The following is a 72,089-nucleotide window of genomic DNA, read 5'->3' on the forward strand; positions in this document are numbered from 1 at the left end:
GAAAATGCCAGTATTGTACACACATGCACACAGGTGTATTATTTTGCTTTCTTTTTCTCCAGTCATTCTTTCAGTCAGGCACTTGACACCAATTCACAGGTCATACACAGGGACAGAAAGCTACTGGATTTGGTTTTTTCATGATTACTAATCCTTACCCCCAGGAAAAACCACTGCAGGTATGGGACAGCTGAAGTTACCAAAACAATAAAACAACTACATCCTTGTGGTGTGCTGTCTTTTTTATTTCGTTCAGTTACTCACAGATTCACAAAATTCAGCAGTTGGTAGTGGGTCACCAAGTAATTCATTAGTGCAAATTCATTAACTGTGACATTTAGCCCTCCTTGTCTTTTAGGCAAGTGACACACACACTCTGGTGCCTGGCCTTTGACCTTCTTGGTTTGTTTTCTTAAACTTCATCCATTCTGACCAGCATAAGTGATAATTTACGTGGATTTGCACTTCAAATGAATTTAGTGCTATATAAAAATGGTTTTGCAAAAGATATTTGGTGGTGTATGAAAAACCCTCAAAGTGGTGGAAATTTCTGAAGCTCTTACAGAAAAGTTAATGTAAGACAGCAGTCTGTTCGGGCCCGCTGCACCACTGCTGTGACCAGAGCTCTGTACAGCTACAGCTCCAGGGTAAGCTGTGCATATTGAATACAAAGCCTTGAGACAATCCAATATGTAGAAAAATAAACTTTAGGCAGAATTCAGCTGCTGCATTGGAAAATTACATGAACAGATATAGCTGTTTTTTTCTGCATGTACACTTTTAACAGTGCAATATGATATGTTAACACAAGTGTGTTGAGTCATATTCTAAAATCATGTGTGTACAAAATTCTGTGTAATTTAAATGTAATGGAATTTACAGGTAATATTTAAAGCATATTACAAATGGTGATTTAAAACACATTTTTACTCTATAATAAGGAAGCACAGTTTGCTAAAAGTAGCATTTAATATAATTCACATGAATAAGGTGTTAAATTTTAGTATTTTTTTAAACATATCTTTGCAGTTCAGCAAATATATGCCAATAAAATGCCAATAAAACTAATTTTAAAATGTTTTTATATTATTGTGCACTTAGAACAAACTTGATCTACATAAAAGGATGACAGGTTTTAGATGTACTTTATTCAAATACATCTAAATTTCAGTTAAGAATTTTAGAGAAATGAGAGTATGTAATACTAAATAATATTTTTATCTGTGCAAAGCTTAAGTAACTTTCATTTTATTTGAGTTTACTAAATCCAGTATCTGAAACTGAACAAGAACACCGAAGCAGCAAAATTCACATTTCCTTTTGTATACCCTTATAGCTCAGTTTACATTAACATAACTACAAAGTTATAAAAAGGACATCACAGATTGAAAAGGGAAACAAAACAAAACAAAACCAAATAAAAAAAAAAAAAAAAGCCTGCAAGACACCAGACCAAGAAGAGAATGGGTAGTATTTTCTCTTTTATTATTTTTTCTTTGAAGATTACCTAACATCCTCGTGGTAATAACCCAAGGTACTATGTAAACAAATTTCAATGCTGCTCAAATGAATTAAAATACTCTGTTCAGCTCCTGCAGTCAGAACAGTGGCACCAATTCCTTTCAACATTAAATCACATTCATCTCATTGTACATGACTCCTGTGCAAGTAGTAAAGGCTTTATTCATGACCTTGGCTACATCAGTAGAGAGGGATATATCAGCTATTTATGTATTTAAAAAATTAAACTGACAGAAGAACAGATTCTGTCGTCTCAAATACCAGCAGCATCTTTCTACATATTTAGGATACATTTGGCCTAAGCCTTTAACACCTTTTAGAACAGCCATGCAGTAAAACAAACTTGGAGATGTTTCTTTAGAGAACACTGAGCAGTTTAAACATTTTTCTGAATGATAAAGCCAAGATAAAGCAAATCCAGGCCCTTTTAAATGGCTGCAACTTTTCATACACTTAAAGCTCTATAAAACTAGAGCCCATTAGTATATATATTTATATTTTTATATATATATATATTTTAAATAAGTCTCTTGTCTGCTTTCAAAATTTATGGAGGGGTTTTTCTGGTCTTTTGAAAGGGCAATAAATAAAAGTAGAAAAGGCTGAACTGTTTTGCATATATTTGTGGAAGAACAGAGAACAATTAAACTTTTAGAGTTCCAGAAAGATCACTGTACAGAACAAAAAGCTTATATACAATAAGGTGTGCAATTTTAGTTGGCTGGGCCTTTTATTATTCAAGATATCCTTTTTGACTAGAAGTCACTTCTACTCTTGTCCAAATCCCTCTGTTTCTTCAATGGCAAAGAGCAACTTCTCTTTTAGTTGTTCATAGCTTTTATATGGTGGCAAATCCAAACGATTAAAACTGAGCAGGAAAAAAACAGGATTTTGTTAAGTTTACTTAAATCCCATGCAGAACTCTACAGAACTCAATTGTTATAGTGGAAGTTATAAATGTTCTGATCTAACAATTAGAAAAAAAGAAATAACAATCAGCACAAACTCATTGCCTTGGCATTTCTACAAGAAAGAAAAACAGTCAAAGTTTCAGAGCAATATTTTAAGAAACAAAAGACTATTACCAGATGAAAAACCAGAATGGTGAAAGACTGTCCAAGATACAGGAAAATACAATACTTCAAAAAATATAATATAAAAACATGACACTTGCAATAATAATTGATTATAATAGTAATACATAGAAAAGGAAATTTTCAGCATGAAGTTTAATCCTAGTTTGATGCATCTCCAAATTTCAACAACAGCATGAAAAAGCTGAACTTTTCTCCTTCCTACACATGCTTGGATATAGGTGGGTGTTTTTTCCCTGTAAACTTTGCCCTAAAAGACTCCTGCCAAAACACTTCATTCCATGTCTTCCTCAAAATTATCCTAAACAAGGTATGTTTAACTCTTGCAAACATCACTCAAAACAAAATCCATTGGAGAAAATGTAAAATGAAGGATACCCTTAAGTAGTTTAAAAATATAAGGAACATTATTGTCACAGGTTGCCAAAGGAAACTGTGTCCATTTTGCACAGTCTATATAAAAAACTGATTTGTGTACCTGATGCACCAGTTCAGTATGTACAGGAATGCCAAGCCAATAATGGCCCATCTGAAGCCTGGTGGGAAAAAGTATCAGCATTCTTGGCTAAGCATCCTTTTGAAGGTTTCCTGTCATTTCTTTCATGCTACTTCTTCTTGTGACTATACATTTTATCTTCTATAATGTTACTTCATAATAACTCTACCAAACAACTATGTGCCTACTACTAACATGACTTGTTTAGTTATTTAATATTCTCTAAAAGAATTAGGAAAGCACCTTTCAGTTCTACACAAGGATTTCTCATATTTTTGATAGATCTGACACTGACAAACTGTTGAGCACAGTTGCAAAATTGTAGAAGAGGGCAACTGGGAAAGTTTTCAATACTGGTATGTGAGGGCAATCAAACGAAACTGAAGATGGAGATAGAGAATTGATCCAAATTACATTTCATTTGATTTGGCCAATGCAAGCCTGGAAGAGATAAACTAGTAAAGGTACAGAAAGTTATCACATAACAACTCACCAAGTGTGACTTCTTGGTAACCAGGTTTCCTTACCAACTTTTTCAATGCAGAATTTCTGAGGACCATTACTTCCTAAAAAACAAGATTTTGAAAAGTGTAATCTGTTCCTTTTAAGTACCATACAGGATATATATGTGAACACTACACAACTCAGGCACAGCAGAGTTCATTAATTACATGAACATGTTTCTCACAGAAACAAGCTAATTTCCAAATAGTTTATAAACATATTCAAGGGATTTATGATATAAAAAGCCCTTCTAGATCCAAGGTGATGAACATGAAGTTCCTCTTATCTATACACTTGCAACATGGTTCATTTGCAAATGAAACAGTGACAATATAAAACAGTTCTGGTCACCTTTTACTTACCCATAAGTTCAGCAAATCCACCCAGTGGTAATCTGCAAGTGCCAGTGACAAACTGCAGAAGTCGCATGCGAACCTCGTTGTCTGTTTCTTTTACAAACTAGGCACAGAAATTCAAATTAATTAATAAAAAGCTTTAACACAGCTGGACAAAACCAAAAACCTCATGAGATGGTTGAAAAAGTATAATTCCATTTAAAAAAACACCACCTTGTTTAGCACCTACTTGCATTTCCTTACTTTAGCAAAATGGGGTGGAGAGAAAAGAACAGTGATTTCAGATTATATGCACTGTAAGCCACTACAATATGAAGGCTGGGAACAGCAAATAAGAAGAATCCTTACCTATTATATTCTACACTAAAATATAAATCATGTCAATGTTTTGTATAAAGACTACTGTCATTGTTATTAAACACAGCACTGGTCTAGCCACAGACTGGGTATTTCAAGACTAAGAAAATCTTGCATATAAATGTTGGTACTTAAACTTCTGGTTTAGATTCTTTCAGTACCAAGCATCTTAAAAAGATTTATCATCAGATCTTATGATATAAATAAAATAGGAAATAAATGATTTGCACCACTTGCCCAGAGAAACTTAGTCAAAAGCATCTCTAAAATGGTGGTTTTTCAAAAGGCAGGAAGACCCTAGGTCTGACTTCTCTTTAGGAAAATTTGTAGAATAGTGCCGGAATAGTATTTGAGGGTTTTCCTCAGCCAACTCCATTAAAATGTGAGTGAAGATTAGCCAGTTAGTATGACAAATAATCATAAGTACTAAGTGACATTTTTAGATCACTGAATCAGAATGGTTTGGGTTGAAATGGACCTTATAGATCATCCAGTTTCAACCCCTCTGCCACAGCAGGCATACTTTCCCCTAGACCAGGTTGCTCAGAGCTCCATGCAGCCTGGCCTTGAGCACCTCCAGGGATGGGGCATCCATAGCTTTGCTGGAAAATCTATTTCAGTGCCTCACCACCTTCACAGCAAAGAACTTCCTCCTAATAACTAACCTAAAGCTACTATCTCTTTGAATCCACTTCCCCTTGTCCTGTCACTACATGCTCTAGTAAAAAGTCACTCTCCTCCTTTCTTGTAGGCTCCCTTCAGGTACTGGAAAATGAAATGTTCAGGTGTACTACATATAATAATATTCAGAAGGTAGATCACTAAGAATAAAATAAACCTCACTGAATAATCAGTAAGGACAAGATATAGAAGAAAATATTCATAAGCCAGCATCCAAATGTAATGCGTGAAACTGTCTGCCATTTCTCACCCCAAAGTATCCTCCCTAAAGACCAGTAATCCTCCCTTCCTTCTCTGAAAAGACAAAAGAAAGGAAGCTGTAAGAATCTTCATTTGGACAGCCCTCCACTACACATACCATTTGTGTTACAGATCAAAACAAAACCTACAGAAGTCAGAAATGTAAGTGATTAACATACCTGCCAGAACCATATGATCTGCTTGCTATTCCTCGTGTAATGACGATAAACAGTGTTCCTCTGCCAGTCTGCTAAATCTACTTCTTGCATACCACAGAGCATAACCTAGAAAAGACAACAATTTATTTACATTAAACACAAAAATTAAAGTGTATTTTCTATTTTGTATGAGACATGGTAACAAAAATGAAAGTTTCTGCTCTGAAAAAAGGACTGGTAATTTTTTAAATTTTATTACACAATTAGATTTTCCTTTATCCTAAGTTTACAGTTATCCAAAATTGTGTATGTATATAAGTGGTCTGAAAGACTGAATACCAGAGACTTGGTATCTTCCAACTAATATCTCAGTAATAAAAGCTACTACCTTTTTCATAAGAGCAATTTTTATATTAAGGAGTATGTTAGCCTTTCCATTAAATCTTCACCTCATATTCCAAAATGATGATGATTAATTTGCTGCTACTACTAATAAAGATAAAACATACTGAAAAGTGTAAGTCTGAAAATTGTTCATTACAAGAAGCTATGAAAGCTGAAAGTTCTAAAGGCAAAGCTTTCAACACTGAATAAGACTGAGCAAAGTCTTTTTTTTAGAAAAAAATCCTCCCCACTTAACTTAAGAAGGTTTCAGAAAACTGCTCATTAAATACAGGGAAAGTTGTCAAGTAACACAGAAATAAACGAGCACAGCACTACAGAGCCTTTTGTCCCTACTCCAGATGACAAACCCCAAGAGTAAACACAGGCCAGGCTGATTGTTAAGTAAACATGGAGCATGCAAGCAATCCCTGTTATCAGCCCTTGGGTTGTATACTGAGGATCTGCAAAGTTCCATTCCATGCCTTGTTGGTTCCTCCAAGCTTTAAATATAAGAACCCTAGAACCTGTCTTAGACATTACATTTGATCCTAAGCAATCACTATGAACTACAATCAACTTCTGTCATCTGTTACACAGTAATCCTACCCATCTACCCCAGAGGGAAAAGTCTGTGACTCACAGGTCCATCAGTGATCTCATATACTTTCACAGAAACTTTCAAAAATACATTTTAATGCTGAACATAAAAACACTGATTCAAGAACATTGATTCAATTTTTATCATGATTTAATCCTACTGCTCTTAATAAATTCTCCATGTTCCAGAAGCTATCAAATGCAGCATGGGCAGACGAGAGATTCAACCTGACCTATCCATTTAATCTCTCCATACACATTACCTTTGCAAAAGCTAAAAATGCTGAATAAAAAACCTCACCTCCAGTTCTTTTTCATCAAAATAATGTAGCCATTGTAGAGGAACTACTTCATTAAAACCATCAAGAAAAGCTTTGGTTTGTTCTCTGACTCCCCGAGAAAATCGCCACTCTGCCATTAGCCTGGGATAGAACAAAACCAAACATGAATTAAACATCAATTAGCATTCAACATGAAGAAGTTCAAACACATAGGAGTGTGTATGTGTTCCCATCAGGTAAGAATCCCTCAAGTTTCACTTCTTACACTGTTCAATTCCATTAACTGTAAGTAACCTACTATACTATATTAACACAAATCTTCACATTTAGATAATGTAAAGTAGCAAGAGGTAACTTAAGATTACCATTTGTGTTAAAAATAAATATTATTATTATTATTAACCTTAATTTATCTATATACTATAGAAACTATTTCTATGAGAAACTGAAGACCGCTAATTTAAGTGGAAACTTTATATACAGCACTGGACATACATTGTATCACAGAAAAGGGTCTGTGTGCATCTGCTTTTGAGATCACTGAATAGATCAGAAACAGAGGTTAAAAAAAGGGCAGTGATAAAATTAGGCAAAAAGCAAAAAAGAGTAGTAAAAAGAGTTTAAAAAAACAGTTGAAATCACAGCATGTTACACATTATTCTGAATTTCAGTTTCCACATTTGTAGCAAAGTTCTAAACTATTTTAGGATCGTCTGTCAAACAGACATCTTCCCTCTACCTGGATTTGTTACCTGAAGTTACTGAAAACAGGCTTGCTCATTTCAGTTTCACCTGTTCTCACTGTACATATAAGAGCATTCCAGGTTATCTCTCCACAAGGTCTCCTTTTGTACCAAGGAGTTGTATATCAATATAGCAACATGTACCAAGGTACTATTTCAATAACAGTCACAAGAATTACATAGTAACATGGGAAGAAAAAGCAAAACAAAACAAAACCAACAGAAACCAACGTGTCAAAAAAGACTAAGGCAACAGGAGAAACATGGAACATTTTTTTCAGCATCTACACCTTCCTACCTAATATAATCTTTGTTCTCCTTACCCAATATATTCTTCTTTGTTCTCCTCAGTTACCAAGATATTTGAACCTCCTGATTTCAGTTCATGTGAGGTTACCTTCCCTAAGAGCTCCATATCCACACAGAAGTACATTTCCAAGTTACACTCCTCAATGTTATTATCCCTGGATGAAAAGAAAAAAATATTGCAATTAATTCTACATAAACAAAAACAAATCCATAAAATATCAAACACACACACACAAGAAAATAAACTACAAACCTTATCCATATTAGGGAGTTGTAAAATTCAGTATCAATAGATTCCAGGTCTTTAATAGTAAGCTTTTTGCTCAGCATTCGTTTGTAGAAAGGCAGAGAAAAACCAGTGTCAATAAATTTCCCATGAAACAATGCCTGTTGAACAGAAAAATATGTTTTTATTGAACTACTGAATTAATAAAGTACTTCTGGACTTGAAGTCTTTTTTTTTTTCTTTCTCCTTCAAATAATGAAAAGCACCAAATAGCAGTAGCAGCTTTATAAAGCCATTATTTATAAAGAGCAAAACATTAAATTACATGGTAAGCAAAAAAATTGGACAAAATTTATCCAAGTATATGTTATTACAATTTAGAAATTCTTTGATTAAAAATAAGACTTCTCATAAAAGGACTTCATCCCTTCTTCCCTTCGTTATGTGAATAGGCATAATTGTCAAGTGTTACTTTATCCTACTTGATCAGAATATTTGATCCTACTTGAGTATTACTGCCATTTTTTACTACATACATACATCCAACAACATCATCATTTACAGAATGCTACTGCAGCTTGTAAGAAAGAGCTTTGGGAACCACATTTTTATAGGTGAGTAACAGAACTGAGGAATTAGGTTCTCCACAAAACTGAAAAAAAAACCCAAACCCAACATGGTCACACTTGTCTCACCACACATGCACACAGGGTGTAAGCTGAATAATAATAGTACTGAAGCACAGCATTACACACACACATACAGTGTTGTCTCTGCACTGACTCAGTGCATCTAAGAGCTCTCAGAGCACAACCATAACCATGAAAACCCTTTCTTCCCCTTAGCTTTATCAAGTACACTTTCTCCACTTAAATAGCTCTTTTAAAAAAACCATCCTAAACATAGGCCATATATGGCATTCATTGCTTCTCTTTCCTCTCAGATGAAATTCTGAGAGCAGAAGAGCAAATTAACAGCCCATTTCCTCCAGGCTCCATCTTTTTCCCCACCTAATTTCCCCCTTTTAGGCTTAGTCTATTATGCATTTCCTTCTGCTTAAGGAGACCTTAAAAAAGTTCTCTTAAAGGCCTATATTTATTTGTTTGTTTGTTCGTGCATCTATTTACTTTGAAACTATTTAATTCTTCTCATGGGAGGTTGACCTGGCAGAAATTCCACGTCAAGTGCAGCACCTGGGCATATGATTTTTCTGCTTTTGCAAAATTAAGCTCTTAAAATCACCTTATTTGAGGTGTATGATAATCTTACAGCAAAATATAAAAGTTACCACAGCCAACTTCATTTAACATGTTTTTATTATGAAGCAAGATGTGTATTCTTTATGTTTAATTCTGTTTCAGTTGAAAACAACTGTGGCTACTTCAGTACTTAACACTAAAAAACTCACTACTATTTTAGAACTGCAAGAAGAACAGAAACTGCCACTTCATTTCCCAGTTGCATTATTACCTAAGCTATCTTAAGCCACTAGAGGGTATCTCAGGAAGCACTGCAGAAAGTTCCATCCAGTATAAACCATGAATACTCAAACCTTGCAACAAACCAAATCAGGCAGCATTACATGGGTTTCTCTCTTGCCTCGCTTAGAGAATTTAAAATATAAACACATAAATACTTCAGGAAATAGAAGTTTGTCTTTTAATTACATTAATTACTTTAATTAAGTTCTCTACTATGATCTGTACTGTTATGAAATAGCTTTCATAAAGTTAGCATTTCTTACAGACAAGATCAAAAATCACCAGCAAAGAAACACTGGCTCTAGCACCTAACTGGCTTTATCACACCTTCCTGCTGAGCAGCCCTCTAACTTGCTGAGGACTCTAAAACAAAGAAAAAATGCGGCAGCCTATTGAAAGTGTAAACCAAATGAGGTAAATTTTCATGACAGCACAACAATTGTGAACTCTGCCATAAAACACTTGAATTCAGAGATGTTATTGTCATAGCTGAATATATTTCTTAAGAAGCATCTATAAGAAAAGCAGAACTAAGAAACCACCCAAACCTAATTTATTTTAAGTCTGAGAGTATTTTTTCATTTATGTTATGCTTGGCTTGAGTTTATTCTAATTTTGTACAAAAAACCTGAATAACATGAGGCAATATGAAAATGCTTTCTACTCTTTTTGATTTCACTATTCACCAGGTTGAGGGATGTTGCTGAGGACTACCTGTAGACATGATGATCATGTGGAAAGATGACTGCATACTACATGGAGGGTAAGAAATGTGACAGAACAGGAGTCAATACAGAAGACCAAATCAGTGATACCGAAGAAATGATACAACGTGCCTGATCAGCTTGTGGTTTAAGAGAAATTGGATGGCAGAGAATCAGCTCCCTGACAGCTTCTGCTCTCCTCAGTGTCTGACTTTTATATACATTTAAATTAAGGCCCAGTGTACTCTGCAAAACATTCTAACTCATTTTTTCAAATATCCTCAGGTATACCAGGTCCAACTGAGGAGCCTTTTTCACAAAATATTTAGTCCCATTTTTCAGAGCATCAGTATTCAGACAACCATTTGCATGAAGTACACACATCCAATTGATGAAAATAAAATATCATATCGAACGTCATACTAACTTTGATAACTCTCCAAGGAAACATGAGTGTGCAAGACACAACTCTCAGGGAATTGGCTCAATAAACTTATATGTCTTAATCTTCCATTTCTATGAGATTAATATAACCTTTAATAACTGTACAAACAAATACTGTTCAGAGTAAATGTATAGCTACAGCAAATACAAAACCTTAAAAATCTAACCTACCATGGCAATAAAGCGCCCAATGAAACAGAAATATGAAAGATGGTCAGGATTGATTGTTGATGCTGGATTTATCTGCAGGCAATAGTTGCTCTTGCCAGCATATTCAAATAGGCAGTACATAGGGTTCAGTACTTCATGGGAAAGCAAGAAAAACCATTCTCTAAGGAAAAAAAAACATGTATACACATAAAAACCATCAAATACAGATGTTTATCACCATTCCCATTAGGTAACCAGCAAAATGGTCACAATATATGCAAACTTTGAAAAATAATATAAACAGTGTTGTATTAGAATCACAGAATAATATATGGTATTATATATTTCTTAAATATAGAAAATTAATTATTAGACCAAATAATGTTAGAAAACCATGGTTTCCAAAGTTTAGAAATTATTAGAAGTTAAGATTTTCATCTTGAACACACCCTCACAGCACAGGTTTTAGCTGCCTATCAGTAACACTTTTTTCTTACACAATCCTTGCCTCAATCAGTACATAGCATTTACCCTGGTCATCCCTACTTTACTCTCTACAACTCACATCTTTACTCAAAAAAATCACAGATTATTCCATGCTTATTATAAACAACTTAGATAAAACAAAACAAAACAAACAAATTGAAACCTCAGCACACCTTATTTGCTTTTCCAGTCTGACAGCAAAAACACATACTGAGTTACTGTCGTTTAACAAATTACCATGCATTGGTTAAGCCTGCACGACATGAAAGTGTAAAAGTATCTTTTTGCTGAGGTAAAAGGAATACGTGTTTTTCACCACCTTAATTTTTTTCAACTCAGCTGATCTGAAATAATACCACAATCTGGTATTCAGCATTCAGATAGGTGATTTTGATAAGATTTCTTGTTTCTAATATTTGCATATAGTATTTGCAGAGACCTGAGAACAGTCATACATACTCAGGGGCTTATCAGGCAATAAATGTTTGGTACCAGGCCTAGGGGTAGCCCATAAAAACAGCTGAAAGTCTGTCCTATAATAACTGTAGGGACTGAATTCCATTCTGACTGCCTTTCAGCTGTCATAGCTAAAAGGCATCTCTTCTATCCTTGTATTTATTCAAGATCAAGGAATAGAAATGAGGTTTGCTGGCATGTTTCTCCTAACAGTGCCATGAAACTCAAGTCATGGATCATGAATCACTTCCATGATACAATATGATACACTTCCAACCCAAAGGCCAAGTAGAAAGAGTAAACAGAGAAAGGCAGCCAGGATCCAATAACCCTAACAGGGTTCCGTGTATCTTCCAGCAAGCACGAGAATGTTGTACAGCATTCTAGGCAAGTTTCATACTGAGACAATTACATTAACTAGACAGAGGCATCAAATTTAATAGACATTTAAATTAGAACAAGTCAGATAACAAGGGAGGAATAAACTAAATCAGCCATTAACAAGAAGTTGCAGAAGCAAGGAATTTTTCATACCAACAGCTTAAAACTTGCCACAGGACATAATGTCAGATTGGTCCTGCTACATGAAAGGTAAAAATCTGACAGGAACACTGAGTTTAGTCTGCTGAGAGACAGCTGATCTATATTTGTATTAATGCTGTATTTCATTAGTCAGTACATGAACATTTATTTAGTGTCACTTAAGAACTCTCAGCTCAAGTTACAATGAGATCCTGGCTGGTTCTCAGTTTCACATTAAAAATCTTGGGCAAGACTTAAATAACTATGAAACTATACTGGTTATATATTTTTTATTTATTCATTCTCTACTTTATTTGATTAACACGCTTCAGTTGAATTATTCTAACATCTTCTCTATGGAAAGATCTATGAACTGTTCTGGTTCCCATCCTAAATCTATGACCCTCTCAATAGGGACCCCAACAAAACAAAACACATGCAGAGCAAAAATTGAATTCCTTCCTGAAATCACTCCCTAAAAATCTATGTGATACTGTAATGAGAAGCAAAACACCACATACCCAAAAGAAGCTCAACCTTCAGAGGCAACCTTCCTCGCATATAAATACTATACATTTTCACTCAATTCAGTTTTAATGCAGGAAGCTACATAAAACCAGAACAAAACCAAACCAGAACATCTTCACATATTAAAAAAAAAAAAAACAAACCCAAAACAATGTAACAAGATAAATTCTATCACCTATGACCTTTTCCTATTCTCTGGATATACAGCAGTACTGAATTTTTTTTCCAAGTAGGAACATTTCATTGAAGTTACTGGCAGCAGTAGTCAGTGGCTCTATTCTCAGTGATCGAGAAATGAAATCTCGTCTATGGTTTTCCTGTTATCAGATTTTTCCCCTCGGAGTTCCACTTCAGATTCTAGAAAAACCCATAGTCCAGCTGTTTCACATTGCAGGGGAGCCAACATAGTCTGTCAGTTGTTCCTTCATGCCTGCACTACTCTGCTTTTGTTTATTTCCTTTCTGTTCTTTTCAGCCCCAATATGGTGTCCACTTGCCATTTTTCCAAATAAGCAGAACACTTTATTTTCCCACAGTTCCCACTCCTAGGAAAATTAAACTTTCTGATAGAAAGTTTTTGAAATAACTCAGACAAAGCAATTAATTTCATTCCAATTTAAACACCACTCTTTGTCAAAGAATTGAAAAACTGAGAGCATAGTTTTACCAATGTGAAGTTATAACCTGTGACAATAGCCAGTGCTGCCATCTCCTTAATACATTTAGGGGGGACTATAACGTACCTAGGGTCAGACTGCAAGAGAAATCAAGGCTAGAGTGCTATTAAAAAAAATAAAAACTATTTAAGAAAATTTCTTTTACCTTGCCAAGCCACCGTAATCCAATCCTTCTTCTCCTCTAAATATAACATATAATCTTCTCCTCAAATCATAGGGCTTTAATGCCATAATCTATTAAAAAATAAATTAATGTTATAAATTATGGATTGTTACCACATCATTCATTCAGATTTAATTTATGTTGATACAGAAATTGTATATATGTCAAATGTTACACAAATTTGAAAAGCGAGTAGACCATCTCAAGGAACAAGCAATCAATGAACTACACACAAAAATACCAACTTGGACTTAAAATCCCTTAGCAGCCGACTGCTAGCAAGTGGAAGGAATATCTGGAAAGTAATGCTTTATGGGTACCCTGTTCTTACATTCTTCCTAAGGCAGTCATTATTTAAGGAAAACAGGTGAAAAGGCACTTCATCTGATATATATGAATTTTGGTTTTATGGAAATCACTTAAAATAAATAACTAAATCCAGACTAAGTTCAATACACTTTCATTTATAATATACTTTTTCAACTTATAGAGAATTCCTGCCTAGAGGTCTTGTGGTGACAGCAGCAAGAATTTTCATCACTCATTGGCTACAGACTATAAGAGCTCAAGGACTGTAAGCTTCAATTACACAGATTTAATCTCTGAAGGACAAAGCAGTTTTAACTGGAGAAAAAAACATATAAGGTAAGGTATCTAAACACACACGGAAATCAGAAAAGCAAATCCAATGTGGCTGATGCCACAGTAGTTCAGCTATGGAACTCCACCACAGGAGGCTGTAGATGCACAAAGTTCACAAGAGGAGCACAGACAAGCTCATAGAAGAGAAATCCCTTGAGGATTACTAAAATACTCAGAAACCACTTCAAGCTCAAGAATAATTTCAATTGTATACAGCTGGAAAATGAAACATCATATGGTAAAAGTATTATATACAATACTTCTTAGAGTCTTCCCTAAGAAACCCCCACTAGCTAATACCAGAGGAAGATTACTGTGCCTGAAGGACCATTAGTCTGAAATAGCTATGGCCATTTTTGTTCCTCTGTTTTGTCTTGATAAACAAACACAATAATTTTTGCAGGCTTACTTGCTGGAAGGAATCCTCAAACAAAGTCTGTCTGGACACATTGATTTTCACATGACTTGGCAGTGCATTGGACTGTAATCATAAGGCAATAACATTAAAAGGTAGCACACACATTTGTAAAAACTCATAATTTCAATAAATAAATAATTAATAAATCAGTACCTGACACAAGTAACGGAAATGAGCAAGTTTCCACCGAAAGCTACGCTCATAAGCAATCTGTGGCCCTTTATTTCTGTAAGGAAACACATTGGAGATATATTAAGCATGCAGACATCAAATCAATGCTAAACAACAGCATGAAGATTTCAAAAATACACAAAAATTGTTATTGTAAGATATGATCAAAGATATGCCAGTCTTCCTTTCCACCATTCCTTGTCCTTTTTTATTTTTTTTTTCAAGTCAATTTACCAAATTTGATAGAAAGATAAAAGATCAAGAGGGCATCAAAACCCTATGAAATGTGGAAAAACTACAAGTCACAGAAAAGAGAGAAATCGAATTTATCATCTTCACTGAGAAAAAGACTGCTAAGTTAGGCTTTATAAATTCAGCTGCTTCTGGAACTATGAAGGACATTCTAGTGCAACATTCTACAGGCTTGGTGCTATCATCACTGTTTGACAGAAGTAAACCTTACCCATACAAAAGACATTAAGAAAGCCACTATAGGTTGGGTCAATACTTTTAATCAAAATATTTAAAAGAAGATTTGCATGTAAACTTTTTCAGAAGTATTTAGAACTACTCTGTTTAGACATTACTGTTGATAGAGTGTGTATCATTATAAGGAATACTCATAATTCCATTTGCTGTTATTATTAGTTATATTAGTTCATTACTCAAGCTAACCTCATTGCCCCTCTCTATTTATAAAATTATTACAATCTTGGTATTTCAAAAGCATATAAAAACTACTGAACATCAGAGCAGTACAGCAAAATGTGTCATAAAGTCACAAACAAAATTTTTAAATATATTAAACTTATAATATAAAAACTTGTTCATAATTTAGTGTGCAATTCCAGCTAAAAGTGTAGATCATTTTATAGTATGAGAAAACTTCACTATTTAATTATAAAAAGGTAAAACATTCAAAAATATATTTAATTTCTCACTTACACAGAAGATTTCCCAGTACGAGGATCATTGAAGGTGGTGGTTCTCGTATTGTGATCAACAAAGTATCTGACACCTTCTCTGGTATATCTGATTTCCCAGCCCTCTGGAAGAGGGTCCTCATTTTGTAAACTGCAAAAGAAATTGCAAGCAGTGCTTTTTCCCCCATATCATGACATAAAAGAATAAGGCAAGATCTTTTGAATCTGCACAGTCATTATACACACCTACCCTTGAGTTCGAGGGTCCTCCCACTGTGTTGTCTTTGTGTTATGATTTACAAAATACACCCTATCATTTGAATCCACTCTTCTTTCTAAGGGAAAAAAAGAAAAAAATCCACTATACAACAACTGCATTCCAAATTTCTGTAGCTGCCACTTCCTGAAATCCACAGCTAATTAACTTACCCCAGCCTGGTGGTAAAGGCCCAAGTGGATCATTTTCTGCTGACAACATCGAAGCCTATTTAAAAACAAGAGGACTTTCAGTTAGGCCAAATATTATTCATATTATTTTCTCAGTGTGTTCTAAGGTTATCACTAGTCCTGAAGACCATTCATTCTGCAAAAAAAAACCCATCATGCCAAGTTTAATCTGGTTTTGCAAAGAAACCTAGATTATATAATAATAAGATAGGCTTTCCACACTTGTTTTCAGTGCAATGTACCCTCCCTTTCCCTTCCTACAGCAAATCTGAGCGCTCATACAAAGAGGTGCAGTTCACACAAGTTTTGAGGAAGCATGGATCAGCAGATAAGCACTAAGGTCTTGCTTAAGAACACGTTTTATCATAATAAACATTTCCAAGCACAGTGACTACTGCCAGCATAGGGGGTTTTACTTCCTCTATACATGATAACTTCCCTGAATGTTTGGCTATTGTCATTTTTTTCTAAAATGCAGCTGCATCCATATGCGGATGGATAAAATTATACCAACATGCAGTAAGGTTAGAAGGGGGAAAAAAGGGATTACATTATTATGTAAACACATGCTAAGCTCCTAATATACTGTAACCTTGCAGAAGTCCTCAAGTAGCTCCCAAAAATACAAAGCATGGAAAAAACAAAAATAAAAGGCGGAAATCCCACAGACTACAGGATCCATGCTCTGATTTATAATTAAAAGCATCCAGCCCTAAAAATTTGTGGATGCTAACTTTTAGTATGCGTGAGTGCAGAATGGAATTTTGCTGGGTGTGTTTTCCAAAGAGTGTCTTAGGAACTAATACTGCTTCATATAGCATTTGCAATACAAAAATATCAGGAGCAAGTTCGGGCAAATACAGGAGCAAATCCAGGCAAAACAAATCTATGATATTTTTTCTCTGAAGGAGAAATAGATCAAGGATCAGAAGGAAATGCATTAGTTACACTCAAAATCAAGCTGTGTAGTTGCCCCAGCCACCAGCTACTACACGTGAACAAAGAATTTATTCATTATTTCAGCAGCAAATGCAGTTAGTCTTTTCTGCTTTAGGAGACCACACAATCACAATAATCCTCTAACCAAAGACTTCTCTGTGGTGACTGTAAAAGAATAGTGCATGAAAGGAAAAAGCTGTCTGCCAAGGAACTGAATGTTGGCACAGTTCAGATATTTCCGACCTTCTTAATGGGTCCGAGGATTTGTGTATGGCTGCTGGCTACACAGAGCTGTATATTTAACAGAACACAGTGAAAGACCAGGCAGATTCACTTCCAAAATTACTACAATAAATTAATCCAGGTAAAAATGAAAGTAATTCAAATAACCATATCCCATCTACTTTTCTGTCTTTACATAGTTTAGCTTTGACAACTCAAGGTAATCGAAACATTCTTTAACTGAAAGTATTAATCTACTTTTTCCCAAAAATAAAAGACAGTCTCACTCAAATTGCTACATAGGCAGAGTCCTGGTATGTTACCAGAGGATGAAAAGGTAGCTATAGTTTGACCTTAACTATTCTAGGAAAAAAGTATACATAAGCACACTAAAAAAAAAAAAAAAAAAAAAAAAAAAAAAAACCAAAAAAAACCACCACTCTTTCTTCAAAAAAAATTCAATTTTCCCCCTCAATAAACTGTGAGTTCTATCTGTGCAACAGATATAACAGTTAGAAAACAGAATTCTAAAGAGATGCAAACAGTTAAGTTTTCTTTTCCTTTAGGTATATTCTGTCTCACTAACAAATCCTCATTTATTGATTCTAAGGTGAGATGAGACATTTTAAGGAATGGGTCTGTGGTTTTCAGTAAGGGTTATCCTTTAAGGAAGGTAGTAATATAATTTAATTTTAAAAATATATTGTTCACTGAAGGATAAATCTAGTAAAAACAAAAAAATCTTGGCATCAGAAAAGTGAGAGTTTTCTCAGATGTATTATGCAACTGATCAAAGTCGTACACAAGCACAAAAAGTTGGCCAAGCAAGAGTTTTCAGCTCTATGTGCTTCAGCTGTGATTCTTGATTTTGCATTAGAAGTTACCAGTGTTTAAATATCTGAAGGAGAGTGCAAAAAGAATGGAACCAAGCTTCTCTCACTGGTTCACAGTAGCAAGACCAGAGGCAATACACTGAAACACAGGAGGCTCCCTCAAAACATCAGGAAACGCTTTCTACTGGGAAGGTGACCAAGTGCTGGCACAGGTTTCCCAGAGGGGTTGTGGAGTCTCCATCCTTGGAGATATTTACAAGACATTAGTCCTGGATGGCTCGCTCTAGGTGGCCTTTCCTAAGGAGGGACATTGGACCAAATAACCTTAAGAGGTCCCTTCTAGCCTTGACCATTCTACTTTTCTCTGATTGCATAAAACAAATTGAATTTGATACACAGCCCTGGGAAAGTTCAGAAAATTAGTGGTGATGCATGTTTCTGCTATTGCTAGTGACAAGATATAATGTCCAATTAAATTATGAGAGGCTGAGAATTTTTAAATGTAGTACTGCAGCATCCTTTACTTCAGAGAGGAGTATTTCAAATTTAAACTTAGATCTCACATGCAAGAGTCCTATTCCAATGAAGCTGTTTTAGACTTGTACTTCAAAAGTTTCATCTCTAAAACACTCCAGCTTTTCTGCATATCACTTACAAAGTTTCTGGGATCAGATCTTTTTTTTAAGAAGCCAAGCACAATTCTTGAAGTGTTTAGGGTGACAGTGACACACAGGCACCATCATTCTTAATTCTGAAGAAACAACTATTCTACTTATCCAGTCACAGATGGAAAAATCTGACCCGAAAAATATTCTCTATGAAGCTACTCATATTTTCTTCAGGCAGAAGTTAGCAACCATTTGAGAAAAATGGAAAACCATGTAGGAAATTCCAGAGCTGAACCAGAAGTATAACCTTCAAAGTAAAAGAACTGCCACTTGTATTAGTGAAGGAACTCTAATAACCTAAACAGTTTTTATGGCTATTTAATGCTCAAAATGACCCCTAACTGCATTTACATTCCTTTTCAGTTTAAGGGACAGTTTCAGTTGTACCTCTTACTACTGGCATTAAGAATGTTACGTAAAATGCAGCACAAAGCTGATGTCAGGAAACAAACTCAGAAGGGAGTACGTTCCGCCCAAAAGTACTTTCTGATTTTCATCCAATAAAAGGATGACTTCTAACTTTTTTCAAAATAATCAGAATCTAAATTACCGATGCTAAATGTCATTTAACCCTTATGGTTGAATAGTTACAAAATCTCTTTCTTTAAAGTTAAATAACAAAAAGTATCCCAATACCTCTGTACTAGTTGAAATGTTGTATACTTTACCGAATAGAGGTATCGTTGGTTGAATTGTTGCATAGCTCCCTGCAGTTGATTCCGCTGCGATTGCCATTGCTCAAAGTTCCTCACGGACTCCATTGTTGGTCGCTGCCACGTTGTCGTTCTGGTGTTGTGGTCCACATAGTAAACTCTCCCACGATCATCAACTCTCCTTTCCCAGCTTTCAAGAAAAACAAATGTTAACAGTTAATTCTTTCAGTAGTGTTACTAACCAATTTTCTCTTTGCCAAATGCCAAATTCCTAAGTGGTACTTAAATTAACTACTGGAGTCACAGACATGATTTCATGTTCTAAATGGCACCAAAGTACCTCAACTTAATTGGCAGACCAACAACCACAATGAGCATACACAGACTACAAGCAATTGCCTGCTCAGCTCTCTGTCACCTCATTCTTAACTTTGTAAACACCTCTGACTGCAAGTAATGTTCACAAAGACTTCACAAAGAACACTTTGCTGGGAAATCTGAGGTTTGGAATCAGTGCAGTACACTTAGTGGTGCCACCTAAATGAAGGTGATCAAATATTCATTATTTCATGCTTAAGTTTTAAAGGAAGAACAAAATACTTTAGTAGCTGTATTTGAGCAAGTGATCAAACCTAGTGACATATCCAATATCAACATTCCTGTAACAACAGCTGCAATTTTATACAATTAAATGAAAGCTAGAATCTCTTAATATATGATACAGAATTCAGTTTTGATGAGCTGCTGTTTGTTTCCAGCAACAAACATACAAACAAAAATATAGTAAATTTATCATATTTAATTCAAAAGTGTACATTACCCAGGAGGTAAGGGCTGTGGTCTTTCCCATGTTGTAGTTCGTGTGTTGTGATCAACATAATAGGTTCTACCATGAGGATCCTTTCTTTGCTCCCACCTTCAAGACAAAGAGACTTGCACATAAGTGAAGATGCAAATACATCCTTGGAACTTCCCACTAAGACAATAAATTACCTTGGGACTGAGTAAAAATACCATGGTCCAAAACCCATTCTCGAACACCAAAGAAAATTCATAACAGAATACAGATCAGTTATTTCCTATTTAACTGATATCACCGTAAAGACTTTAAAGGATTTAGCACATAATGAGCATACATCAATATTCACAAGCATTTTTCTATTATATTTAAGTTTGGAACAAAGTCAATTAATTATCTGCTCAATGCTTGGATGCTAAAAAAGCCTCATTCCAAAAGTGCTTAGAGAGATGCATTCTTTGCATTTCCAAGTTCATGTCTCTCAAAAATGAAAGTGTTTACATTTTGAAGCTCTGTTCCCAATATCCAACAAACAGCATCTTTCAGAGTGAACCTGAAGTGTGTGCTATCAGCTCTTTTACCTGTGTTTCTATTTCCTATCCTGGTAAATTCTGTATCTGATCCCAAAGGATTACTTGGTTTTGTGAAACAATCTTACTCTGAAGATGGAGCTAGGCCAACAGCTGAAGTTTCATAATGCTGAGAACTACCACAATAAAAGTATGCAATAAAAGTATGTTTAAATGGCATGGAAACCAGGAGAAACATTAAATGGAAAGGTGAAGTGCTTGTCCATAGTTGATATATATTTATTTTTCTTACATAAACAATTAGTTCCTGAAAATGTAAGCAGAACACCTGGCCTGCTACTACTAAAGACTACTAAAGCAATTTCTAACAATCTAGTAAAATTAAAATATTCCAGCTCTTCTTAGCACATACCTACATACACATCAAATATTATTTATAATATTTGATATAATTCATATATAACTCATATATATATATATATAATTCATTCTTACACAGCAAGCACCTACAAGCATTTATAGACTAGTCATTTTCACTTCTTTGTGCTTTGGTCCCTACTACTAAGAAACAAAGGAATAATTAATTATGGCCCAAATAAGTTTAAAATATCAAATGAAAAGCCTTCACATCTGTTACACCCAAGAGTTTGTCTGTTAAGATCACAATACCACCTCAGCAAATCAGTTATCAGTTATTACTTTCTGGGACAAGACTAGCCAGTTATAGCAGCAGTACAAATCCCATTTTAGATCAAATAACCCCATCTCAGTCAGCTGACCTGTATTTGAAAACCCCTTTATAGAATTAAGTTTCTGTTTCTTTATATGCACATTTAGATGACACAAAATGATAGCATTAAAGCAAAACAACATACCCAGGTGGCAAAGGTTCTGTACTGGCACTACCAGGCTGCTGTCTCACAGGTTCTGCAGATGCACTTGGCGTGGAAGAGGATTCCCTCGGCTTTGCCGCATCTGCTGCTGCGCTGCTCCGAGCACTAGGCTGAGCACACTCTGGGGCAGCTGCAGGTTCTACTCCAGCAGACACAACAGGTAATGCAGAAGTGCGGCTTTCAGAACAACTAGTTGCTTCTGTTGCTGACTGAGGTTCTGCTGTATCATTAGTGCAATCTGTTGAAGACACAGGAGCTTCATCTGAACCCGTCGGAGCCTCGGAGATAGAAGAATTGCCAGCTTCAGGTGCAGAGGCAGATGACTCGCCATTAACTGAGGAATGGGAAATAACATTTGTGTATCAGAATCTGATGAGATTTACTTTTCAAATAACTAACTTCCAGAGTAAATTTTGGAAGCCATTCTCTGTACTTGGATACATACATACATATATATATATATATATATATATATATATATGAAGTTATCTATTAGTTTCTCCATGTCTTGGTCAACTCAATGTTGCACCTCAGTCTAGATTAGCAAGAGGCACCCATCTGCTTTCCACAAAACTGTACAGCCTTTTTTAAAACTCTGAATTTATAGTGAAGTTCAAAAAAGAATCTTAATCAGTATGACATGAAAACAAGTATTATGAGATCACTCTATGAGATTTGGAAAACTAAGAGGCATTTCCTACAGATAATTTCTTTTCTTTTTCAGAGCTGACGTACCAAACCCTAGAATAAACCCTACACCTGTGCAACTTGGAAAAAAAATCCCCCTCCAAAAGAGAGATTAAAAAATAAAAACTATTATTGACTAACACAACTTACATAGTTCAATGACTGAAGAAAATTACTTTAGAATTACAAAGTAAATCTATTCTATCTTTTATAGAACAATAAATATGCCATCAAACTAAATCAAGCACAATCTCGTAAAAGGTTTAAAGCAGGCATGGATTAACAGACAAAGGATGCTAAGAAAGCTTTATTAGTCCCAAGCTCACTTGGCAAACAATACACCAATCATCTGCAGAGCTTAACTGAACAGTCTCTCAGCACATCCAGATCTTGTCTGACTCAGACAAGTGACATCAGGTACAGCAGTCTGCAGGACATCCATTAAAAGTCAAGGCCGTAAAAAAGCAGCGTCACATCATTCAGCACTTTCATTTTCTGCACCACTAATCAACATCAAACAGTGACAATTCTTAGTAGCTTGTACCTCTTTTAGAGTTGCAACAATTTTCTAAGGACTAAGGATATGCAACACATGCTTCAAGCAATTTTCTTACCTTACAGCATATTATCACTTTACCCTGCTAAGGGCTGAAACTAATTTAATTCTATACCCTTAATCTTACTGACACACATTTGCAAAATTTAATCCTACATTAGTGCCTATAAAATGTTGTTCCATTATTTTAAAGAGTTCACTTGTTTAATTCTGTCATCAGAAATTAAACAAGCAAGTCAGTTTCCTTAAAGAATTATCACTACACCATATGAATTTTCTTGATATGCGTAAGCATAAGCATGAGCATGATTTTACAGGCAACAGATTTTTAAGTTCTATAAAGGCACTACTTTTTGAACAAAACTTTTCCAGGGTAACACACACTGCTTCCAGATGGCACAAAAGAAATTAACTACATAATACATATCAAGATTTTATATTGTTTCAGCATGACATGAAAACTATAAGCAATTTGATCACGTTTCCTCAAATTTCTGCTTATACTAGAAACAACTTAATTTACACAAGAAAAAAGCCAACTGAAATTTCAACTTCCATTTAAAAAATTCAACTCATCCACATTAAAGAATGAAGAGGATCACATAACAAAGTTAGAAGCAAAATAATGAACAAATCATCTGCTCTATTAGGAAGTTCATCTCCAAAAAGAGATGTATAAAACATTACATCAGATGATTACTTCACTAATTATGCCTAATACAGCAATTCTGGCAACATCACATAAAATTACAATCCTGCTAAAGCACAACAGTGCGGAATAAAGCGTCATCAAAAAATGCCAGAGATCTTGCCTTGCCTTAAAAACCTCTTCATCCACTGGTAGAGTAGTTGATTACTCCTATATCAATGCCTCAGTGCAAGGTCAGTGATGATTTCATCAATATTACCACTTGAACAAATCAATTATTTTTTAATTACCCTATTGTAATACAGATTTCAAATGGCTCTCTCTGCTGTTGAAGAAAAAGGGAGCAATGTCTTAATAATATATATGCCCTCTAGCCTTGAGCTGAAAAGAGAGGGGAATCAAATATAGTTCTCCAAATAGAGAAATGCTTCAGAGAAGACCTAATTTAATTATAACTTTTTAAGGTTCATAATTCTTTCTGTTATCTTCCAAATATACCAGTCTATTACAGAGAGTTTGACAATCTCTGTTCTGCCACTTAGTAACAACTTGCCTATTTCTATTTACGGTTTTCTTTTCTCTCTGCTATCACTGTAATCTCTCCCAAACAGCTGAGAAAAGACAAAGGGATTACAAAGCACAGCCAGTATTAGACACCAGAGGAACAAAAATCAAAAAACTAGTTTCACTGAACCAAAAGTGAACTGTAGTCAGTACCAATGTTTTGGTGTTTAAGAGGGAAACAAAATTCAGTATTAGCTGTTTTTAAATAGGATTTATGAAAAAAAATTGAAGGCACAGAAAGTCTGCAACACATCTCAACTCAGAGCACAGCAGTTTCCTGCCTAAATCAGATTTATGTAATGTCAGGAAAAATTTAACCATAGCTACTCAAATTCATTGTGAAAGAAACCTGATTTTTCCTCCAGACAAACAGTAATATGGTTTCATCATCCAGGACAGAAAAATGAAAGATTTTGGAAACTTTGATCTTCCTTCATCAGAGAAAAGAACTTATGATAAAGTGTGAAACTCAATATATTTAAGAATGGGTCTACTGCAAAAAAATTTACAGAAGTGGGCACACAAAATTATAAATTCAAGCCACATCCTTTCAGTACTTTTGAATTCTAGAAACAAAAAGTTCCTAGAAAAAGTAGCTCAACTTGAGATACAACTAGACAAAAAAGCCTCATGGAACACGTTCTCATAACTCTCTCTTACCAGTGCTGTCGACAGGCTGAGCTTCAAGTGGTTTTGGTACTGGTGTATTTTTGGGTCTGGCTGCAACATGATTAGGAGATGGTGTGCTGTCTCCATTAACAGCTTCCACACTGAACGTGTTCTGTATTTCAGAGCTGGAAGGTACTTGATTGTCTATCCCATTAGAAATGTCACAAGCAGATCTTGGTAAAAATAAAAGATGATTTCAGGTTACTATAAGCAACATGTTAAATGGTTACACAACTAAACTAAATGCTACACTAAACCATGCTATAGAAACAGATAAAGAAATGGTGGTAAATTGACAACTGTTTATGTCTTGGTGTTTGCAGCCTAGATAATTATTTTGGTTTCACACTTGACTGTTAAGAAAAAAGCAATAATCGGTTTTGAGGATTTCAGATACTTGTAACAGGTAAGAGTTTCCATTTTTACTTTCTCTTTTACTCTTAATGACATATCAGAATTTAATTGAACAGACTGATGCACCTGCTGCATCTTCCAAAACAGCCTTAGGGACCCTTCCAGAGTGCAGCTATGAGCAGGAAAGCCTTTTCTCTCATTAAGAAAGAGGAAGAACTGGTTTTGTTAGTAATATCACTAAAAATACTCATAACATAAGAAAGCAACAAAATTCTCCCTCAGTAAAAGGAAAATAAGATGAGCTTCTCTAGGCATTGGCAAGATGGGACATAGTGAGGACAACTACACATAGGCAGCTCTGTGTTTGCAAGGCCACGTGGAGAAATGTATTTTAAGGGCTCGTGAATGGAAAGTTTTGTTCAGTTACAGTGGTACATTGGTTTTTCACTTAAATCTCTTTCAGAATGCTTAAAGCCATCCACCAGAGACACATATTTTGAAAATCACACTCAATGCCAACTACTTATCACCTCAAGGAGTAGAGGTTAAATAGTGAAATTATTTACTATTTTATCTCACAAAAAAATTTCAGAACAGTTAGAAGTCCAACTTTGTGGAGTAAGAAGGGAAGAAGCAGCATTTCCATGCTACCTTACCTAACTCCAAAGGATCAGTGTAAACAGACTGATCAGCTCTGGACTACAAACTCAATTTACTTCCAAAAGACATGGAGAGAAGCTACCTTAAATCTTTTCTTAATCTCTTAATTTTAAAACTGTAAATCAACACAGCTGGATAGTTGTGTAGAAAACTGCAGTAAGTTAAAATATCAACACCAAAAGCAAGATCCCAGTGAGAGAGATTATCTCCAGCAACAATAGCTGAATGAAAACAAATGATTGTTACTACTGCCTCAAAATGGTATGCAGATGGGTTTCAAATCACTTTCAGCAGTCCCAATTTTTTCTAACAAAAAAGAAAAAAGCAGAAGCACTGTTTTATTCTTACTCAATCATCTTGAGCATCCATTGGGGAAGAGAGACAAATATCCACAAATTCAAAAAAAGAATCAAGTCAAGCATAGAAGGACAAATGTGTCCCTGCCACTGAAATGCATAGCAACTGGATGTTTTTTCACTCCAAAAAACATCCAGTTATTGTCACCACTATTGGTGTCAATAACTTAAACAGAAATGAGTTCACACAAGGTAACTGAGCAGACCAGTAACATTAAATTGATCTGAATTGACCTATTTGTCTTACTAGAGATGAGGGGACAAAAAAATCTATTCCTACTTCTCTCCAACCAGCCCTTGAGCTGGTTAGAATGGTAGAGAAACCAAGAATTAAGCTCTTAATTAGTCTGAATATCTTTTTCTTGCCACTTCAGGAGGAAATAGGCCTTGGCCTCAGTGTTACAAATACTGCTTGTGAAACTCAATACAAGTCTCTTAAGTTCCTGATTATGACCTTAAAAAGGCTGAGGAGGAAGTAATTCAGGCTTTTTTTTTCCTCTTCCTTCCGTTCAGGTGCTACATTGCAAAAAGCTGCTAGACATTAATAGAAATGGTTCTTAAGCAGCAAAAGAAAATAAATTGAGTAAGTACATAAAAATACACTGAGCCACTGCTCCCCTAATTTCTGCAGCAGCATTTTTATAGATTTCCAAATGAACTAAACTATGTAACTGTCAAACAAATAAGGTTTCTAAAACCTGTGGCAACATAATTTAGACCTCAAAAGCTAAAATTTCTCCTCTTCAAAGCCATAAAAAAAAACCAACAAAAAACCCACCAGAACACAAACAACCCAAACATTTCAAATGATAAATTTGCTGATACACTTCATATCGCATAACACACAAAAATAAATTCCAACCTGGATGAACTTCTTGCTGAAGCATCTCTGTTTTCATGTACAGCCTCGCCATTTTGCTGAACTTCTACTGAACAGTAAGAAACAAATTCAACAGAAATATTCTATTATATCAGTTTGAAATCTTAATCTAAATATTATCATCTGACTTAATTATTTTAACTTACTGGTTGCTGATGAACTGAGATTTGTAAGAGATTCTTGTTCAACAACCAAACCATCTAGCACAACAGTCAGTTCACCTGTTTGCACCATGCCACTCTTGTTTTCCAAAGAGAGTTTCAATTGTTCTTTCACCTTCTCCACTAAAAATGGAGTTGGGGTGGGTAGGGGACAAGAAGGAAAGAAGGGATAGAGGAAAAATTAAATTCTAAATAATATTAAAAGAGATCTTCAACACACAAACGTGATACATGCATTTAGATCTATAAAACTGAACATCAGAGATCTTCAAATCAAAGCAGAAATCATTATGGAGGTGTATATATTTACAGCTGCTGTGTGTACATGCACACTTTATTTTTAAAAAGAACTGTCTGTTTACATTGTATATTCTATAGGTATGCTAAAGAATCCATGTGGATTCAGTACTTTGTTGTTAATGATTTCCCAGGTCTGCCATTTCCATTAAGCCCTTTGGAAATTATGCACTACTTACATAACATGTGATGGCTTAAAGTCAAACAACTTCTGAACCACACAAACAAATATTAAGAAGTTACTGGGAACCCTTCATTTTACAACCAGAGCCTATACTCATTTCTCTTAGCACTTTTCAAAACTAATTCTAAAAGATCACTGAAAAAAAATCTCTTTGAGGAAGATGAAAATGCAAAGACTGCACAGTGTCCTCCCTCAATTTTAAAACTATTTTTAATGAATCCTTACTAGCATTTTCATAGATTGCAACTCCAAGGATTAAACCATAACAGAGTACGCCTCAGGTAACCAAAAGTTAAATCAGATATTATTTTCACTGAAAGAACATTTGAGATAACTGATGGTGCAGTAAAATAATTCAATCTGACTGACAAGCAACACACACATTTGTAGAGAGACATATATAATCCAGAGGTAAAACATGCCAAAGATGCTACATAATTCTCTCTAAATCAACTGCTACAAGTACAACAGTTAAAGCTACATGTCATAAATCCAAACATGGTCAGCTAGGAGCTCACATTAATCAGGTTAAAATGGTTAAGACCTTTCAGTATTTGTGCTCTCAGATTAAAAGATTAGTTTTTAAAGACATGCCATCATATTTCCCTCCATATCATAGCATTCCAAGTTTAAATTTAAACTAGGCACTTCTATGCATTAAACTAGCATTTCCATTTTTTTTTCGTTCTTAGCATGCATCATAAGTGAACAATAAACATGAAAACAGGGGAGACTGCCATAACCTACTGCCAGATACCCCCAAGCTATTACCTGAAAGAGCAGGTTTGACAGTGTAGTTGGGCAGCAGTTACCAGCAGACACACACTGCTGTGCCACAATGGATTTTAAGGGACTTCACCCCTCTGCAGCAAGCACAAAGCTCCTGAATCTACAGGATTACTGATTTAGCAATACACATTTTGGAAAAAAGTACTATCTCAAAGAAGAGAAGAAACTAACCTATCACTGAATTGTTTAATTAACACATTTTTTAAGTTTTGCAAAGGGTGGTTGGTTTAACTTCTGCTGTTTTATAGGTTATCTTCCTAAACCAGATCAGCTGTTGGCTGTAGCTTAATTGGGCTGGCAAGAAAACTGTGAGGTGTGTGGGCAGCAATTTAATAGTTGTGGTGTTTAGCAGAAAAAGGAACCAAATTAACTCTAATGTTTCTGCATACAGAGGACTTCCCGTTCCATTTTCATCAGCAAAGAACCTTTCAAGTGCTGCATTTGAGAATAGGTATCAATAACTAAATGAATTAAGGTTACCAGTCAGATTATTCTACCAGTGAATTCTTAGATAACCCAGTAAGTATCTAACTACTGACTTGCTCAAATAAGAAACATTGCACATAAATTACTTTTGTTGCAATGTACAGCAAACTCAGTCAACCATTCCCTGAAAGAATTTGTCAAGCTGTTAGATCCTACTTCCTCAGGATCTACAGTAATAAAATGTTAAATATCTTGTTAGAAATTTGTTAGAAATTTTGTTAGAAATTTGTAGAAAGTATTTAGAAATATTTTTTGTGGCTAACATTATTATAACCCAATTTGTTCTGATACAGTTTTCTTAAGTAAAAGAAAATTTTCAGCCTATGAAATTTACTGCTGAATCATTATAATACAGTTAAAGAAGACCCACTCAATATTAGATTCTATTTCAATTTTCTGTAAGAATCAGAAAAATTTAGCTTTTTTTATTTTTTTTTCCTCCTTTATCCCCACTGTTCAAAACATTCACCTCAGGTTTATATATAGATAACTTGTGAGAAAGGTTAAGATTGGTTTAGCTTTTAGCTGGAATTCTACCGCCACTCTGGAGTGGAATTTAAAGTGTGGATTCACCATCTTGTTTTACTAAAGAAAAAAAATTTTGAATAGCAAATCAGATCTATTCTATTAAAAATATTTAGAAAATATTAGAAGTTACATGGAACAATCAATTTCTAATGTACTACAAGGAAGATCAAAATTGTTTCATTAATTAATGCTTTTTATTACTCTCTGGGCAGCTACATTATGAGGGACAAATATCCAGAGTTTCTATTAGTGACTCCAGAGAAGAAAAACTTGAAAAATTACACAGCTTTTCTGAAAGTTGTTTTTGGTTACCAAAATTTTTTTTTCTGGTTACCAAATCTAAAACAGATCTTCTATCAAATTGGTTACTAGCTTGCTACAAAACATTGAATTTCTGCTTTTACTTTCAGCAACTAATACTCTACTATTTGCTTCAATAGTATTACACCCCAGTGTTAAAATGCTCTCAATAGCACAGACATCTCTAGAAGAGACAAGTAAAGATATCAACTGAGAGTCAGTTGCCATTACATGTATAATTAGTAATCTGGTTGCAGGTTTGATATATAGATTAGTAGTAATAATTTTACTTTATTCAAAATATCCTTCATGATAACTTACATTTTCTATTGTGTACTTCCAATGCTTGTCTCAAGTCTACAGTGGCTCTTCCTAATAAAGCATCTGCTTTTAAAGTGTGATGGCTCCACACTCTAAATTCCAGCGTAGTCTGTGGAGTCACGTGCCTGCATAAAAAATAAATTTTAAAAAGATATATACAGATTTTTAAGAATTAATTCTTGCTATTAGGAGTATTTGAGCTTTATTCACTTTCTCATTGTATTTTTTGATACTAATGAAGTGCAATTTTGTATTGCAAGGGGAAATTTTTAACTAAGAACTGCAAACACTATAATATCTACACTTAGGATGAAACTTAAAAGTACATTACTATGATAGCCTAAGGAATTTGAGAAGCATCAGAATAACCTACACTCAGCTCAAATCTCAGCTATATAAAACAAATCTTGATTTATGAAAGACTTATTCCCCTCTTCCTCCAGAGTTCTAGCTAAAAACTTGCATTATTAAATGTGGAGAAAAAGGTGGGAAGTATATTTGTCTGTCAGTGAAAAGAATAATAGTAAGTATTTTTCTAAAAGGAAAAAAACAACCAAGCATCTATTTTCAAGCAAGGGCCCACTCAACAGGTATCAGCCTGCCATGGAAGTGTTGATAAACATTTTTTGTGAATCCACAAATATATATATAACCATAAGGCATACTCACAGAAATCAGAGAGGAAAATTTAAATGATGAAGCTAAAGTAAAAAGTGGAGGGAAGCAGAAGGTAAAGGACCCAATTGCAGTAATACTATGACAAGCTTTGGCACTGATCTCTCCCCTGCTCAAGCTATGCCAGGTCCTGGAGAGTAACTTTTGTAATACAGGGTCTAGTACTGCGAAGGTGGTCCTGGCTGTGCAAAATAGGAGTAGAAGCACTTCATTGCAAAAAGTCAAAGGCCACAAATCCATAAGTATTGACCTAATATATACAAAAAGTTGTATCAGCAATGATGAGATTAATAATAAAAACAAGCCCCACTCTCCCAACAACAGGACTAATTCTACAGTCATTTGAACATGTTGGACAAGCTGGAGATTTTTTGCTGAAATACAAGCAAATATATTTTTGCATTTTGAATAGGCTGCCTTCTAAGGGAGGTCTTAGTAAAAAAGCAGCTCAACAAAGTAAAAGAAAAAATCTCCAACACCTACACACACAAACATATAGCTCACTCATAGAAGTGAGGGGAATTTGGTAAGCCAGAGAGGTCACTTAACCTCAAATACTATTCCAATAGCCAGAGGAAGAGGGGGCCAGAATACCTTAAAAATACATATAAGGGTAAGACCCTGAGTAAGCAATACTCATGAAATGAGTCTGCCATTACCATGCATTGCAATTTAACTAATTTCTATCAGATCACCAAATCCTGCCAAAGCAAACCTGGCTCCTCAAGAGAAACTCAGCTCCCTGTGAGTATACTGATAGCTCTGCAATTGTTCTAGTTCTTGATCCCAGAAATCATCCTCAGGTCCAAGACGATGTTATTCTCTTTTGCAACACCACAAAGGCTAATAAGTTTACTAAACCTAAATACCAAGAACTAAGGCACAGGAATACCTACTTGCTTCTGAGCAGGTCTGGAGTAAGTAAGTGCTCCCAAGCAGAGTTCCCTAAAGATGTACCACTCCTCACTCTCCAGCACTTACTGGAATCTACCATGGCTCCTACTGCTAACAAAGCTGGCTATTGCACACAGACATGTCAGATGCTGTGAAATGTACTGGCCCAGGCTCAACACCACTTGATAGGAGCTATGGTGTTCCCAGACCCAAGTCTGAACCAATATAATCTTGCTTGTGAATAAAGCATTCTAACCAAGAGCAAGACTGCCAGCTCTTCATGGAGTTCTATTCAGGCATATCTACATCCCTAGCATAGTTAAACCAAACTAAACCACAAGAAGATTAAAACAGTCAAATATCAGGGAAACGTGTGAGGTAACTGCAGTTTTTGTGTGCACATCCCTTCACTGGGAAATTCAAAGGAAGAAGTGTGCTTCCTAACAACTACTACTTACCCAGTTGAGACTTTTCCTTCTAATGTTGAGAATGACATGGTTACAATTAGTAAGTCTTTCTAGCAATGTATGCTGAACACAGTGCTGACAAATATCAAGACTATATCATGTAGTGCCACTGTATGCAAGTAACACATTCAGGAAAAAAAATATTCTCAAAACATTGTAAGGATTCAGGAAAAAAAAAATTTGAGATAAATACCAACTTACGTCTGCATTTAAACATCAACAGCCAGAGCAAACTATGTAGGCAGCCAAGCTTAGTAAATATTTGCCTGCAATGTCTGTCTAATAAATAGTATCAAACAACCAAAAAATCTACTTACACTGTCAGCTGCTCATCCCATTTGGGATTTGAAGAACTACTTGATTTTGCTGTTTTCTTAATTTCTCCATCTGCGGTTAATTCCGTGTAGAAAGTTGTTCCAAACCAATTCTTTTTCCGTTTCAGTTTGGCACTAGAAACTAATAAAATACATTGCTTTATCTCTAACAGCATACTGTAGCCGAAAAACAGAAAATGCCCTGCCTACACACTGTATGAAATACTTTGCAAGGCAATGTTTTTCTTCACCTACAACACTTCTGTTGAACAGAAAGAAGTCAATGCAAAAATTACCATTTTATTTTATTAGTAGCTTTTATTTTCAAAAGCTACTTTGTCAGATAGTTGAAACCAAGTGTCACATACTCTTTTCACCACACACTGGCAGGACTGGTTGTACAGACAGCACAATTATTTTAGGGATAAACACTGGAAATAACATAGGTTATTTTCTCATTGTTCTCCCTATTCTTCCCTTCAGTGAAAAATGCCTAAATATATCTGATGATGCATCTGAGGGATAATGAGACAGACTATTTTTTAGTTATATTTTGTTATGAAAGTCGATGCAGTTCACACCTATTTCAAAATGTCCCTGTATAGGAAAGCCTGTATAGAGAGCTTCATTTCTTTGCCTGTATTACTGCATGGTTGAATTTCTGGGTTTACACATCAGTTGGTAACAATTAAGAAAGCTACTCTTAGCTTTCATCTATTTAAACAGCTTTGCAGATGAACTCAAAGGTTTCAGGTAAATATTCAAAAATTAAGAAACACCACTGACCAAAGAAGCTACCTTCCCGTCCAAATCAGTGGTCAGTTCCTCTGTGCTCCTCAACATAAATCCTCTTCCATGCCCAGTTGAGGAAGTCACTATAAAAACCAACAGCAGCCCAATTGCCAAGATTTTAAATTCTATTTCAGGTAGCTGGTGTCTTGAAAAGACCACAAGAATGGACTCTCAACTATATTTACCTGCTGGCTCTGCCTTCTCTCTAATTCCTCCCTTGCTTCAGTGTGGTTCTTGTTTACTCCACTTGCAAACTAAAACAAGGCTGAGTATCTTCAGCCATTTGAAAATAATTCTTTCCCCTTCCTGTCCTTTATGGTACTTGCTAACTCAATGTGGAATTTTACTGAACTGAAAGGGAGACGTATTTCTGAATTGCAGTATTCTGAGACAAAAACATTAGTCACTTAAAAGTTAGTGGGATGCAATCATCCAAGGTTCTAAAGGAATTAGCCATGGACATTTACTTGTTTCAAATAAAAGGTGCAAACTTAACTTCCTCACATTTGAAAAGCCCAGCCTTAGTAATGCATCATGGGTTATAAAAGGCTTTCATCCAGCTGATGAAAGCTGGATTGTAGTCAACTAAAATTGCAATTCCACACACAAGTCATATTTTTTCATCTCAAATCATGATGTTTTTAAGCTTTGACAACCTCTACTTCTTCCACATTTTCCTCCAGAATTTACTTTCCAAAGGAAAATACAACATTTATTAAAACACAGTTATTTAATAATTATATTCAAGCTTCCTCCTAATTTCCCCTTTTTTTGTCTGATTACATGTTGTTAGTAATTTTTGAGTCCCAAAACATAAAAGGAGACCATGATCATCTTTTGGTTAGGACATCTTCTTAAAAAAACTATGAATAAGTAATAATACCAGCAATACCTCCAAAAGAACAAGACAAGATCTCACCAAGAATATTTGAACAAATACTGATGGCAAAGCATGCCTACAACATGTTGTATCTGTCCAAACTCAAACAAGTCACCACTCCATACAAATTCTTTGTCTGCAAAATGAGTCTATGATACTTGCTGCCTTTATAAAAGTGCTTTTTAAGTATAGTTCTTGAAATAATTATAGCTTCTACAGCAGCACAAACAAAACTGCACATAATTATGCAGTGTAGGTCAGCAATACTACAGTCCCACACTCCTCTGCCTCCTACTACTCAGAATGCCACTGGCATTCATTCCTGTGATCCTGCAATAAAGACTAGGTTTAGAGAACTAAACCTTCAGAAAACTAACCACAAATGTTGTAAAGACTCCTTCCCATTTGAGCCCTGACCCAGATTTCTTGGAGTCAAAAGCAGTCCCAATACCAGAAAAATACAAGACTATTTACATAAGGAGGAGCTTAGCACAGGGAAAAAAAAAAACATTTCTGTAGACACAGATCTGAAATTAAGGGTCATTTGTGTAAGTCAGTTTACAGTTACATATATACATTCAATCTACAGGCAGCTCCATCTCTGCTATTAGTCATTGCCAGTTTTGATGATTCATCACATTATTGAGTAATGTGCTCCTTACATAAGGTTAATAATTTTTGAGGCTCCTCTCTCATCTAATTTCATATAATATCCATTTGGGGGACTCTTCAACTCTTGCTCAGATAACCTGGCCATCTTTGGATCATCTAGCAAGATGCACCTTTCTTTAGATGCAGCCTTTATTAAGATGTGGTATCTTACTCATGTTTTTCCCAAGTTTTTTTTCAGGATAGCTTTAATATATTCCTATTTTTACTTCCATTATTACTTCAGCATCCATTTTTACTTCAGCATTCCCAGATTTCTCAAAATCCCTGGAAAGCTCAAGTTAGTTATCAATGGTAAAATAATACTTATACACATAAACACACATCTATATATTTATGGTAGGTGTATTTATGTACAGTATCTTACCTATGTGCTGGTAACATTTTTACTTTAAACTGTGGTAACACTGTCACTATTAGCTATTGCTTATTTAGATGCACTTTTGCTTATCTTCAGACTACCAAGAAACCCCAGTCCTGTTCTGCCATCCCACAGACAGAGTAGCTCAGACTGACAACAATTGTCACATCATTGACCAGTCCTTGTCCATCAGTAGCAAAATGCATACTTGGTCTGTTCAACAACTATTGAAAAAGCGTCCCCAGCACAATCAGAAAGTTCCAAGACTGTTTTCCAGAAATTTCCACGGATACTGGGATGGCTTATTTCTGCCTCAAACTATGAGCACCAGCAGAGCAAAAGGAAAAAAAGAGACTTCACAGCAAATTGTAACTGGATAGAATGAAACACATTCAAATTGACATGGCTTATCACAAGTAAAGCTGGTAATCTACAGACTTTGAGATACTGAAAATTCAGCTGCACAACATAATGAGCAACCTGATCCAACTTCAAAGGTAGCCCTGCCTTCATCAGAAGACCAGACTAGGGAATCACCAAAGGCCCTTTCCAACCTAAGTTATTCCATAGGTCTGTTAAGTCTAACCAGTAGCCCTAAGGATATTATATTCAACAAATATTTACCTGATATTTAATGAAAGAACTTAATCTTCTGAAGGGCTAGCAAATTTTGTGATCTCCTCCAGTTCTCCACCTTCACTAAAACATTGTACCTATTTTCAGCTTGGGGTTCACTACAACCACCGACCTTTTTCCTAGAATTTCAGTAATCTGTGTTCCCTCTTCAGGATACAAGTCATTTACCACTTGTTCCCAAGCAAAATTTCTTGCAATTGTCTGTACTGTTGTACAAAATACCTTTTTTTTTATTTTGAAGATTTATTAAACTCTATCATGCAACTCACTGTATAATCTCTATTTAGCCTCAAATCACCTACATATATTATAGTCACATTACTAACTGTAACATTCATATCATTAATTAAGATATTAACTAGTTCATTTTTACACTCACTTCCAGGAATGCTTTTGTAGAATACATATGATTTCCTGTAAAAATCTCTATGACACAAATCACTACTTGCCTGTTACTTGCATCTGTAATCTTCCATTACAGTTGTGACTTGTATCAGATCTTGGTGAGGCTGTGGCCATGTCAGAGGTTTAGGCTTCAGCCTAAAAAAAGCAAACAAGATAGCTTATTAAAAAGTACTTATCTCTGCATGTCAGCTACAGCTATTAAATAAAAATAAAATGTTCAACTAATCAAGAAGTTACCAAGTATTATTTAGGTACAGCAGAACACATTATTTTATAACAGCAGCTAAAAAAAGCAATCACTTTGGAAATTTGTCCCACGTTACACCTCTAAGGATGCCAAGACACTTCAGTAACATATATATTTACATAGCTTAGAACAACTGTGTAAGGCAAGAATAGAAATTCAGCTGTGATATATCAATAATTCTCTCTCTAGAAAACATACTTATGGTCTGATTTCAGATAAGCTGAGCACCAACAATTTCAAAAGAACAAAATGTTTGAAATGTTTACATGCTCGAAAATCATGCTGTCACCAGAACAATAGACTCAGTAATGACAGCAATTCAGACAAACGTTTGCATTCTATCCCTAGATTTGCCACCAGCTTCCTGCCCCACTGCAAATCACTGTGGGTGATTTGTCCACCCACAAATCACTTCCCTCATCTATTGAGACAGGAAGCGCTTCACAAGGACACCAAACTCACCACTCAGCAACTAAAACTGAGTGTGTCAGATCCCAGCTGGGGCATCCCAGCACGTACCCATGCAAACAGCATCACTCCTGTCCTCCTGAGCTACTACACCTGAAACACATCCAGGAGTAAAACATTCTGTTTCTATCAGACAACTACTCTTCACACGAAAAGAATATATATGTGTAAAATAGATTTTCCCTGATCTGGATGAACTTCCACATAATTGCTTTGGTGAATACAACTGGTTTCAATTAACAATATGGGAAGAGTTGTCACCAAACCTTCTTGATCATGCACTTCTAGAAGTATGAAAACTTTGAGTACATTCCCCCAGTACATGTGTAGTTAGTTCTAAATTAAATGTATGTACCATTTTACTAATACACTCTGTATATATTACAATGTACAAAACCAGAAATTTAAAAGGATGAAATGAAGATGAAATAAACAGTATTTTTAAATATTTTAATGGTAAAAAACCATTATGCTCTTACCAAAAAAAGTGGGGATTTTTTTGTAAGAGCCTTGTGATTGAATATGCTTCAGCATTTTTTAAAATGCTGACTTATCACTTTGTAATACAGTGATTTGAAGGCCTATTCAGTTTATTGGCTGTCATAGCCGGAAAACACATTTTACAGAGATACGTACATCCAAATCAAAGTGCATCACTGGCTACACTTTGTAAATCATGACAGTCATTTTGCATCTTCATCCACTAATTATGCAAAGGTTTTTCTTGAAATATGGCCATAATTTTCCATCTTCCCTGATATCAATCACTTGTTATTGAAAACCAATGGAAGGCACATTTTTATACTTCTATAAAAAAATTCAGATTCTGAAACTCTTAACTGGGAGGACTTTTAAGCAGATAAGGAAATTCTGCTTCCAAGTTTAAGTCTACAAATACAGAAGGTTTTACAGATGACACATCTTTTCTGGCAACAAAAATCACACTAGGAAACATTTCAAAACATCCATTTTCAAAATACTTTCTCAATAGCATCAGTTTATTTCAAAAAACAATAGGTTTCTCACTTGTTAAAATTCCATCTTGACCTTCAAGTGAGGTATCTTAATTGTCTTTTTTCTTTTTAAATAACTGATAGTCAGCATACTGCTGACTGTTATCACAAAACAGGTCAGGAAATTCGTAACACTTGTTTTTTTCTGTGAGATAAAACAGGTAATTAATCTTCAAGTTTTACAACTCTTCTAAGCACTTTGCCATGATAACTAGTGATCCTCTGCACAGCACACAAGATCTTCCTGGTCACACCCAGTGTCATTACAGATTATGTTAGATACTGAACTATTTAAAGGTTTTGTTTTCATACAATGAACCACAATAATGACATCCTGCAGCACTTTGTGCACTTATGGCTCCAACTTTCTTGTTGCTTGCCTATGCATGTTGCAGTGAATGAATTCTGCAAGCTGTGTCCAACCTGTAACCTTAGCCAAGAACCTTTTTTACTTTGGTCAAATCAGCCACTCCATCTGTGGTTACTTTTGTAGTTTTTCCATTTAAAAAAAAAATGTGGTTATTTAAGAAGACACTGTTTACAATTTATGCTTAAGAATGTCTCTTGTCTGGTACATCTTTCCCTAATGACTTAGTTCTTTGTGAATTTCATTATAGACCCAGAATCTAGCAATCACCATAAGTCGAGCCACACCACAAACACCTATACTTTCATCCAAGTGTCAGTACAGCAAGCCTCTCCCACTGTGTAATTTTTTCTGATATTTGTTTCTTCAGAACTTTGGCAATGTTTTCCAGACATCTTCCAACAGTATCTGCTGACAAAATAATGTGTTTTAGTTTGTCACCACATTGTTTACCATGTATTATTTCAGACATTTATAGTACCACAGAAAGAGGAAATGCTTCCCCAACAGAATCTGTGTCTTCTGCTACTGAGAAATCTCAAAAGAGGCTTCTAATGACCTATCACTAAGTGTAGTGAAATCTTGTAAAATCTTGGATTGAGTTCATCATGACTTCAACATTGCTGAAAAAAACCTGCAGATGCTTGTACGCTTGTCTTCATGTTTTGGGTGCTTAGTTTTTAAATGCCTTGCTAATTGTGATGGCTTCATACTATCATCAGCTGATACCTCAAGAAACAATGTTCATCATTTCCAGTAGCGGATGTACATCCGTATTTGAAATACCATTCTTGATAAACCAAATTGTTTTGGCTGACTTCCTGTCACCTCTAATTGCCAATGGTTTTATCTCTTAATACACCTGACCAAGAGCTCAAGCTAGAAGTAGAAGAAGCATCAGCTCTGCCGTGTTCTTATTATTCATATTATTAGTATTATCTTCAATCCGTGGTCTCTTTGCAGGATTTTTTTTTAAGCTACTTGCCTATTTTGTGAGGGTTTGCTTGTAAAAACTTGGTAAAAACTAAATATTATAATCCACAAATCCTCCTAACCGGGCCCAAGTAAACTGCCTCCATCACAATACACTGGAAGTGAATGAACAAATGAAGGTGTTACTGTGACCCCATCATACTGTGCAATACTAAATCTGTCTTCGGGACACCTCATGAACCAAACGTGACACAGACCATGCAACATACAGACCTACAGAGGGTGCCAGTATCAATATTAAATAAAGCTTATATTTTAACTGAAAAATAAGCAAGAAATTAAGTCCTAGATTTTCTTCACACATTCCACTGGATGGTCGTCTACACCTGATTTTGGAGGCCGCTGATATGGAAAACATCATAAAAGCAACAAATTCAAAAAACTCAAATAAACTCAAATTCTTCCCAAGGAACCAAGATCTGCAATCTAGTTCTAAACACACATTAAAAAACTAGTTTAGGCATACTTCTGTAATTGACAAATTATGATTATTTCTTTCCTTCAACTGTTTAACCTATGTAGATCTAAAATGCTGGGGTGGGGGGTTGGTTTTCATTTGGTTGGTTGGATGAGTTTTGTCCTTTTTTTACCTTTACACCAAGGATGTGCGAAACAAAATAAATATAGAAATAAATAAATAAATAGTGTCAGAATTCTCGAGTAGACAGTTCATTGTATAATCTCCTCAAACTTCATGTGCTGATTTATCTGCAATACCACTTGCCCAAACCTGAGTTTCTGGCTCTGCAAGCTACTAAGCTGTTAACTGCATTTGGCAAACACGTTTGTCAATCTTCTGATAACAGGGGAGCAAGAATTCACTACACTTAGCTTTGCATCATTCCTCTTGAAAGAAAAAATGACCACGACACCTGGGAGAAATCATTGCACTGTGAGGGAGATCTCAATAGCTGATGGAGATGAAACAAAGTTAGGCTTGTGGTCGTCTGAGGGGCATGACTGCAACCCACAACAACAGTCCCCCAATGTTCTGCTCTGACCCTGCTGAATTAACATCCTTCTGTAACAGAAATCTATTCTATATTCTTGCCAATAAGGTACACTAAGGTGCATTTACACCTAAGCAATGATTATAGTTCCACATTTTCGCTATGCTGTAAACGAAATACTGACATGCATGTCAAATACTATTTAGGAAAACACACTAAAATATAGGAAAGTTTTTTTAAAAGCATTTAAACTTTTAAAAATAATCATAGGTTTTTAACAACAATACATAATGTTTTGCGTCATGGTTTATATTGAAAAGGGCTTTACTGAACAGAGCAAATTAGTTGAACTGACTGATTCTGTTTTCACCATGTTTCAAAGATTCTAACAGTTTCCATCAGGTTCCAAAGATTCTAACAGCTGCAGCCCACTCATCCTTTCCTAACTGATTAGAAATCAAGAACGGGTTGGGAACTAAGAGAAAGGAAACATTTAATTTATTTAAGGCTTTAGTCATCAGTTATTTTCATCACTAACTCAGTTACTGACATTTTTAAATTAACAGGTTATTGCCTAATCAGCTCAGATGAAGGTTGATTCTTTCAGGAGACAGCCTGCTCACATGACAATGTTTGTCATTTTCATTCAAGATCCAAAAAGCCACTCTAATGTTAATATTTAAAAAAAAAAAAAACAAAAACCCAGTCTTCACTGCCTGATGCACACTGGGTCATACTAATTTCCAAACATGTTTTTACTCCAGGTAAACAAAGCCTTCAAGAAGGAAAGTCAGCCAAACTAGATTGTACAAGATGAATTATTTTATCTAGAGCTTTGAACATCTATTAGTCCCTAAAGGCTGGTCTGAACATATGAAAAATGCTGCTGCACAGTTAAAAAAGAGAAGCATAATCCAAAACTTGGCCCTTCAACCTTTGACAGAATAGTTACTGGTGCAGACATGGCAGGGAGCAGAGGTGAGGTGAGACAGCAGACAAGAACTCTGTCACAGGAACTGTTTGCAGTTACAAAAACAGTATTACTGACATTTGTAAGGTACTAGTATGGATTGTCATACTCAAGTAAAAGACATGAAAAGCTCTCCTGGGATAACAGACCATGAAAGAGCAGTCCAAAATTAACAAAGACTGGAAGTAAAGAGTGTTGATACAAATGTTCCCAAAAATCTTGGGCTTCTAGGGAGCAAGGCTGCTGCAGAGATACCACGCACATATTGAATGAAACTAAGCAGGGACAATAAAGAAGTCCCATAAGTAGAAGAACTGACAGACTTACATGAAGATGGGACTACCATCATTTTTTTTACTTTACTAGAGGAAAAACCTTTTATAACCTGAGGAAGATTTCTGGAAGTTCTAGTAGGGATTCTTCCAATACTGAAAATCTGAAAGTTTCAAGGACTAGCAACCTGCCATCTTGATGAGCCAGAAGAAATTATATCTGCACGGCCAAAAATAAACAAAATTTCAACTAAACACATTGTCTGATCTGCAGAAATGCATGGGATGCCAATTAGACCAAGCAAAGTGAAAATATTCATTAGGAGGACTGAGCAATTTTCCCATTCAGGGTAATGTCAGAAGCAAAGTACCTGTATTTTCTTGATCTAATTTACAAAAAAGGCTCCATTAGAAAGAAAAACAGATAGTGAAGAAACACTGAAAGATGAGGATTTTTAACTAAACAATTTCAAAAGTCAGAATTCAAATAATGCAAGTCCTTACCACTAATGGAAAAGGGAACACTATGGCATAGGGGCAATATTTACGGTTTTCTTGCATCATGGACAAATTTTTTTTTCCTCATTTTTTTCTTGTCTCTCAAAATAAATGCCCAGTTTGGCTCTTGAATATGTCAATTAAGGGTTAAAATCTTTGAGGTTATCTTTACATAATCTTAAAAAGAGGATTACATACAGCAATGTAAGTCACCATCTTTGTAGTTATAATCTTCCTGAAAATAAGGGGATTAATTCTGACATGGCTACAATCACCACACATTCCCAAATATGAACTTGCTACGCCTCTTTATTCAAAGTCTAGGTTAAACTTCATTGATCTGAAGAATGTGAAGCTTTACTTTTCAGAACTGTTCATCAATACATACAAATACCACTCCCAGCCTCAAAATTACAGGACAACAAAAATTCACTGAGACTCTGGAGAACCCCACGAAGACCACAGTGATCACAACCCTTCTTTCTAAACCACCCTCCTCATACATAACTGTTACATCAACTGGAAGAGTACAATCTAGTTATTAACTTCTACAGCTGATACTTTAATATTACTTCAGTTGTCATATATTATTTTGGGTAACTACAGATTGATTAAGACAAAATAAGACACAAGCAAAACCATTCCATGGACAACATAGAAGTCTATTAAAAAAATTAAAGGACCTCCTTATTCATATGAATATCTCCTAATTCATATGAATCAACAGTTTCACGGAAGTCAGTCTCATTAACAATAACAACATTTATAAAATTTACACTTCTGTGAACAATACTCTCCAAATCTCAAAATGCTATTAAAACATCAGAAATCAAAGGGAACAACTACAGTGAATATTTCATTTATTTATTTTTCAGTCAGTAGAATAATTACTTATTCATAGAATTTAAGCAGGCACATTTTAAATTGCATTACTCATTTGAAAATGATTGCATCTAGTGCAGGTATTTCTTGTAAAGCTGAAAGTTAAGAAGTATCACTGGAGCAGCAAACACACATTTATAAATTGCCTGATGATTTGAACCAGTAATTGAGGAGATATTTAATGAAGAATCAAGGCACTCAGATGTAAAAGGGCACACTCACCAAGAGAGCAAACTACTTTCTTACTCATATGACACCACAAGAATCAAGCGAGGAATAAGAAAAAAAAGTACCAAGATAGCATGGTCCAATTATCTGTGATATCACTTCATAACATATGAAAAATCCCATCACTGAAATCAGTTACATTTTTTTCTACTTTAATTCATTAATATAAACAATTGATGCTAAAGGTTGGAGAAGTGAACAGTGATTTTGAAGGCTGTAGGTGCCAGAATCTCTGTACTGTAGCTCTTCTGAGTGTGAAGTATGGGAAGGAAAGATTCTAGGGAAGCTCTGCCCATGGTGGAGCATGCAGGGTGACACAGCAACCCTGTGTGAGCATCTTTCAGGAAAAGACATCTGTTCCACTTTGTTGGGTAGCACAGAAAATCATCCACACTTCTAGTCCTGCCTCCAGGCCCCCTTCTTCCACCAAAGAAACAAGGCTAGGTGAGGGAAAGGAATTACCAGGCTGATGAAAATCAGCAAGTATAGGATCAGAAGCAAGTTTACTGATGTAAAAATAAGAAGGAAAACAAAGAGAAAAAATGCCTTTTCTTAAGTCAGATGCAAATAAGTTTCTTAATCAATCTCTTTCCATTAAGGCTTTGAAAATCCAGAATTTTTATTCAACACAGTTCTAATTGAAAAGTCCATTTCACTATTTATCAACGTTTAAAATGCTGATGGTTTTGTCACAGCTAATTGAACACATGTCTAATTAACTGGTTTTTTTTAAAAAAGAACCAAAACTGTATTACTTCCAGAGAGAACCAGTAACTCTATTATCATTTTAAAAATTAAGGATTTCTCCCTTTGCCATCAGGAAACATTCACCTCAGTAATTTGAGATGCACAAACAGAAACCAGACCTGAAACAGATCTGGAGAAATATCTGTAGACCCAAAAATACATTGGCCTTTCTTACACTGAGCAGGACAGTAAAGTTACTTCTACAATTCTTCTTGCCCTCTGCAACATTTACAAAAAAAAAAAAAAAAAAAAAAAAAGACTTGGCATTCCCTATATGGATATTTCTGATCATCAAAAGTTAAAATTACAGTAATAATTACACACAGGCAAATAGAGAACTTTAAGTTTTCTTTCCTCGAATGCCACAAACCTTACCACAAACCAAATGCCACTTTAAGAAGCAATGAAAATACTTATCACAAACACCAGCAGGGCCTTCTGAGAACCACTGAACATTTGCTTCATGTTGAATACAAAACTAATTTGTTCTTCACAAAAATTTCATCTCTCCTCCATTTGAGATGTTCTCCTTCTCTATGATTTACTATTTCAGGCCAATTTAGAAAGTCTACAGTTCCACTCTCTTTTCTAACAAATGTATGTTAAACAGGAATATAAAGCCCAATACAAATTTTGGTTTAGTTGCAATGGACTAGGGATACAGACAAGACATCATGTAGGCCAAGGTATGAGCTTTAATTAATCAGCAATTAATTGGTGTATGGGGGAAGGCAGGGGAAGAAAAAACAACCATACTCCTGTGAAACAGCCTTACTCCTATAGCTTCCAGTAAAAAGCTATATTCATGGATATCTTATACACTTAATGAAAATATTTGCTGGTTTGATTCCTTTCAAAAGAATGCCAGAATTTAAAATACTCATAAAGCTGGCAAAATGGTACCTTGACATGCCTCAGCCACTTACAGGAACTTTTTGACATATGCACTCTGTTGCACTCCTGTTAAGGAGCCAAAATTGTTTGAACACAAGAACAAACTTTAAGAAAAAGAAAATATTTCCTAGCTATGCTATTGTTTTAATTATTTCACGTTACACATCTTTCTAGCTGGCAAAGACTTTAACAAGGGTATATAAAGCTCTAAATGAACATATTGTAATAGTTAAGCAGGCAATAAGTCACACTTAAAATTACTAGAAGTTGCAAAAACATTGAAGAGATTTTTTTTCAATGTCAAATAAAAGCCTTGACAAGCTTCAGTTAATTGAAATTAAGTAAATGAATTGAACAAGAACTATGGAGTAATGAAGCACCATTAAGCAGCAGGTGGGTTTTTTGTCATTCTTACAGATACACTGAAAGAAATGGTTCAGAGGCAAAGCCCAGTAAACAGTGCTTCCATGTGTGACTCTTGCTAGACATGAGAGAAAAACAAAGTCCAAGTTACACAAACAGCTCTAACCTTTGATTTTTAATCTGGATGCCTTACACTGAATGTCTGAAATTCTTTCAATTTAACTTAGTAGATCTGTTTATATGACACTGGGGTATTACTTTTTTTTCTTCACAGACTAAAACACCTTCCACATCTTCTGGTATTCTGTTTTTGCCCCAAGCAGCCAATTCCCATACCTTTTTATCTGCATGAATTTAAACACTTCTTGTTTTTTGAACCTCTTATTTTTCTGTTGTTCTCACCTTTGCTACCTTTAAATTTCAGTCCTATGTATATTTTTCTTTGCATTTTATACCTATATAATCTAAAATTTTTCTGGGAGATATTTTAATTATTCCACACAAAAGTACACATGAAATCCATATGTTACAAATAAAAAATATTTCAGAATGCAACAAAGTAGCATGCATGCTTACCATCAGGTTTTCTACCTATGTCTTAAAATTATGCATGAAACTGAAGAACCTGAAACATTACAAGTCCCAACTTATTTGACAGTATGCTCAATGAAGGAAAGATTATTAACTTTCAGAATCCTTGTGAAAACAACTTAAGCAATAGTTCTATGCTCAAACTGAATGCAAAAGATGGTACAAAAGGTATTCAGAATCATAAAGCATAGATAAGTTTAATAATTACCCAGTAAATTTGTAAGGTGCTGTGAGTAGTACTGAACAGCCTCCTCACCTATGAGATACCATTTGTAAAACAGTAGCATGTGTCATTGTTTAACAGCTTAGAAGACACTAGAAATGGAAATCAGTTTTTCCCTGATCATTTAAAATAATGCTAAGAGTAGTGATTTTACTTCTCAGACAATGGAAATACACAGTGACAGAACTTCTAGGACAGGATTGTAGTAAAGATTGTAGTAAAGTTTGTTGAGCAACAAATTATTTTCTGTGGTACCTACTGCTAAACTTGAGTCAGAGGAATACTGAGGGACTGAAATGTAGGTCTCTACCTTAAATAAAAATCTAGGATAGTTTATAAAAATGCAAAGCTAACAACTTGAAACTATTTAATAGAATAGTTAGCTACTTATCAAGATCATAAGATTCCTTCAGATCCCTTTAGTACTTACTCCAATTCCTTAGGTACTGATGAGTTTAAAATACATATGCTAAAAAAAAATAACTATTTCATCAGGCACATAAATATCACCTATACAAACAGATCTGGAAACCCTGAAAGGATAGTAAAATGTACTATTCAAAACATTTGTAACTGTAGGACATATTCTATGCTAATGGTGAATATTGGAAACTTTTTTTTTTTTTTTTAAGTAGAGGTGCTCCAGTGCCTCAATCACCTTGATGGCCTTTAATTAAACTCTCTCCAGCACATCCATGTCTCCTTTGTACTGAGTAGCCCAGTACTGGGCACAGCGCTCCAGATGTTGCCTCATCACCAGTGCTGAATAAAAAGCAAGGACCACCTCCCTCAACCAGACTGAGATCCTTTGTCTAATGCAGCCCAGGAACCAGTCACCCTCTGTCCCCATGGCATATTGCTGCATCATGTTCAACCTCACGTTCACCAGGACCCCCAGATATCTTCTGCCAAGAGAATGTTTTGCTTCTCCAGTCAAAACACAAACATACTACCAAAACCATCTTCAACTTACAATGTCCCTCACTCCTTTATCTAAGAACACTTTACAAGTATTACCCTAAAAAAAAGAGAATTACTTGAGGCTGAGAGATCTGGAAAAGGACCAAAGCTTGTTAATTAGTACTTCAACAAAACAAATGAGAAGAAAGCTGTGAGAATATCCTCATGCTTTCTGTTTTCATCAACATACTTTTGGGAGTGAATCTTCAGACCAGCCAGAAGAGTCAGGGATATAGCAGCATTTAATTTCTCATCTTTTTACCAAGGGCACAGTACATACTGGTGATATAAACACAGTAGTGGTTTCCTTAGGATCTGCTTTCACAGAAGTAGAATGTCAGCTTCAGCACTCTCCTCTTCCAAGAGTTACAAGGCCTTGACAATAGGACAAGGCACTAGTTTTCCCTGACAGCAAACACACAACTTCTCCAGAGATACTCCGACGTGCCTGATACACTGTAAATATTTCGTTACTAAGTTCCAAGTTGCCAACCCTGCAGCAGATCGACAGAGAACTGAAGTGGAAAGCAAACTGTAACTCTTCTTAAAACACAGGACATTCTGAGATGGAAGAGAACCCCAAGGATCACCCTATCCAACTCCTGACTCCACACAGTGCAACATAAAAGTTAAACATCTTTTAATATAAAGTCAAAAACATCTCAGAGCACTGTCTAAATGCTTCCTGAACAGGATGGATTGGTCAGTTCCCAGGGCTATGATATTATTGGTGTTGGGATACACTTGGTGGGATGAGTCTCACGGCTGGACCACTGGGAAGGAGGGCTACTGGCTGTTCAGGAGCAAAAGGCAGGGCAGGCAAGGTGGAGGAATTGCTCTGTTTGTGAGCAAGGGTTTGACTGCACATCCTTCCAGTTAGTGATGATACGATTGAGAGCCCCTGAGAGAGGATTAGGGGTATGGAAGAAAAGGAGTTGTTGCAGTGGGTGTCTACCACTGATACCCCAGCCAGCACATAATCACTGATGAATTATTCTCAAGGCAATTTAGGGGAAACCTATGAATTTGTAGCCCTTGCCCTCATAAAAGATTTCAATTAATATCAATCAGGAGCACCATACCACTGTGATGAGGAAGTATTGGAAATTCTTGAAGTCTGTAGGATGTAACTCCTTGTCACAGGTACTCAGTGAGCCAGCTAGAAAAGATGCCCTCCCAGACTTGCTACTCGTGAATACAGAACTCGTGGGGGATGTGACAGTAGTTTGCTGTCTTGGCAGCTGTGATCATGAAATGATCCTGTTTAGCTTTATATCCTTCTAGGATACGGTCTCTGACCTTGTGGATGAAGGGAAGGTGGCAGATACAGTTCTGGATTTTAGCAAGGCTTTTGATACTGTTCCTCACAACATCCTTCAGGACAAGTTGCCCAACTGGGAAGAGCAGGTTCATGGTATGCTCAGTGAAGAACTGTCTGAAGGGCAGAGCTCAAAGGCTTGTACCAAATGGGACTGGTGACCCGTCCCAGTGCTGTTCCTCAAGGCTCAGTTCCAGGGCCAGTCCTGTTCAATATTCATATCAATGAACCAGATACTGGAGTTGAATGGACCAGTATCAAGTCTGCTGAAAACTGGGGAGGGAGGTGCTATCTCCTGTCCAGGCTGTTTAGTGACAGGACATGCAGAAATGGTTCAACATTGAGTCAGGGGAAGTTCAGACCTGACATTAGAAAGTATTCCCTCACTGAGAAGGTGGTTAAACACTGTAACAGGTTTCTTAGAGAGATGGTCTATGCCCCAGGCCCATCAGTGCTTAAGAGACATTCAGACAGTGCCCTTAACAACATAGTTTACCTTGCTGTCAGCCCTGAACTGCTCAGGCAGGTGGACTAGATGATCACTGTAGGTTCCTGCTAATTGAAATATTGTACTCTATTTTATTCTTGCAAACTGACAGCTTGGGGACATGCCCACTTCCCTGGTAAGGTTGTTCCAGTGCTTGACCCCACTTTTGAGATCCTTTCCAACATACGCCATTCCATGATTCAGCAGAGAATTTCTGATTAACCAACCAAACCAAAACAGTTTTAAGCAACTCTCTCACCTCCTATCACCGCACACCAGAAGATCAGCCCCTCCTTATCTGTTCCCCATCATAAGGGAGCTGTAGACAGCAATGACGTCACCTCTACGTCTCATCTTCTCTAAGCCAAGCAAACACAGTATCCTGAGCTGCCCCTCATATCATGTCCTCTACTCCTCCTTTGGACAAATTCTAACATTCTTCACATTGGGTCTGATATAAATATTACTGTATATTTATATACAATATAAACTCTCCTTCTTAAGCCAAGTTGTATGCATTTTCCAACCCTCCATCTCAGAAACCAAATCTTCATCTACTGCTATTGATATAGAGAGCAAGCTATATACAAACAGCATTTTCTCCATTTTTTTCAAGTACGTTCATTGACCATTGCTACGAATGCTTCAGAATTGATCTGTGCATTATCCATAATGTATTACCAGCCTCATATAAGGGTCTAAGAAAAAATATAGTACCATTACAGAAGTTTACAAAAAACTGTATTTCTGAGTGTTATGCAAGAGGCCCAGACAAATGACTATGATTCCATTGCACACATCTGGCTGTTCTGGTCTGCCTTATACTTGGACCTTCTTAGCCTTGTTTTCCCAAGCAAACATCACATGCATGACTCATACTGTCCACCTGCCTCTCCCCCCTCTTCCTTTCATCTCCATCCCTCTAAGTGAATCTGTTCACCACCAAATTCAGCTAAAATAAACTGAGAAGTAATATCTTCTGAAACACTAAGTTCCCATGAGTTTCACAAAGTTCAATAGCCTAGCAGAGGAAAGAGACACAATTCCACGTGCTTGCTGAGCAAAGGCTGCAGCGTGAGTTCAAGCTCTCTACACTGCCTGACTCAAAAGCTGCAGAAACACCACAGAAAGCTCTGAATCAGTCTGAGCTGCAGCAGTGCACAGTACCTTTTTTATTACAAGTAAGAAGGGTCTAGAACAGCACATGAAGCAAAGAATTGTAACTGTAAGAAAAGTCTGTATGGAGCCTAGTTCCACTGCTACAGAGCAACTTACCACAAAATATTTACAGCATGCATTGCTTGCAAATCTTAATCACAATGATGCCTCTAGGTCCTACCACAATGCCAAATATTGAAAAATACCACAATGCCTCCTCTGCGTGTTACAGATAAAAATACACACACAGTGAAACAAACAGAGTAAACAACTTTCATGTTTCTTGAACAGAACAATGGTAGGTAAAGGCCAACACATATGTCAAGATATCAGGGAAGAATATTTTCTCCTTAATTCTAATATTTAGCTAAATAGTTCTCATATCTGTCAGAACACGATATATGCTAGCCACACAAGCCTTCTGGGTTGTCTTCTGTTATGCAGAATCCTAATGCTTAGTATAAATTACTGCTCATCAGACTTGCATCAAGAGCAATGTAAAGCAATATATTAAGATAGATTGTTAAAATATGGGCAGATTTTAGTGTACCTACACTGCAAACAGAAAACTTTAGCCCCTAGTTACATATAGGTACTTCCATATTAAACTATGTAGGTAACCTATTTTCACCATATGGAAAATGGAGAACTATGAGCTTCTGAACAGGCAGAGAGCCTGAGCACATACCAAGAGTGCCCAGATAGCTTATAAAATCCACTTGCAGGAATTTGTGTCTGTCAGCACCACCTTATTAGTTACAATAGCTTTGACTGGTGTAAACACATCTCTGCTGCAGCCATAGCAAAATTAGCAAACATGGAACAGCTTTTAAGACATTAACCAAGAGTGCTGCTGTTACTCTTACATCCCCCCCACTATGTTTTTATGGGATATGAAAAAGGTGACTAAGGAATACCAATAATGGGAAATACATTATTACTGATCCACAAAATAGTTTCCCAGCCTCCCCATTGTTTTGATAAGTCACAAAAAAGCAATAATTCAAAGAGGGGAAGAGAAGCCTACTCAGTGTTATGAGAAAGTGGCAGAAAGGGTTTTGCGCAATTTTTGTCAGTAAGACATTTGATGTGATCCACCTCTCACCAGTAACTTTATCTCAAAAAATAGCTCAAAGAGGTATAAGTAGAATTCACTGCATGTTCTCACTCTCTTTTCTCTGAATATTTGATTTTTTAAAAGTGCTATGCAAGGCTCTTTCCAGCTGTCAATCTCAGCAGTGTTAAAACACTAAAACATGTCTGTCCTACTTCCAGTCACAGACTGCACTAATCTTCCCTACTGCTACCTGAGAGCATTCAGCCAAGCACTGGCGCTTGCTTTTTCAAAAATAGCCCTTCAGTCTCTACAGTGCTGGAGAATTCAACCTGATCCTTACCAGGGCTCTAAGTTGATGAATAATTCTCACGTCTTAAAACAAACAGTTGCCTGTTTCTGCTAATTATTTTCCAATCCAATTTTAGTCTGAGTTAATATAATTCCAAAATTTAACTACAATAAAAAATCGCAAGTTGAGAATATGAAAATTAATAAAAAACAGGTCACTGTTTTTATTAATAAATAAAAATTATTAATTAATTAATAAAATTAATTAAAAACAGGTTGTACCAGAAGGTCCCAAGGTTTGACTTCTCAAGGGTCAATACTGAACCACAAGAATATCTTGCATAGTAAGTTTAACACATCATTACAAAAGCAACAGTGAATGAAAACACACTTTCATGAAGGTCACCATCCTTTCTAGATAAAAGCTAAAGACTAAGTTATAAAACTTAAAATTATTAACACCTTATTCTTGTGAGCAACACTGCTTTGAAATCAGGTGCCTACAAAAAGTGCACAGAAAAGACCAGCTTCCCACTGAAGGAGGTCAAAGTCATTCCCTAATTCAGGTTGGTTTTCAAGGGACTTGTGAGGGTAGATATTAGAAGAAAGATAAGCAAGAGAAAAGCATCTCCAGCATCTTTTACTCACAAAATATACACTTGCATAGTATGGTCAACACCCAGGCATTCAGCCTGAAGAGCACTAGAAATGCTTAGTCATTGCCTAAGTCTTCATCCCTACAAATCTCTCCTCCTCCTGCTGTCCTTTCTTGTGCCTTCCCCAGTTGTACTGTACAGCTTTCAAGATGGGGCAGGACACAGAAGAAGTTGAAAAAATACACAAAGCATTCATTCAAGCTAGGAATGCACTGTGCACAGAAACAGTGGCATGATGACATTGTCTGTTTTATTCTTTAGTCTATTCCTACATCTTCTACATCAACCTTTAGAAACACCAGTTTTTAAGCTGTGGAGTGTCACTAAACATCTGGGAAAATGTTCTTAGTTCCCTCTGTTATATGGGAGGGACTGAAACACAAAATGTTCAAACATGCAGGAAAAGCAGCCCAAAGTATATGTCTCTGCTAATAAAGATTTATTTAATCAATTTTGATTACTTATAGCCTTTAAAGCTTTGAAACTGAAGCAACCAGCATGATAGATTTATACAAGAGACAAGAACAGTAACCAACTCTGAAAGTAGACTGTCCCTGACAGTTATATTCAAAAAAACCAACCAAAACATAAACAAACTGTAAAAAAAAAAAAAAAAAAAAAAGCTACAGTGGGCAGTTTAGACTAACTAGCTCTTTGAAAGTATTTTAAAATACATTTACTTTATGTACTAAAATACTATCTCTATGATATTTTTATTAAAATCCCTATTTCTTAGCAATGGATTTTCTCCTTGTCTGTTTGTTCTTTATTTTGAATCATACATCAGTTAATCTCAACTGAACTGTGTAAGAATTACTTCTTGATAGACTACCCTCCACAACTTTTCAAAGTGTTCTCTAATACCTCTTTGTTTAGTTATATGACACAGGATTAACAGCATGAGCTGAAAGTTATATTTAATATTTAAGGTTCTGTGTGCCTCTGCTAGAGGCCTCTCTTCACTTTCTTTTAATGCTAAAAATTAACAACATTTTTCATTTTATTTGCACAGAAGCTGTACTACTCTGATAGTTTTCTTCTCAATCAGTTATATTTTCCTGATCAAACACTGAATACAAACAACAAAGAAACACAACAGTTCATTTGTAAAATATCTGGGAGATTCCCAAAACCATTTTCCATAGAACAGTAACAAATACGCTTATGTAAGTAATATAAAAATAGCATGTAAGCTCATATATGTTATATTCTGAATACATTCCAACATTTAGATTTTTACTCCATTTCTGATGGGACATTTTTGTAAAACAGTTCTTCACTGTGTTTGGTTCTTGTTACCAAATACTTCATTACACCTCATTTTGAGGAATAGCTGTAGCTACTCTTTCCTACATTAGGTCTCCTATGTTAACACAGCAAATGTACCTATCACCAAATATTACCTTACCCACTGTTATTTCCATCTGAAGGTCCAACTTTCACTACTTAATTACCAATTTTGTCAGTTCATTAGCAGAAGACTTTTTATCATGTTATGAAGTAAGATTCCAAATAGTTTTCTTTCCCATGGCTATTCCCTTAACAATGCAATTTAATTCACCATCCCATGACAAAATTTTGTCAGCAACCTCTTACAAGACATTCAGTCAGGGATTTATTTTATTCTGGAATGACATACAGATATCAGTCTTCCACCAGATTTTCAATACTAACTGATTTTTTACTGTCCTTGTAACTGGCATCTTGAAGTCAAAATCCATCTTCTTTTCCTCTCTTTCTTTTTTTTTAATGCCCAAAACCTTTTCAGCTACTAAGTAAGAAAAGTGATCATTTTTTAAAAAGATAACACTGTACAAAGATAGTTGGAAGTGGAAAATAAATATTGCCAAGAATGGAGGAAAAAAGGGAACTGAAATTTAAGAAGAAGCAGTTTCCACAATTCTAACCTGAGGAGAAAAGCGAAGTTTGCCAATCTTATTACTATTCATCTTCTATTGAGCTTTCCTCTCATATTTTACTTTGCTTTTTAACTGTTATGCTTATAAACATAACTTTATGTCATCACAGATGCTAGGAAATACAAGAGAGAAATGTGTATGTAATTTTGGTACACCGGTTACTAAAAACAAGGTCAGCTTTTAAGACTAAGGTATTATGATCTGCTCAACAGCTTTACTCCATCCTTACAAACAACAAACAAAAAAAAAAGTCTTTCTGAATTTCTCAAGAGCTATCACAGCACTCCGTTTCAAAACTGGACATGTGTTATTTTTTCAATTTTGATGCCAAAGCATATTGTGCAATTTTACAGATTAACAACTTTATCTTTCCTGTTTACTTTAGCCCATTCGAAAACTACAACTCATTTGATTTGATTTATACTGAGAATTTCTGGCGATCTTGAAATAGCACATAAAATCCAAAGTCCTCCCATATTTTTCACCCACCTATATGAGGAACAGGTAGAAGTTTTTTGTTGCTTCCTTTTTTCAAGGATTCTTCTGCTAATCTCCGGCTCCATTCAGATCTTATACCAAAAGATCTGGGTTAAAAACCCCAGTGATGAGAAATATGTGCAGAGTATCCTGTTTACTGCTCTCCAGGCTCACAGAGGCACAGATGAGAGCTCTCCTCTGCCCACTTCAGGCTGCAAGGTGAAGACACTTAAATGCATAAACCAGAATTATTTTGCTGCTTATCTTTAGAATCCGACTTCCCCTTCTCATCAGTTTTTAAATTGCTTTCCTCTATCTTCAAGACAATATCCTGCAAAATAAGCCTAAAATCCTAATGGAATCAAAGTAGATGGGAGTAATTCTGTGCTGTTTGAACTACTTGAGGGGTCAGATACTAACATGCATCTGCATTCTCAATGCTATTTACACGTAAGACAAATCAAGAGATTGTCCTACTGTGTAACAGATAATTTTATTCAGAAAAAAGTATTCAGGTTTTGAACTGGTTACATTTAAGTATGCTCAGATGCTAGCCACTTAAAGCTGAACAAAAGCATATCTAACATATTCCAATGAAAAGAAAAATGGTGGTTAATAAAAACTGAAGAACATAATCTGCTTTGTTAAACGCATGCTTCACTCCAATTTTATTGATGACTTTATTTTAGTCAAAAGCCATTATAAAGTAACACAACCAGCTCAGTAAATTTTAGCTGACTCTTGGAAATTAAGTAGAATTTGTAAGTTAAATCCAAAGCCATACTCTCTTTTAGCAGGATTTTAAAAGTGATTTTTTGACAGTACTGAATTACCAAACTGTACATTAGATTAACAACTTACTTACACAGCCCCCAACACTGACTGAGGGGAGAACAAATCAAAATAGAATTATTTTTTTGTCATACATAGGTTGCTATAAAACTACAGCAGTACAGTCATGTAAACCTGCAATGATTAATTACTTCTTACTGTATGTGCAATAATTAGTAAATCTCTATGTAAAAGAAACCTAAAGGTTTTCCTGACATACTTTCCCTGCAATGCTAAGAAATTAAAAAAAAAAAAAAAAAAGCAATGAAAACAAAACAAAATCAAACCTAGCACGCTCCCCTGTAAACAATTCTGACATCCTATAACCACTCTGACAGCTTCCCTGGAATCTCCAGGGTTTCTCTCTAAAGCAACACTACACTTGGAAAACAGAGCTAAACTTAAATATGCTTCTGATTAAACCAGCAGCTCCTCAAACAGCAAATAGATATCACAAGCAGCAGTAATTAGAGCTTTTCTCTTACAAAAAGCAACTAAAAACAAAAACTCCCTCTAAGTCTCTCTTAAAGGTATCATAGCACATTTTAGCAAAAACTGTGCCATGTCAGTGCTCTACAGGGGAGAGGGCCAGGGCAGGGAAAGAGGGTGCACCACTCTAAGACTTCATCTTTCTTACAAGCCTTTGGAATGCCTCTTCTGGGCACTCCTAACTCCTGCTGGTAAGTAGAGGAGGTTTCTCTTTCCAACTGTATTATTGTTCTTCAAGAAAACAGTGGTGACACCTCCAGTATTTCCAATGATCCTTACCTCCAGCCACTTTATGTAACCACAGGAGAACTCCAGCACACCACAGTAAATCTGAATGAACACCGACACAGAATGTGGCCTACTGACGCAATGGCAGCAAACTTGGAAAGAAGGACCTGGATGTAACCAGCTCCTATTGCCTGCACTGGGACACAGACCTGAGAATATAGAAGAGTGTCACTATATTGCACAACTCAGAACTCAAATGAAGAGTTCAGCAGTTCTGGTTAACAAGTTTCGCAAGGAGAGGAAAAATAACAGAATTTTTGCTAATATGACACTACCATAGAAACTGGGGAATCCTGCCCCAGTTCAGACACTTTATTACAGGCACACTGGAGCAGCTTTTCTGACTTTGAGTCACTATGCAACTGATTTTCTGGCAGAGCCAGAAGGGTTTTTTTCTTTTTCTTTTTTTTTAATTCAGGTGAATGTTACACTCTGCAGAAGCAGGCAAGTGCAGTACAAGGCCTGCCTAAAAGAGAGAGAACATTTTTATCAGTAGCTTCACTCCTTTTCAGTCTTCAAGAAGAGTCTTTTTACCACAGCTAAAAGTAACTAACAAGAATCACTTAAAGACAGCTTGCAGCAAGCACTTATTTTGGTTATCACTCCGTTCATTACTTCACCTAGCCTTCACACTCCGTTATTTCAACTCAATTCTAAAATGAACTGGGGGGTTTTTGTGGAGGATTTAGATTGCAGGGGTTTTTTAAGCTAGCAATAAGTATTTACCTTAAGTGCATAAAGAGAAGCCATTTCCAATTAACAGGCATGGCTTAGGTCATGATATTTTGATCATGGTACCTTAATTTTCAAGTCTAATGCTTTAATGGCATAGGAAGTACAAAGAAACTGAATGTGATACCAACTCCCTGTTGTAGATCCTTGCTCCTGATTCTTCCTGTCCAAAACCCAGAAGGAATCTCTTTCCCCACACACATTCTTTCATGAAAAACAACAGGGAAGTGGGGAGAAATTCCAACTTATCAAAATTTCCGACTTCATACTGAAAGATAAAAAGATGAATACCAGTAAAACTAGCAGACACTTCTCCTTCCAAGGGTTCCACAGACTCGTGAAAAGGGGTTGGCTCTGAGCTCCATCAGTATTCCTGTGATTTAAGAAGCACTTGTAGGCAAAGTGATTATTTAAAGTTTATTGAAAACCCTTTAACGAAAACATACTGGCTGACTTACAGTGGTTTTTTCACTGAAATTAAACAACAAATGTAAACTATTTTACAAACAAAAATAATCCATATCCTTTTGGTAACAAAGTGTCCCATACCAAGAGAATAAATCAGTCCAAATGCTCTCAAGCTTTCAAGTATAATTTTGTGTTTAAGGGAATTATTCTACAGTATCATTGGGGAAAGTCCATGGATAGTACTAGGCTGCTCAAGCTAGAAGCACTTACAGGACTAGACCTTTAAAATATAGCTCAAAATCCACACTAAGGAGGTGATAAAGGGATTCTAAACCCACAAGTTCACAAGCAGCATCAACCAGAAGTATTTCTCCTTGCCCCATTTGAAAGCATCTTGGTCATGAATCCAAGTAAATTGTGGTTTTGCGGCTGTAAAATTTTTCTTAAAAGGATGAAAAATTCTCAGATTTTTTCTATAAGTAAATTGATTTAATCTTTATTAGTATTTAAATCAACCAGAAATTGTTATTCAGTTTAGACCTTGACCAAACAGACTCAGATAAGGCAGTATACAAAATTCTTTAAAAATATACAACCAGTTCAAGTTAGTAAAGCTTTACCACAGCCAATAGCAGTCCCTTTGTTTCTATACTGCAGAGATTAAACCAGAATACCAATTTTAAGAGTAGACTTATTACAATGAAGATCATACTGTCTTTCAGAGGTATGTCCATATATAACCCAGCTACCTGCAGTCAGTGATTGCATCTCCTAGTAAACCAGTATTATTAAACTTGCCTAACCTGAGTTTTTTCCAATGCACGGCATCCTGATTACTTTTTATAAGACACAGCTGCCCTTTGAAAGTGCAACCGAAATATAAATATCTTTTTTTACAGTTTCACCCAAACATCGAAGAGCTCTCATTAAAATAATTAGATGGTGTTAAGTCCTTTTCTCTCTTTGATGTACAGTTTAAACATTTATAGATCTGGAAGCAGAGCTAGCTCATCCTAGTTAAACTGGGATGAGAATTGGTATCATTCCAAAAATAAGACAACTACAAATAAAATCAAGTAAATAAACACACCGAGTTGTAACATTTTGCAACAACATAAACAAAGATAAAGGACACAAACAGGTCTTCTGAGGTCTTCAATTCCCACAGTCTGCTCAGCCAAACACCCATCACAGGGACCCCGAGAGACGAGCAGACACCCAAAACCTGAGCGCTGACCGAGCACCCCCCGTGTCCCCTGCGCCCGGCACCGTGAGGGGACACGGCTCCTCACTGCCTCCCTCCCCGGCTCCACCAAAGAAAGGTGAACATAAACGCGACAATATTTCTCTCCTCTGCTTTCACCCCGCACATGAGCGAGCCAGGGCCGGCCGTGGAGCTGCCTCAGTGACTCCTGGCCACTAAAGCCTCTCGCAATCCACTCAGCGTTGACACAGGTCACGACTCAGCCCCCAGTCACCCTCGCAAAGGCCGTAGACAGGAATAAACAAGGTTATTCGCTGACATCGGACACCGGCGACACTCCCCCTCCCTGTCCCCCCGCCCCACAGAGACACAGGCTCACCACAGCCCCGACCCTCCCTCCCCTCGCCAGGTGCGGGCCCAGAGGCCCTCAGCCCTGTCCAGACGCGAGCCACAGTGGGAGACGGCAGGGAAAACCAGCAATTCTCCGAACACCATGTGGGGCATCGGGAGGGGAGAAGCAACAGCCGCCGCCCCCCGCCAGCAGAGCCCGAGGGGTGCGACGAGTGGAAGTGCCGGAAAGGAGAGACCGAGACCTCCCTACGGCTCCCTTCGCCATTTTAGCCCCCACGCCCATTCCCCTCCTCCCCGCCCCTCGATGACAAGGGGCAGATCGCAGCCGTCCAGCGCCCACCCCCCTGGCTGCCCACGGCCGAGCGGCGGCGAGGAGCGAGGACAGCAGCCCGGCCAGACCGCAAACCAGAGCGGCTGCGGCACAGCCTGTTTTGCGCCCTTACCGTGCTCGCAGCCTCACAGCTGCTGCCGCCTCCTTCTCCTTCCTTCCACCTTTCTCTGCTTCTTCTTCGCTTCCTCGCCGCCGCGGCGGCTCCTCACCCCTCCGCGCCGCGCTCCGCCGCCGCCGCCGCGCAGAATGATGCCATCTCACAGCGGCATCGGCGGCTCCCGCACAACAGCCCTCCTCCCGCCCCTCCCGGCACCGCTCCCGCTGCCGCTCCCGCTGCTCCCGCCCGGCGCCTCCGACGGCCGGGCCAGCCTCGTGCGCGCTCCCGGGGCACGGGCAGCAGGAACTTGTGGAGCCGGAGCCGCTGGAGCCGCCCCGGCGGGAGGGCCCAGTCGGGACCGAGCAGTGCGCAGCGGCGGTGGGAGGGAAGAGGCGAGCCTGAACCGAGGCTCTTCAAAGGGGACAGGGCTTATTCCTAGCGCCTGCCCCGGGCTGAACCAAGTCGGGCGCCGCGGCGGGGAGAAGAGCCGAGAGCACGGAATCGACCTCGGGGGAGGCGGGGCCGGGCTGCAGCCCCGGGGCACGGTCCGCGGGACAGAGCCTGCTGGGGCAGGATAAGCGGGGCTCCTGCAAGTCGCTGTCCCCCGACAAGGCTCCTCTGCGGCGCGGAGAGCCTGCACACCCCGCTGCGGTGCGGGCGATAAAGGCGGGGGGTGTCTCCTCCACCCGCCTCCCGCCCTCCCTTCCCGGCCGTGCAGGCAGGGCGGGATCCTGTGCCCCGCCGGCAGCCTCTGCCGCCGCCGTGACAGGAGCCCCTGCCCGTGATCCCCCTGGCTGCTGCCCGTCCTCCACCGCCGAGCCTCCTCTGCCTCTCTGAGTAGCGCAGCCCTTCCCGTTGTGGGGCGGACGGATGTGGGCAGGGAGAGCAGCTCCGCGCAGCCCTCGGCAGCGGCGCAGAGCGGCCCCGCTGCGGGGCCAGACGCTGCCCGCCCGCCCGGCGACACCTCCGGGAGCCCCGGCACGGGCCCGGGGCCGGCTGTCCGCTGGCAGGAGCCACAGGCCTCCCCTGCGGATTTACAAACCCAAAAGTGGTTATATGCACAAGTGTGTGGAGCTGAAGTTGTGTCTTACATTGAAGACCAATGAAGCTTTGTCTTCGTACCGTACAACATAACGCTGTGGAGGCAGTGATAGCATGAACTTTCGGGCATAAACAAGGCCTTTGAGTGGTTGTCTCAGAAAGTCCAGCACTACTGTTAATTGAAAGGAACAAAAGCTTACAGTATGAGACCCTGAAGCAACTTTCAGCAACGTCTGGTATTTCATTATTCTTAAAAAACATCATGGGGGCCAGCAATCTGATTTGGGCATGTAAATTCCTTCAGGAAATAAAAGGAATGCTCTCAAAAATACTACTTTCCAACCTATTCATTCTTCTTAGAAAATCTGCAGGAAAACAAAGTTTGCAAACAGAGTTTGGAAAGGAAACAGTATTTACAGTTTGGCTTTAAAAGTATCTTAGAGTATTCTAGAATAAAGAAAAATACTGGTATTCTCTTGACTGGTGGTAATACTAGTACAAGCGACTGAATACTGTGATGATTTCAGCTTCTGTACACAGCAAATGTAACAATATATGGGCTCTACACTCACAACATCTGGCATGGGCAGTAAGATGAGCTGTATGCAGTTGGCAATCTAGTTGCTAATTGCGAGGTAACCAAGTTGATCCATCTGATTTACAGAATTCAGCATATACTATTTTCTCACAACAGCTAAAACATACATTTAAAGAAAACTAGAGTCCCTCTTTAGTTCTGAGATTGTCCAAAATTAGGAACTTGCTTACACAAAGAATCACTTCTACAATATTTTGGTGGAATTTCTGGAGTGTGGTAATAAGCTCTATCTTGCTTTCCTGGCTGTTTGTTTTTCTAGGGTAAAGCAATCTAATTGTAATGGATGTAGCATTATATTCCCAGCTGCAAAGGGTGGGTGAAGATGTACATGGCAACATTCTATCTCTTGCAGAAGATATTAATTTCTCTTCTATAAAACTTTGCTTGTTGCTAATATCAGTAATCTGATGCTAATATTTCATGGAAAGTATGAGCATTACTTCTTAGTATATGTGTAAAATTTCTAAGTGCTTCTTTCTTGCCTTATGAAGTATGAAGTGTGTAGTTACTTAATACTCTGTAGACAAGTTATGGGCTTCTTTGGCTTTCCTCCTCCCTGTTTCAAAACAAATTTTGTCATACATTTGTCTCACTCTGGAGAACACTGACATTCCAAGTATTCTTCCATCTTAAAAGACATTTGATACCCTAATGAGTGCAAAATGTCACAAGTTTGTTAATGCCACAAGTTTGGTTTTAAATGTTTTATAAAACCTCTTCAATATTTCTGACTACTTTTAGAATAGTAGGTAATGGAAACAGAATCATAGAATGGTTTAGATTGAAAAGGAGCTTTAGGTTCATCCAGTTCCCCACCCTCCCTGCCATGAGCAGGGACACCTTCTCCTAGACCAGGCTTTACTCAAAGCCCCATCCAAGCTGTCCTCGAACACTTCCAGGGATGGGGCATCCACAACTTCTCCAGGCAACGTGTTCCAGTGTCTCACCACCCTCACAGTAAAGAATTTCTTCCTAATATCTAATCTAAACCTACCATCCTTCAGCTTAAAGCTATTCCCTACTGTCCTATCTGGTAGGTAAAAAGTCCCTCTCTGGTTTTCTCCTAGGCCTCTTTGGGGACTGGAAGGTGCTGTACGGTCTCCCAGGAGCCTTCTGTTCTCCAGGCTGAACAATGCCAATGCTCTCAGCCTGTCTTCATAGAAGAGCTGCTTCATGTTGCAGTCCCCTGATGGTATTAAACACTTCATGGTTAAAAGCCATGCATTGACAACTTGCTGAAAACATTCAAGTTATGGAGTTATACACTTATACCTGAGAAAGTGCAAATACAGTTGTCTTCATTTTGCAGATAAACACTTGTGTTTGTTTTTTTCTTTTCTTCTTTGTTTTGGCCAGAAAAGATTACAGACTCTGTCATACAGGGCTGAAGGCTAGCAGGAATTAATGCAGGTCTGGTGTCCTTGTTACCTTAGAGCTTTGCTCTTTGTAGGGTGAAATAAAGAGTTTCTATTAATCCCTTCACTATCCCTTTAGAAAAGTTAACCTCAGATAAGATTTGATAAGCCACTAAACTTACCAAAACAAATCAACCAAAGTTATAATTTTGCAAGAGGGTCTGCATGAAGATTGAAATAAATATGAGTACCTTCTATACACAACATTCCTGAGATAGTAATTTATGATACTAGTGGAAGATTTTAACAGCATCTCCTTGTGTATTTCTGACTTTTTTTTCCTTTATTCTTTACAAAGTAAGGAGAGCTTTGGAGAACTTAGATTCAGAACAGATCTCTATAAAACAGACTCCAGAATGTACTGGGTTTATCCTCAGATTTTAATAGGTCTTCTCTGGCGTGCTTGAACAATGTACAGTTGATAAGCATGGATTTTTGGACAGGCTATTGCAGTATCTGGGTTTTAATAGACTAGAATGTATCCAGTGGCTGGAATTGTATCTTACCTTTTCACTAATTGTTTCTCTGTTGTAGCTGCACAAACAGGAGTGGCAGTGAGCTCTCCTTTAATTGGAAAGTCTGAGTGACAGTAGTTTTGCTTAATTTATACTTCTGGAGAACTCTTGTAGACCTCAATAGGCAGTAAACCAGTACAATTGCAAATTAATGGCTTTCACAGCCCATAAAATTACTGTACAATAGCATCTATTTGCATTTCTGTTTGTCTTTGATTTCTCTAACATTTTACAAAAGCTTTGTGTTAAACTAAAATCCCTGAATGATGCAGCATAGTTTAAAAACTTCTATAGAAAAGTGTAAGTGAGGTGTAATGATCCAACTTCCTTAACAGTGATGCAGTAGTAAAAGATGAGGCTGAAACCAAATCTTTCTGCTATTAATAGACTCCAATGAAAGCTGATTTTACCTGAGCAAAGGCACACAAAACTACTCGGCGTGGTTTCTGTTTGAAATGAGCAAAGTTTTATAATACAAGTCTTAAATGCAAATAGTTAAGTTGATTGCTTATTCAGTCCTAATTTCCAAATTGGGAGGGGGGTATGTTGAGGGGGTGGGGAATGTATCTAATGAGAGTAGAGGGAAAATTTCCTTGGTACTTGTTGGTTTTTTGGGTTTTTTTACATGGAGATGTATTATTACAAAACTCATGCGGAGTAAGAAAATTTTTGGACAAGTTTCTTTGGACCATATTCAAAAAAGCATTTAGGCACCTGAATTGTGGTTTAAATAAAACATAAATTTTACCTTCAAGAGCACAAGCCACAAAACCCTGTAGATGTAGTCATCCAAGTCTGCCAGTGGATGTACTCTGTGTCCGTAGGCATTGGCAACAGGCATCTGATCATTGCAGTAAAAAAATACTACTTGGCTTATGCCTAATTTGTTTGGTGTCCAGGTGGTGGGTAACATGTCACCTAAGATCTGTGGAAGGGTGAATCAGGGAAGTGTGGTTAAAGCTGTATCCAGTACAGAAAAGATCTGAAATCAATACAGAGTACAGAAGTTACAGTGAGGGCAGAAGCAGGAGAAACATGCTAGCAGTGATCACCCAGCATTAGAGTGTCATGGCTGGAGAACTCAGAACCTAAAACAGTCTGTGTTCTGTGCCCTCCTAAACTCAAACCAATCTCTCTTTTCAAGTCAGGCTGTGACCAATTAGTGCTGTCCCATTTGGGACCAGGATTATCCTTCCTGTGCCAGTTTATGGAGCTTTGCAGAGGCCCACTGAAGTAGTGCAGCAGAGTAATGCCGGACAACTCAGCAGCTAGGGAACATGAGCTAGAACAGCTGGGAAGTTTTAGTTTCTGGTCCTGCTTCCCAACAGTGTTCAGACATTTTAATCAATGGTTTTTCAATGCACAATATTGGCTCCTGTTCCAGGACAATAAACACTCCCTATAACAACTGAATGTCTGCACTTTTGGCTTTCTGTCAGTCTTCTCATATTGCTCTCCCAGATTCCATGGTTGTGTTCTGAAAGCAGAGTGAGTGTAGTTATGTGTATGTTTGACTTATACACATGCTTGTGTCTGTAATATTATACCTTAAACTTATATTGGCCTTACAAAATATCTTATTTATATGGTAAGTAAGGGATAAGGGTTTGTCCCTATGTTGTTATGTGGTTTTTTTTGATGTTGCATTTAGAGTACAGTCCTACTTTAGTCACTTTTTACTGTGTATAATTAAAAGTCACCAGTTTCACAATGGTTAAGGAACTTGGTTTCTGCACCATCCAATTATTTAGACCAATTTATTTATTTCTTTCCATCTGTCAGAGGTGGCTTCTCATTTAAGGTGTGAGATATGCATTCTGCTATTATGTGTGCAATATTTGGCACAATCATGTTCAAGTTTGTAATATAAGGGGTTTTGTATATGCAGTAGTGTAAATAACACATTACAGTAATCACCTTGGATACACTTAATTTAACCTGATTCCTCACAACAATTTGCTGTCTGATTGCATTAAAATGAGTAAGTCTTTAAAGCAGTATTGTGGAGAAATTAAAATGAAAAATTGCAAAGACTTGACTCCAGTTAGTATATCAGTAAAATTTCTTGCCTCTGGATTTAGGCAATATTAGTTTCTTTGTCTACAAATTTGGAATTAAAGGGAGATTCTTTTCCAGACACCAAGACCAAAAATTGTTAATTCAAAAGTTTTAAATTTTTAAAGGAATTAATTAATTATTGAGGAGTTAAAACTCATTGATTTTCATCTACAGTTCTAAAAAATGTATTTTTTTGTGTACAAAAATGTCTTCCAAAATGTATTCATGAATACAGTTATTTCAATACAAGTTATTTCAACACCTTGATACTGTCAGCTTTTCAGATCTGTTAATCATCATTGAGACATCAGTGAATCAGCAATCAATGTATTGCTTTTTTTCTTGTAAGTCTAGAGGTTGATATGCCAAATCCTAAATTCAATAGAAAAATAGTGAAAGGGTTGTTGTTTCTGTGCCATCTCTTAGCAGCACAGAGTGTTAGATTTATTTTGGGGGATGAGGGGAACTTTACAAACCAGTACATCTCATTTTTATTCTAATGAGATTGTGTTGTAATTTTCTTTAAGTCTGGTGGTGCACGGTCTTCTCTAAAATCAGAAACCTTAGATTTTATGTCAACATATTGTAATGTATTTGAAAGACAGATAAAATATAATTATCTTTTAATCAAGTACTGTTTTCCCAATGACAATAGCATGAAATGTATTAATGTAAATTCACTTCTGTCTTGAAATTATAGCAGATAAGTGTTGAGCCACTGTTGGAAGTCTCTTGTTGTGTACTGGGTTACTTTTTTGAAGTAAGCCTGCCCTCCTGACTTGGAAGTGGAGCTGAGGTTGAGCACAAATATTGAGTAAGCTGAATGTGGCTTAGGCGCCTGACATGAGTACAGAGACAGGTAATGGAGAAAAAAGGACTCCGATCCCAGTGGAAGTGGTAAGTCACAGAAGAGCGTGGGAGCACAGCAGCTCACCTTGAGGTGGAGAATGGAAGAGAATAGGGTTGTTTAGAAGGCATGAGTTATGGGGAGGGCATTTAAATAAGGAAAGGCAAATAGTTTGGTTTATTCCATTCATATTCCAGTGGCAATATTTTGATAATAATAAATTTTCAATAAATAAATTTCCAATAAATTTTCAGTGAGTTTTGAAAAAAAAAAAAAATCAGAGTATGGCAAGTTATTTTATCCTCAGTTCACATGGAAGATGCATGTTTACCAAATCTGTGCAATTACCCTTAAATCTCCATAATAACTTTTTTGAGTTCACAGGCCAACTTCAAACATGTCTAGTAAATCTGATAAATTCTTTTTCCTTGAGAAAATAGATGGCAGAGTATAGTAGAAAGCTTCTGTAAATGTTCCCTGGAAGGCCTGCAGACAAAGGAAAAGCTACATCATTAAATTGCACACTATTAACCACTGGAGAATGGGGAGTAAGGAGACAGTAAACAATAAACCAGGCAGCCCTTATAAATGCCTACCATAAGAGAGGACTTCAGCTGGAGTTTGCATTCTTAGGCACCAAAGTCAATCAACCATGAAAAACAAATCTTTGAGAGACCAAGCTTCATTAGTTCCAGTGCTCACTGGGTGATGTGATTTAATTGCAGCACTACCTAAAGCAATGCTATGCAGCCCATAGTCTGTGGGTAATTGATGGTCAACAAAAATCAAAAGGGAGCTCAAAAAGCAAGTCAAAGCCAGACATTCCTGCACAGCCATATTCTCTCATATATAGAAGCAGAAGGGAAGAGGAGAATGAAAATAAGGTTAATTTTTTAACCTTTATTTTTAATTGATTCTAAAAGAAGACCATTGTGAGTACTTTGGCACAGTAAGCACAGGATGGCTTTTGAATTTGTTTTGCTTCCAGAGGTTAAGTGATCCTTCAGTTGAAAATGTTGAGAAATTTAGTGGTCTAGAGATCACAGTCAGAGAATCAAGGTTTCGGTTGTTGTAAGAAACCCTATGTCCTTTTTCCTTTATTGCCCTATTTAGGTTGCATAACTGAAAATGATCAAGTGAATGTAATTTGTGTTTGTCCTTTGTCAGAGCATGGCCTAAGCGAACCAGTCAGCCATCAGTTTGAGTTGCAAATTGTTTTTGTCTTTTGTTGAACCTTCTCTGAGAATTAATCAGAAAAAGTAAGAAATTGAAATCTTCAAATTTGTATTTTCTGAGACTTAGGCATATATTCTTTCTCTTAACATTGCAGTGGTTTGCATAGTGTTCATGCTTGTTTAAGAGCTGAGAGCTCTCTCTCCCTTTAATATAGACTACGTGCTTATTGAACTTCTGTGCTGAACTCCTGCCATGACTTTCTTCTATTCTAAGGATAAACAAAGGTCTCGACTCTCAGCTTTCTCCTGACCTGCCTTTCTGATCTTTCTTGGATACTTACCTGCAAGCTTTTTTTTGTTTGTCAAGTCTTAGAACTTTTTTTGTCTCTGAAAACTCCCTCTTCTTTTTCTCAACTGGACATAAGAATTCGACCACAGTACTGTATGTATACTAGTAATAAAATAGACTTATAAGTTCATGGATGTGTTTTAACAGCTTGGGAAAATCCTTTTTTTGTCAGGGATTTACAGTACAGTACTGTTTGTTTCTTTATGAGTAATCCCAGGATTTAATGCGGTTAAATGCATTTCAGTTTTAGGACAATGCACCTCCTTGGTAGTACATGGCAATCTTGGTAAACGATTCCTTCCATGACTGTTTAAACTGATAATGGGAATAAACTAGAAAATGTTTAACTTTCCCACTTTTGATTTCCTTATTATTCTCTTTTAATGCCTCTGGGACACCTTGTCCCCAGATTGCTCTTGAAATTTCACTTGCAATTTGTGCATGTTGTATGTTTTAAAATTAGATATAAAATTTATAATTATGTAAATGCAAAATCTTTTAGGCATCGATGAGAGTCATAATATTTTTAAATTGTTGTTTTTAAAACTTCATTTTTCTTATGACTTATACAGGAGAGTTTTAACCAATTAAATATTAATACAGAACATTTCAATGTTTACTGTAGAAATCAGTGTACTGCTGCTCTTTAAAAGCCTTTAAAAATACATTGCTTATTTCTTCTACATCCTGCACATTCAGCTTAACACGTAAAATTTTGAGCACAAATCTGATGGAGTGACAAAAGACATGTTTGAAGTAGAGCTGCTTTTGTGCTCTTTTTTGTCTTCTGCCTTCAATTAGATTATATCTGTTGCTTTGGTGGGCCAGTTTGTGACACGGTCACTGAAATATTGGCAATATCACATGTAATGCAACTGTGTCGAGGTCTGTATTTCCTGTTCAGCTGTTTGATGTATTGCAGAGGGAAATGAGCTTCTGCCATGAGTAAAAGCCCATGAATTTTAGTTTAGAAAACACAGGGTTTTCCATAGTTATTTATCTGTCAGATGTAAGACCTTGAAGAAGAGGCTTAGTTCTGAATTTCCTCATGCAGAGATTCCTACAGACAAAGGTATGTGGAAGATGTATGTGGGAGGTAAGCTCAGATAGATCAGTTTTGTTTTTAAAGGCTGAGTCCTGTCTTGCATATCTCTGTGTGTGAACTGTAGGACTCTCCTTTGGCTTTCTACCAAGTACTGAGTGAATTACAGAACTGACTGTGCACAAAACATCTCCTTTATGAATATGGCCTCTGGGATGGTTGCTATTTTCATAAAATAGTACTGTGTATCAGTTTTCTTACCTTCAGTGGATTGTAGGTGAGAGAGAAATGAAAGCAGGGTTGAAAGGAGAAAGGTGATGGACAATGGATTTCTTAAATTATAGAATCAGAATATTAATGTCTTATAAAATGGCATCATTATAACCATTATTGTTATCATTGTAATTATTATTCCTGCTGAAAATTCTAACTATTCCTGAGGAAGAAACAATATGTAACATAGAACAATGAAATATACATTAGTATAGTTCTTTTTCATGTGTGTTATTTTTCCTCTCTAGAATTTAAAGAAAATACTGCTTTGATATTCAGGAATAAATTATAAACTAAATGGAGCAGTGTTTGCATGGAATATTTTAAATTTAAAAACAATTTTACCTACAAAAAAATTTGGAACCCCAAAAACATGACTCATTTTCATTCCTGTTTCAAAAAAAATACTAGGGAAGAAAGGTATTTTGACTGGTATAGTTCTTTTCACACAGTTGATTATTCTATTTAAGTCATCACAATATTAAAAAATGTGTTTCCAGCAATATCCAGTGAAGTTTCTAGATACTTTAGGTAAAATAACAATCTATTTGAAAGTACTAAAACATTTCAACTTGTTCTGAATATTTATAATAATATGAAAATGTGAGTTAGCAAGTTCCCTAATGACAAAGATTTTATTATGAATAAAAACTAGATTTAAGAAGAGTTAACTTACCTTTCTCAAATAGAAGTATTTTATTTTCTCTTCTCTTTCCCAAGATGTAGCACATTAACTTTGTTAAGGAGCATGCTAGTCTTGCCATATTGAGGAAAGCCACAGAACAATTTTGTTATTTTTCTTGGTATACTAGTTTATTTTCTTATTTATTTTATGAAAGAAAATGCAAAGAAAATTAATTTAGAAAGCTAACAAAAGTGGAACTCAATGATATGGGAGGGATAAAATATTAATGTAGTAACAAAGTGAGAACTCAAATGATTTTGGATACGTAATTTTTTTAATGGTAAGCCACCTTGAATCTGAGTAATTTTGTACACTCCTGAAGGTTTGAGACCAGACACTATTTGAAAGAGAAATGGTAAAAAAGCTGAAGAAAGTCTGTATATTTCTGCAAAATAATATCCCTTCTGAGGCAGAGATAATTCAAAAATTATTGTGAAATAGTTCACTTATACCAAACAATGGTTTGGGCTTTCTGCAAAGATATGGAAATCTATCCTTGTACCATTATATTACCCTCTAGGTAGGAACAGAATTGGATTTTTTCCCTGAAGTGTTATGCATAAGAGTGATCCACATACTTAGCCTTTGCTGTTTCCAAGGTATGGCTTTAATTTTTCAGCAGCTGTGCCTGCTGCACTGACAGTGGCCAAACAGCAAACACAAGACTTGGACAACAACTAAGAACTTGTAATTGCATTTTCAGTCAATCTGAATTACGTTCTAATAGGAATGAGAAAGCATTTTCTTTGAAAAAGCAAATCTTGAACATACAGTTCTAGCATAAATTTTATATATATGCAGATATATATGGATTCTAAAGTTTCACTGTCATTTTTAATATACTGAAATACCTGCACACAAATAATTGGTAACAAAACTGAGTTGTAGCCAATGTGATTTTTTTTTTTTTTTATTGCAACAAACATAACTGACAAAGCTGGACAGACTTCAATCAGAAGAGTCAAGTCAAATATCTTTGTGAAGGAGCTTAATTTTTTAAATAATTAGATAGTGGAATTGACTCTTTGTCCCATGATGGGCAGTTATTAAAATGTCTTCTGGCCTTAAGCATTGTCAGTACTTTGATTATGAAAGAGCTGTTTTCCTGTACTCCTGGCCTGAAATGTCTACTTCAGTTTAATAATACATTGTTTTTCTGTGTGGTTTAATGCAAAATCTGCCATATAAAATTCAACAACAAATTGTTGTTGTTATTGTTTTTCTCTCATAATTAAAATCAAAAGAGAGCAAAACAAAACAAACCACCAATTTCTGAAAATCACTGTTAGGAGATTGCAGTACAAATATAAAAGAGGATCAGGCAAAGTTAGTGTGTAGGGAGTTTTTCCACTGAGTTCAGTCCTTCACATATTGAGGAAAAGAACTGACTTAAACTTGACCAGTAAACTGACTGGTTTCTGTGATATATGTAATCCACTTGGTGGCATAAAATGTTGACAATTTTATGAAGACTTCTGTAAGTAAATACCAAGATGTGCAGCGATGGCATTTTGGGTTGTTTTTTTAATTACTCTTTTAACACAAAGTTAGTTTATTCCATTTTTTTTCCTTTCTGTGCTTTTCCAGAGTGCTTTTCCTTACTAATCTAGTCCTCTCTAACAAGGTGGTATAATTCCTGAGCATCTAGCTTTCAAAAGCCAACAAGGCCTTCAAAGCCAGAAAGATTAATTAAGTTGAAATACATCAAGTGTTTCCATGAGTTGCATACATTTCTAAGTTTGCTTTTACCCAGTGCTCTCTTTGAGACAGAAAGGGCCCAAATTAGGATAAATTTAATTTTCTATTGTTTCCACTTACAGCTTGGAAACGAGTTGTTAATTAACTTCATGTGACTTGCAGCCTGAAAGAAAGTGGGAACATATTATTGTATTAGTGTGGCATAAAACAACCCCAAATGTATTTTTTTTTTATTGATAATGAAAACTCATGTCTTTGTGTAGGCCATGGATATCTGAATATCCTTTGTAGGGAGGAGGTAAACAGTCTTTGCTATGGCTTTAAGAAGATTTTCAGCTTTTGTTTCACAAGTTTCATCTTGACAGAAAATTGTTTTTGCCACAGAACAAGGTATTTTCCAGCTTAGCAATAACTTTATTGATGTCTTGCCTTGTTCTGAAATACGATCCCTTCACTGTTGAGGGGTTTTTTTTATCTTAAGAATAGAAGAACATGCCTGACTGTGCCAGGCAAGAATGTGACTGTATCCTGCACTGTGAATGTAAACATGATCATTCGAACTGTCAAAACCTGTATTAAGTTGGTGGATCCTATTAACAGGGAACTGATAAATTATTTTTCCTAAATTTTGGTATAGTTCTGTTAGGATTCCTAAATTACTGTGTTAGAGATAGTCATTGGTCTGAGTGTGAGCATAATTTTTATTAGCCAAGGACAAACTGCACCCAAACACATTTGGACAAAATATGACTTGGTCTGCACTACTCCTTATCTTGTAAAAATCATTCTAGTTCAGCATTACCCTTGTATATGGTACCAGATTCCTCCTGAAAAACAGCTACATGTTTTTGCTCAAATTCAGATGCTTTACTTGAGACAAATACAGCATTGTCTTCAAGAAATACTACTATAAAGTTAGACACTTTTGAACTGGTACCATTAGATTAGGTAATTTTAATTTCCCAGGTTTATGACAGGTTTTGGTATCAATCTATATATTTCTGAATTTCTAATTCCATAGAGACAGACTGGTTTTTTTTTTAGTGGAATTAGATTGTTGTCCCCATTCTGGTTGCTGTGGGACTTTGCCAAAATATGTCAGTTATTTGTTCTTTCTGTAATTTCAATACTGTCTGAGTAATGATCTGACCTTGTTTACCAGCATCCTTGAGTAGGTGACAGACCTCTTTAGGGAGAATTAAAGTTCCAAAAGGTTTTATTTATTTTTCCTTCTGCTTATTTGTGTACATTGTAAATGCATGAACTGAAATGTTTGAGAGAGTTTTTAATAATCATCATTCTCATTAATGTGCCTGGTGCTGTGCCCAAAACTAATCTTAATTGGTGCACTTCAGAAGATGTGTACTAATTGGAAGGGGTCCAGAGCAAACAAACAGATTTTATCAG

At 36.6% G+C, this 72,089-nt stretch overlaps 1 protein-coding gene across 3 annotated transcripts; it reads right to left on the bottom strand.

The window, feature by feature from the left end:
- Positions 1-224: 224 nt before the first annotated feature.
- On the bottom strand, positions 225-59,146 carry WWP1 (WW domain containing E3 ubiquitin protein ligase 1). 3 transcript variants are annotated; one of them, XM_063172853.1, is made up of 24 exons: positions 59,002-59,146; positions 36,274-36,364; positions 32,490-32,628; positions 30,137-30,261; positions 27,217-27,354; positions 27,053-27,116; positions 24,812-24,993; positions 21,678-22,029; positions 20,294-20,389; positions 19,489-19,663; positions 16,141-16,195; positions 15,962-16,046; positions 15,734-15,862; positions 14,771-14,843; positions 14,609-14,680; positions 13,540-13,628; positions 10,748-10,907; positions 7,975-8,108; positions 7,736-7,876; positions 6,690-6,810; positions 5,429-5,533; positions 3,978-4,074; positions 3,605-3,677; positions 225-2,389 (listed from the first exon to the last, which is right to left on the bottom strand). In XM_063172853.1, exons 2-24 carry the CDS (start codon positions 36,341-36,343, stop codon positions 2,290-2,292), a joined length of 2,775 nt encoding a protein of 924 aa, XP_063028923.1. In that variant the 5' UTR covers positions 36,344-36,364; positions 59,002-59,146; the 3' UTR covers positions 225-2,289. The 3 variants fall into 3 exon arrangements, with proteins under 3 accessions (XP_063028923.1, XP_063028904.1, XP_063028913.1); XM_063172834.1 differs by having other exon boundaries at positions 27,053-27,119; XM_063172843.1 differs by lacking the exon at positions 59,002-59,146 and adding an exon at positions 54,268-54,287 and having other exon boundaries at positions 27,053-27,119.
- Positions 59,147-72,089: the final 12,943 nt, after the last annotated feature.

The sequence above is a fragment of the Melospiza melodia genome, chromosome 1 (genome assembly GCF_035770615.1).
Source record: "Melospiza melodia melodia isolate bMelMel2 chromosome 1, bMelMel2.pri, whole genome shotgun sequence".
NCBI lineage: Eukaryota > Metazoa > Chordata > Aves > Passeriformes > Passerellidae > Melospiza > Melospiza melodia.

What these genes read in the sequence shown, in the direction of transcription:
- WWP1 (XM_063172834.1), bottom strand. Translation starts at nt 36,343, where the DNA reads ATGGCCACAGCCTCACCAAGATCTGATACAAGTCACAACTGTAATGGA. An exon ending in ACCAACGATACCTCTATTCG is followed by an intron (nt 16,196 to 19,488) that starts GTAAAGTATACA and finishes GTTTTTAAATAG; the next exon opens with GCTTCGATGTTGTCAGCAGA. An exon ending in GAGGACCCTCGAACTCAAGG is followed by an intron (nt 15,863 to 15,961) that starts GTAGGTGTGTAT and finishes TTTCTTTTGCAG; the next exon opens with TTTACAAAATGAGGACCCTC.